General features: G+C 39.0%; 1 protein-coding gene across 1 annotated transcript; it reads left to right on the top strand.

The window, feature by feature from the left end:
• Positions 1-1152: 1152 nt before the first annotated feature.
• On the top strand, positions 1153-47033 carry LOC6620348. The gene is made up of 8 exons (XM_002044520.2): positions 1153-1333; positions 8342-8433; positions 8516-8627; positions 16558-16685; positions 21876-22018; positions 39154-39373; positions 42187-42572; positions 46407-47033. The coding sequence occupies exons 1-8, from the start codon at positions 1282-1284 to the stop codon at positions 46732-46734; spliced, it is 1461 nt and encodes a 486-aa protein (XP_002044556.1). The 5' UTR covers positions 1153-1281; the 3' UTR covers positions 46735-47033.
• Positions 47034-72089: the final 25056 nt, after the last annotated feature.

A 72089-nucleotide genomic window follows, 5' to 3' on the forward strand; every position in this document is an offset into this window, starting at 1 on the left:
AAATGCGAACGCGATACTTCATCATTTTTCTGGGTATCAATCGATATTGGAGAATAAAATGAGAAAAATTTTAAAATTGTTCAAAAGTGGGGGCGTGACCGTTTTGTAGGTGAATGGAGGGACGTGGCCAAAGTGTTTTTGGTATACCGATAGAAATCGGCAAGACAAACAATAAAACGAAGAAAACTCAAAACATTTTTCAAAAGTGTGGCGTGGTAGTTTTGGGCGGTTTGTGGGCGTAAAAGTGGGCGTGGCAAAAAGCCATTGCAAAATTATAGAAATTTAAATGACAAATCAAAAAATCAAAAAATATCAAAACATATTTCAAAGTGTAGGCATGTCAGTTTTGGGCGGTTTGTGGGAAATAAACGTGTGTTGCATCTATGCCTCTGGAAGCTGCATGCTTAGTCTTAACATTATAGCTTTTATAGTTTCTGTACGGACTCACGGACTCTTTATGTATACTTTATTTGGTCGGAAACGGTTCTTTCTACCTGTTACATACTTTTCAAATAATCTAGTATACCCTTTTATTATACGAGTAACGAGTATAATAATCACAGAAATTATTATATGGGACCACACCGAATAAGCTGTTTTAGTATTAAGCACTTAATCTTTTTTGGCCATGTAACATAATTTTGATAGCCGTTGCAGGAAGGATAAAGCCTTTCTGACCCATTTGCTGACAATCCAAAATGTCGATGGCAGCTGTGGATGCGGAACGTTTTTTTTGATTTTCGATTTTAGCTTTGATAAATTATCAGTTCATGGGGAAAAATAATTATAATAAGGCCAAGTAGCGCGAAGATTAACCCCTCTAATTATTTGGTTTATTTTTACTTATATGTTGCCATGTGCTGAACAACGATGAAAATCTTCCTAGAAATCCAACGTGTACTCTGGCATTTACATATATTTTATTCTTTTCATGATTCCAAGCGCGGTCTTGGTAGGTCAGAGTACTATTTGGTATGGCCTGTCACTTCTCGAACCTTTTTCCTCTCACCCACTTTGAGCCAGTGAGTCGCTGAGCAGTCGCTGAGCTCGATCGAGTGGTTTTGGGCCGAAATTGTCCGAGGAGTTGGTGGAGAGTGGCGGCGCGTTGGCTTCTTGCAATTTCTCGACCAGGCGTCTCGATCAGTTGGCGGTTTGCATTTGCGCGTTGCGGACGTCTCGCTTTTACTCGCCCGCCCCGATCTTCCTCTCTCATACACTCTCCTTATATCTCGTTCCGGAATCGGTACTATACTTCGATCCGTACACGCAGCCGTGATCAAGATGTTGAGGCAGTGTCTAGTGACCGTGCTGCTAGTTATAGCTGGTGCTAATGGTAAGTTTGGGGCACGACGACGACCAATCCACCGGGATATGTATAGTTTCCGCATTCGCCATATATAAATACAAACATGTATATATGTTTCTGTATCTGTTTTTTTTTTTTTGCAAATTTTGTTACTGTGCTTCGTGCTGCGAGTGAAAGAAATCAGAGAGTCCGAGTTTAGTGCTTTAAATGAAAAACTGACTACTTCGATTGGGAGCTTCGCTTCCTGTACGATTTAGGTGGGTTTCCAACTGGTTTTCACCCCGTCGGCTCGCAAGGTCAGTTGTCCTGTCACGGGAAACTGGTTGGCTGGGCATCCAGCTTGGGGCGACTTCAGTCTTCCCAGTTGCGTAATAAAATGTCTGCCAACTGACAGACGACAACTGTCGAACTGACCTCCAACTTGATTAGCGGCAACTTTGCCACTCTCGCTTGGCTAGTCGCTCATGCTAATTAGCAATCCAGCAAGTAAGGCAGCCATCGGCAGACATTTACATACACAACAAAAAAACCGCTAGTGCCGCAGACTTATTCTAAAGATCTAAGGACAAACTTCAATAAATAAAGTAAGAACCTAACAAATCGCACTGTCATAAATCAAGATACTCTTGTTTCATTTTCAGAACCTGTACAGAAATCAAACATATAGACAAGTGCCAAGTCGAAATTGGCCATTTAAGCTTAGGATGCGTTTTCCGCAGTGTAGCTCGCATATCGAAAATATCTGCGAGATGAACTTCATGAATATGCAGATCCTGACGAGTCTTTTACGCATAGATTTCATGGTCAACTTTTGCTTTCATATCTAACCCGCACTCTTGAATTAATATATTCTCTAGAGACCAGTCCGTACATTTGGGCATTACAGCATCGCGATTACTGGTTAAGTTTCTTTTTTCGATTTCACTTTCTTCAATGCTCGACGGGCGGTGAAAAACGTGTTTCGAAAACAGTGTAAACGCCGATGTAAACTTTATGAAATAAGCCGTAAAAACAACGGGAATTGAAAATGCCAATCGATTTAATTTTGTCCACTTTTTGAAAGCTCCCGAGCAGATGCTGAGCTTTATTTACGCAACTTGATTGTGACATTGATTTTACTTTTTTTCTTTTTTTTTTTTTGTTGGCCGTTGCCAAGCGCGTTGCATAATTGCTTTTGGTGTGCGATGAAAAATCTGCCAACAAGCTTATCTAAAAAACAAAAAATACTTTTATTTTATTAGCACACTATTGCACAAGCGGCAAAAATATGTATATATTACTGGACTTTTGTGCTGAGTTTTACCTGGTATTGCGAAATCCTACACAAAGAAATGCTTACAACACAGTAAGAGTGTTTCAATATAGAAAGTGATTTTATTTATAATGTTTTCTATTTGTTAAATGGATGAAATATTGTTTTTCATTATTGGGGTTTGCTTCACAGTTCATCTCTTTTGAAGCCGAATAAGTTTAAAATTGCGATATGCTGTATTTGCACGCTCATTGCCAAACAATTTAAAGGGCTTAAAAACGCAGAAATTGAAAAGGACAAATTTCATTATCGAACAGGAAAAACCAATTGGGAGGGAAAGGAACTTATCACTCTGAAGTGAAACGCTCATTTTTCATCTAAGTTATTTTCCACTCTGCCAGGGAAAGTTTGTATTTACCACTCGAGCAAAATATTTATTATTTTGGGCGCTCACTCAATAATAGAATTTAAAATAATTTAAAAATACATTAAAACGAATTGGTGGACCTTGAAAATGCGGTTTAAGGTGGTAAAGGGGGAAGTCACATGAGCAAATTTGTTGACAAAGGCAAGTGGCTTTGGCCACTACACACTCGAAAAGTGAGCACCGAGATTTTTCACTTTTCGTCTCTTTCGCACGACGCTGTTGACGTCTCCTTCGCACTGAGCTAACCAAATCGGTATTATTTACAATTTAAGTGCTGTAAATTCAGGAAAGCAGCAACTGAAAGCAGCCCACAGCTCGAAAAAAATGGCAAATGTTGCAAAAGGAAGTGACAAAAACATTTAAGCTGCGTAACACACACACGCACAGAACGAACACAGGCACATGAACAGGCGTGAAAAATGAGGCGCAAAGCAGCCACAGAAATGCGTAAAAAATTACTTGAAAATACGAACGGATAAACAACACTAAATAACAATTGAAAGCGTTTCAGCAAATGAAAAATAAAACAGTTGCACAAGAAAGGGACAGCTGCTGGAACGGCGCGAAAGAGACGGTACGATACGGAATGTGAACTGTGTTAAGCGAATCTGTACATAAGCAACTGAATGGAACTGTGTCAGCAAAACGAAAAGTGGATTAAAGCTACACTTTCATGGGAGGAATAATTAACGCTGAAAAATAAATCCAAGCCCTTTTTTTAACCGATCACCTCCTATTAACGTTACTAGAAACATAAGGCTACGAGACCGAAATAAATTATATAAAGCCAATGAAAAATCTAAGTACTAATTATGTAAGTAAGCGGTGTCAAGTAGACACATTTCTTAAAAATCTAACAATTTCCCTAATGTCGCCTTGATATAAACAAAAGAGATGAAAACTAGTGAAAAGCGAACTACGACTGTCATTTATTTGTATTCGATGATTCAACATTTTGTCTACGCTATTTAAATCTTTTGTTCTTTTCAAAATCGTCAGCGATGAATTAAAAATTCCCTATAAAAGGACCTTTCAAATAGTAATTGCTTATAATTACATTAATGAAGAAGAACCATTACATTTTAAACTCAATTCCAAAAAGATCAAGAACACAGCTTCGATATATCATATTGACTATAAATTGTTTTATATTCAAATTGAATTTAATTTGCAAACTGTTTGATATATACCCTTCTCGCTTTAAGCCTTCGCCAAAATGATAAATAAATTATTGTCAGAGAAAAATAAAAATCGCAAAGCAACAACAATGCCAAGGAAAACATTGAACGCAAAATAAAACAAGAGATGATGCTATAAACGAGTTCCCCGACTATTAGATACCCGTTACTCAGCTAGTGTGAATTCGAACGCGAAATTTCATAATTTTTCTGGGATATCGATATATATTGGTGAATAAAATGAGGAAAAGTTTAAAAATTGTTCAAAAGTGTGGGCATGGCAAATTGCAAATCGGTAGAAGTTTACAAAACTAATACAAATATAAAAAAATTCAAAATATTTTGCACAAGTGTGGGCGTGGCAGATTTGGGCGGCTTGTGGGCGTGGCAACATAAGTCAACAAACTTGCGCTGCGTCTTTGTCTTTAGAATCTGTATGCTCAATCTTAAATCTGAATCTAGTATACCCTTTTACTCTACGAGTAACGGGTATAAAAATAATTGCACGAGATTTTTCCAGGTCTTCACCAGGTTTTTCCCGTTTTTTTACTTCAATTTTATTTATTTTCTCGGCCACATTTAATTTCTCCAAAGAGTGACCGAGCAAGGGTGACTGGAAAATGTATCCTTTTGAACGTTACGGTTCTCGGCTTACTTATAATTATTATTTTCCGCATTGGCAATTTCTTAATTAAGGCCAAAGAACAAAAAAACCTTTTTCATGTAATTGGCCTTATGACTTTTAAATAAACGTGCAATAAATTTATTATTATTAATTTCCCCTTTTTACTCTCACAATGGTTACAAAAGGTCGAATGGCACTCACTTTTTTGTCTGGAATGAGACATAAGAGGCGTGTTTATCATACATATACAATAGGTTGGCCTTATATAGTAAGTCATTTCAAAAAACACATTCTCTTAAGCATATTGTCTATTAATAACTAAGCACCAAGGAACTGTTTTTTATGGTTATATCCCTTTTTTGTGCAAAAATATTTCATTTTATTTTTTAAAGGGATTATGCCATCGCAGAGTAAGCTTCCCGATGTATTTGTATTCGTACGCTTCCCTCCCTTCCCTTGCCCCGCTTTCGGGGGCAATTGGCTGCAAGTAGTTTCGTACTGTTCAACTTTTAAGTAGCTCCCCCCACTGAGTTGAATTGTTCCATTCAAGAATTCAGGAGTTCAAGAATCCCCACTGTTTAACTATCAAAGGCTGGGCAAAATGGGGCGAAGAGAGGGGAATTAAGCCGCTTAGAAGAGGTCGCATCATTAGCCATGACTTCTGACCTAATGCCAGGGAATTGGCAAGGCTTATGGACAAGGATGTGAGCACGGACCGGTTAATAAATATTAATTAGCCATTATAATTATATGAAAATATTTCTGCCTGCACTTCTGCACTGCCGTATTATTTTTGCTAGTTTTTCAGCACAATATTTTAATTTGATTTAATTCTGGAATTTCTTTGTTATTGTTTATTTTACACATTCTATTTAAATTAACTGCCAATTTTGTTGCTTTTTACGCCGCATTGTGGCCGCTGCTGTTGTTGGATAAATATACACATAAATAACCATAAATTGACCAAACACCAACCCTCAAATATTTTAGCAAAATATTTTCATGTTTTTTATTGGAGCATAAAAGCAGCTTTTGTTTGTGTAAATTTAAGTGGCCCCTTTTAAAGTTACTCACTTATTGTTAATTGTTATCGAAAATCGCACAGAAATAAAAACTCGCGCAGGTCTGGAATAAAAACAATACATATGTATATGCCAAAAGCGAATACCGGACAAATTCAACTGCAACATTCAGACAAATTCAAAACGTTGCAAAGTAGGTGCGGTTTTTTAGGCCCAACCCAATGGTAAATATTTCCACAGAGTTTAGATGCTATGGGGCTCCGACTTCGAAGGCCTTTAATAAATCGGGGATGAAGCTGTGGAGCCTCCTATCTGCTGTGGCCTACTTTCAACTGCCCCAAGAATAAACGAATATACGAATATATGAATTATGAATTCAGAATATATGAATTATGTGTACACTATTTGCACTCGCTCACAGCAAAATTTGAGGCAACAACTGTATCGAACAAATCGTTCATCTGAAATCTGCATAGAAAAGGAAACCGAATTTACGCAAAATAAAAGCATATAAATTAAATTACTTACGCAAATTTGCTCAAGACTATTTCCCAAGCCAACTGTATCTTCGAGTTTCTATAGTCAAAGTTTCTTCCGGATGGCGTTTCATGAATTTTAATGAGCTGTGAAGCAGGAAAAAATGAATTCACTCGAATTTTTTTGTGCTTAAACATATGTATAGTCCTTGTTTAATACATAAATGCTGCTTTTGCAATTAGGCAAGGGAAATAACCTTTCACCTTTTTTTCACTAATTCAGTATGTTTCGTTTTATAACTGGCTAACATGAATGGGTGTAGATATGTATGTATTAAATCTTCTAGATAAATACTATCTATTGACGGTACAGATGCAAATAAGAAACGGTTAAAGGTATAGTATGGAAGGCAAGTTACATGCTTTTCGACGTTATTTGTCTACTCTTTGTTTATCCATTTGTAACACATTTTTATTTATTCCTGAAATTGGCGGAGTTTGTGTTCAGTTCATTAATTTTTCCATTCCAATATGATAAAGTCGTTTGTTTAAGCAGAAGTGCAGACGGATGGACAGATATGGGCGGTATGACTTGAATGCTGATAAATTAGATAACTCTATTTGAGCGAGAATTGAGTGATAATACTTCAATTCTTACTTCGTTTTTGGAATGAGATAAATATATACTTGTATTTCATTGACAATAATAACAAAAAGAACCGACACCTTCGCCGGCATCCAACCAATTTAATTTTGTTATTTTCGGTTTATTCGGCTAAGCTATCAATTAATTGCCATTTTCGGTATCGCAATAATGAAAAATCATATAACTGACAAATAATTATAATAATTATAGGAAATATACGCAGACACGCCGCGTACACGCACAGCAATTGTGTCCAATAATAGTTTTCATTTAATTAATATTTAGCCTCAAAATGGATATGTTTTATGAATAATTTAAGCAGCAGTCAACCGGGAAAGTGGGCGTCATTATAATCGTCGCTAGATCTCATCGATTTCCCCTCCACATAAAGCAAACATTTTGGTCAAAACACGGATTTAGGAAATGAGAACTGTGTTCAACTTCTGCTGTTTGTTGTTTTAGGCCTCTGTTAATCTAATGCTGTTGGTCAATTTGTTTTCATTATAGTTCAACTTGCCCCAGACCGCAACTATATGGGAGTTGGAATTAAAGATTCAAATTGAAAATATTTTTCATCATTTAGTGTTTCTCGCTTCTCTTTTTTGTGCATTCGCTTGTCACTTGATCAAAACGTAAATCGACATTTAATTATAACTTATATGTTATCCCACCCCATCTTGTGGTTTTTTTGTATAAGCCTGGCCGCCAAGGCTTCTAAGCTTAGATTTGACTCATTAAAAAAAAAAATATACATATATAGGTGGTTATATTTATGCTGTAAACTCATCATAAATATGCATTAAGCGATTATTATTTGTATTTATCCTGCCACACATATATATGTGATGAGTTGCATGAAAGCTACATACTACTTTATGTATTTTATGAAATTAATTGCCGGATATTACATTTCACGGACAAGTGTATAAAGAAATTTATTCTAGTGCTTACTGATTTGTCGGATTTTACAGAACAGTTTAATTTTCTGCGTGTAGCAAGCGTATAATTTTCGTTGTAATACAAAAAAGACAAAATAGGCTACTATTAATATTACTATTACTATTATTATTATTATTAATATTATTATTATTATTATTTTTATTTTTATTATTACTATTATTATTATTATTATTACAATTAGTATTATTATTATTAGTATTATTATTATTATTTTTATTATTATTAATTTTATTATTATTATTATTATTATTATTATTATTATTATTATTATTGTTATTATATTATTAACATTATTATTATTATTATTATATTATTATTATTGTTATTATTATTATTATTATTAAAAAACACGTCATTATATGTCAGCCACGCAAATTGAAAGTTTAAGCTTATTCAATATTTTGCTTATTGACTAAGTGAAACCATTTAATTTTTCCGTCTCCTTTCAGGCCAGGGAAAGGAGAAAGAGGAGTTTCAGTGCCCCTCACACATTGCCAATGGTAACTACGCTGATCCGGCGACCTGTCGTCGTTTTTACCAGGTAAGCAGCCTCTAGATCCTAGATTTTTGAAATTTATTTCATTTATTTAATGGCACCACACTCTTTTCACACCCCGTCCCAGTGCGTCGATGGATATCCGTATTTGAACCGCTGTCCATCCGGACTTTTCTTCGATGATTTGCAGAAGTTCTGCACTTTCAAGGATGAGGCCAAGTGCGGTCCTCTACCAACAAGTAAGTGATTAGAAAAGTCTGAAAATACCAGACAGAGCAGGAAAGAAAGTGCAACATAAATCAGGGCAAACACAGAAAATGGGGTAAAAACTGTAAGTGCACTCTAAGTGTGGCCACCATTCCTTTGGGCATGTTTTTCCCTCTATTTGTCTGTCTGGACTGCTAAACGTTTAGACGTTTTGAGAGGGATACAAAAAGTCCGGACCGAAAAATGCGTCTGGTAAAATAAAAGCGAACTTTGTGTCGAAACAGTCACCGGACTAAACTATTTGAAGAACCATTTCGGTTTCTATTAAAATAAACATGCAGAATCAATTTTCAGAATATCCATTCTTAACAAACCGTACATATTCATATGAAGAACTCTGTACAATTGTATTTGAATTTCGAATTATCCTTAACTGGATTAGGATTCAATACCCAATTTCTAAATTTATTTAAATATAACTATAATCGTTTGCGTGAGACTATGGGATAGGGTAAACGGTAATTGTTCAATTGTTCATGTAAAAAGATATTTTGCCAACCAGTCGGGCTGAGTTCAAAATTATGTCTGTTCATTATATTTACAGATGTCTATATTCTTGCTCAGTATTCAGGCAGGCAAAGACAAAAAGGATGACATTTTCAAGCCGGAAGTTGTGCATTAGGAAGCAATTTTTAGTAAATGTCGCATAATTCATTTATGGTTGCAAATTCGGATGTGTGCATGTATGTATATATGTATGTATGGATTGTGTGGCACATAACCAAACTGAAACGTAACCGAAATCCGAATCGAAATATACCCCATTACAAATCCAATGAGCAAATGGTGGCCACCACTCCGGGGACGCAATTCCAAACATTGTCCGCTCTATTGACTTGTCTAACGACGCTGCCCAAAGGACCACCTTGCCGCAGGAAAAGGGTGGTTGGAAAATGGGGCGGTAGTGGTAGTAAAGAGGCGTGGCAGAGGTTAAGCCATTGCCAAGATGAATGCCAAGTACTTTGGCACAGCACCCGACCACCCACAACATTGAGTGCACTTCAAATGGGGCACAAACGCGACCACTTAAGAATAACCAAGACTATCTTTCGTTGTCGTTTTATCCATACACCCGGGGTCAGTACAATGTCACATGTCAATTTGAAACTTAAATACTTAAAGGGAATTGTGCTATTATTTTAAAACACCTGCTTTTTTATAAGTCGTACTCAATGAAATTAAAAAAAAATGGTTTCTGTTTCAGTCCACCGTAGCACAAAATCCCAAAAGAAAAATACTTTAGCACTGCTTTAATTTATTGTGCGTACATACGCAATGGTCAATGGATTCACAGGAACTGCAATTGCTGATTAAGGTCTGTGACGACCACAGTCTTTCAAATTTACGTATTGCTGAAATTATCAACAAAAAGGTCACAATTGACCTTTTTTAATTTATTTTCAGTGAAAGCCATTCAAAGAGCTATAATCTTGGCCACATCTATAAATGTGTGTGTGGACCATTAAAGCTTACGTTTACGATTTAGTTTTCAGTTTTACGACAGCCTCATCTTCAGTCTCGGACTTTTGCATCGCCTCCGTTCACCTCCCCCACAGCTTGAAAACATTTTCCCCCTTTCTTTTTTATTTTTTTTTGTTGTTTTGGCCAAATGCAAAAGGTACTTTTCTTAATCCAGAGCCGCAACTTGGTAGTAGACTTCTCACATGAAGAGATGATCGATTAGCATCTTTGATTTTTGTAAATATTTATATGCATGCAAAGCGAAAATTAAAACATTATTGGTCTTCATAGAATTTTTAAATTTTCTGTAAGTGTAACCAACGTAGAGGACAAAAATTCAACAGAAACGAGCTCAGAATTTAATGCATTATGCAGCACAGTGTCGCGAGAAGATTTTTATACCCGAACTCGTAGAGCAAAAAGGTGTAAAGGGTTCTTATAAACTATGTAACACGTTGAAGAAAGCTATGCCGACGCGCTAAGGTATATTTGTATATATATCATTGATCATGATCCGGATCATGATCCGTCAGTGTGTCCGTATGAACATCGAGATTTTAGGAACTATTAAACTTAGATGGTAGCAAGCAGATTTAGAATGATGTGGTGAAATACCTTGGTTTGGGAACAAATATTTTTTTGGTCAATATCTAGCGAAACACTAATAGTTTTCGAAAACAAATAATTGCTCGAACTTCCTTTACCCATTTAACTAGGTAAATTATTCAAACATGGCTTTATATATTTATTAAAGCCAACAAATATTTACAATTTATTTAATTGTAGAATTAGGAAACCCTGGTCATGTCAGTTTTTACATCAATTTTATAGTAAGAATCCAAATAGAAAGTCGACAAGATTTTTTAGGACGTAGTATTGTTGTTAGTAATACTACAAAAGATATGGAGTTGTTTTTAAAAGTTTTCAACATTAAATGTCTCCTTGACTACTCCGGGAATCTGAACAAATTGAATAGTTGGTATTAAGTTGAGCTAACTAACTAATTTTTATAAAAAACTAACTAGGCCACAGTGCAAGGAAAAAAGTGGTGGCGAGGAGCTTAGAAGGTTAACAGTGTTTGGTAAGGGAGAAGGGAAGAAGGGGGTTGAATCACACACACACATAGCCATATGCAGAGTGACATATCGCTCACATGCAAACACGCACTTTTGCAGAAGTCGCCATTCCGGTTGCAACTGCGACTACGACGGCTTTTTTGGACACGGAAAAGGGGGGCATAATGGCCGGGGGCTTGGGGTCCACGGGTACGGAAGCTGATCCCGGTCCGTCTGTCCTTCGCTCGTTGGTCGGAAGGCAACCGCTTGGAAGAAAGCTGCGACAGCTAAAGCGTTTGGGGATTTGCGTAATACCGACTGGAATGTTGTCTCATATAAATAGCTCTGTGTGTGTCGTTTACGTTATTACTTTTCTTCGCACACACGCACACTCGCAGACGGAGCCGGAGACTTCGAGGCGAAATATTGCAGCAGAGATTAGGTCAAAGCTCTGTGCATAAAAATTTGTTCCCGCGTTTTTATTTTTGCGGAGACTATATATATACATGTATATATAAAGTCATGCAGTCCAAACCTAACAACTGTATATACGAATGTATTTATGTATTTTTTTCCGGGAATCCAATTCTACGCGACTTTTTTGTAACTCCCAAGAAGAGGCTAACTCAATATCCAAATTTCAACCCCTATCCAATATCGCTTTATGCAGGCGAAGGTATGGACAAGTACGTAATATAAATTTAATAAGGAAATAAAAGCAATATGGAAGGCTCCTCCCGGACACCCCCTACTCATTAGGCAACCATAAAACACAAGCTGATTTCCAGAAATGCTTAAACTAACTTCTTTAAATAGTCAATAATGATTGATTGATTGATTTTAAATAGAAGTTTAACCTTTGAAAGGCATATTACGGCGATACAGCAGTCCTTTAAAAATAAGCATTAATTGCTGCGCGCAACAAACTTTCCCTCGGAAGTACATATGGCCGTTGGTTTATAATTTAAAGCTCTTTCATCGAAATGAGTGGCGCAAACTAACAGATTGCCTATAATCTTCGTGCACTTTCATTTTGCAGCCATCTGCCAACTGCCTAAGCCATCCGAGGATTAAGAGCTCTGCCAGCCGAAAGACTTCCTCTCCGACATCCGTAGCTCCTCGGTCCAACGAGCAGTTGTCTGAAATCTTAACTGACGAATTGCGTATACGCAACGAGATTCAACTGAATTTAAAATTGTGACAGCCAGTTGTCCCCAAAATAAATAAGCAAAAAGCGACGGCATGTGTGCGCCCTGAAATATATGCAATACATTGTGCATATAAATGGGAATTCATTTCATTTCGATTTGATTTGGCCAAGGCGAAACACGAATTAATATATTTAAGCTACTTTTTAAAGGGAGATGTGTGTTTGCCAGGGTTAGTACGCTTGACAGGCAGCGTGTCCAAGGAAATGACAAGCTGATTTTCCACCCACATCCATACGCAGCTGAGCTGATAAAATGCAAAGAAAAATGTTTTGCACTGAATAGTTTTCAATTTCATAATTCAGTGAGCACGCTCAATGACAGAATTTCAATGTTGCTTACACAACAACAAGGGCAGTGGAACCCTCCAACAAGAAAAACAGAATAGGGCTGGGAAAAATAGTATCAAAAACTATTACGAATAAGTGCTTTATCGGGAAAACTGTTCCTACATCTTAATATATATTAAAACAGTTCCTCAATATTCACTTAAATAAATTAAAACGCACTGCAAATGATTAAATCAATTTTTTTTAAATAATAAGACTAGCACTTTGAAAATATTGCCTTTGCCCATATAAGTCCACCGTACCGCGTATTTACTGTATAACAAAAACCGAGGAGAACAGAAACAACTACATTTGCTAGATGGAGTAGCAGTAGCCGAATATTACGTATACGCATATTGTGCGAAGATGTGAATCGTTGTCCGTCCACTGACGACAAAATGCATAAGACAAAGTTACTAAAAGTGTTTATTACATTTTATTCAATAACTCAGCACAAGTTTGAAGCAGAACGGCACTAGTTGGTGTGACAGAGCCAGGCAGGGACAGAGACAGACAGACAGGCGAAGAGAGAGAACGGTAGTGCACAATCCTTAAAGTTTCATTTTGAAATAATACATTTTTATGCATTTACTCTTTGTTGATAAGGCAGGGCAGGATGGTTGGCAAAGAGTTTGGTTTCCAGCTCCAGAGAATTTATGTTGATTGCAGTCCGGTCCTCTGTGAGTCCTTTTAGTGAGTGTCTGTGCCTGCGTAGTATGTGTGTGCTGTGTCCTGGCCAATTAATTGCCAAGCATTTCATTTTCATTGCCGTTATTTATGATGTGACCACAAATATTTTTCAAAAGGCATTGATATGCCCCACAAGCATTTATTTTGTTTTCTTTCCTGGCTTACTTGTATTTATATGGCCAGTCGGCCAGCAAGCTGATCACGAATGTCATGCTAATATTTTAAAAATTTAAATGAAATCCTATTCATATATATTGTGTATTAGTTTTTTGTTAAGCTTTTTACACCCATCCAAGGAAACTGATTGAACTGTAGCCACAAAAACGGCAAGCACTTCAAAATATACATCAATGCCAGACTTTTCCACTATGTATATACATATCAAAAGCTTTTCTTCCTGGATTGTGCTATTCATTTGCATAACAGTGAAGCTGAATAATTAAATCACAGTTAAGCGTTATCGAAGGGCTTAATCGAATCAAAAACTTAAAGTTCCCTTCAAGTCAGCACAGCTTACTCTCCACTTTGCAAGAATAGCCTCTTGCCGAAATATAAATACTTCAAGGAAAAATTATAAGAGGATTATTTTGATTAATGATATGGAGCTGGGAGTTTTATTCGGAAAACGAAGTTAGCTTATTTGGGAATATCTAAGGACTCTATTTAATTGATTGATTTACTAACTATTGGTAATGGGTTTAGAGAGAAAGCGAGAAGGAATGCTGTAATCGGGTGCCTGGACTATGAAATACCTGCTACTTAGTCAATCAATTTCATTAAAAACATGCCTTTTGACTTAAGTAGCTGATGAAATTATGAATGAATACGAAATTTTCTTGACATTGCTTTCATCCTAATAATCTCAACTTTCACGTAATCTAATATTTCGCCCGGAACACATTTTACGGAGAATAATGAACAGGGGGCTCTAATATACCCACGGTAAGGGACTCACATTTGTGACCTCCACGGCACTCCACATCATGGGAGGTCCCTTGACCCCCGCACGTCATGCTCTGAGTCAAGCTCGAAAATCAAATCAAATCAACGCCTCCGGTACGAGTTTCGATGGCGCATCTATGGCGAGTGCTAATTCGGTTAGTGCAATTGCCGGATGCCCCGGATATGCATTTAATATTTGCCAAGGAGCCGGGTGCCCGTCTTGGCCTCTCCTTTTGTTTGGCGAACTTTAAGCGAATTTGTTTACTCGATCGCAAAAGCAAAACAAAACAAAAACCAAGCAAATCAAGTTCCAACAACTGATTGCCACTGGAGATGAGGACGAAGCTCTGTGAAGAAAAAAAGCAATTGAATTCGATTGAGTTTCGGCTCGACTCGCAATCACATACAGATGCCACGCCCGGCTCCAGCTTCAGGGCCGCCCACATATGCAAATAGCTTTCCAAAGAGGAGCGAACCCGGGATTTGGCTTAAGGTTATTTGACATTGACCCCAGGCCCTCTCGACAGCCCTTTGTTAACTTTCTTCTAACTTGATTCCTGCACACACTGGGACTGGGACTGGGACTGGGACTGGGACTGGGACTGGGACTGGGACTGGGACTGGGACTGGGACTGGGACTGGGGGGGACTGGGACTGGGGGGGGGGGGACTGGGGGGACTGGGGGGACTGGGACTGGGACTGGGGGGACTGGGGGGACTGGGGGGGACTGGGAGGGGGACTGGGACTGGGACTGGGACTGGGACTGGGACTGGGACTGGGACTGGGACTGGGACTGGGACTGGGACTGGGGACTGGGACTGGGACTGGGACTGGGACTGGGGACTGGGACTGGGACTGGGGGACTGGGACTGGGGGACTGGGGGACTGGGGACTGGGGGACTGGGACTGGGACTGGGGGGGGGGGGGGGACTGGGGGACTGGGACTGGGACTGGGACTGGGACTGGGACTGGGACTGGGACTGGGACTGGGACTGGGGGACTGGGACTGGGACTGGGACTGGGACTGGGACTGGGACTGGGACTGGGACTGGGACTGGGACTGGGACTGGGACTGGGACTGGGACTGGGACTGGGACTGGGACTGGGACTGGGGGGGGGGGGGCTGGGGGGGGACTGGGGGACTGGGACTGGGACTGGGACTGGGACTGGGACTGGGACTGGGACTGGGACTGGGACTGGGACTGGGACTGGGACTGGGACTGGACTGGGACTGGGACTGGGACTGGGACTGGGACTGGGACTGGGACTGGGACTGGACTGGGACTGGGACTGGGACTGGGACTGGGACTGGGACTGGGGGACTGGGACTGGGACTGGGACTGGGACTGGGACTGGGACTGGGACTGGGACTGGGACTGGGACTGGGACTGGGACTGGGACTGGGGACTGGGACTGGGACTGGGACTGGGACTGGGACTGGGACTGGGACTGGGACTGGGACTGGGGACTGGGACTGGGACTGGGACTGGGACTGGGACTGGGGACTGGGACTGGGACTGGGACTGGGACTGGGACTGGGACTGGGACTGGGACTGGGACTGGGACTGGGACTGGGACTGGGACTGGGACTGGGACTGGGACTGGGACTGGGACTGGGACTGGGACTGGGACTGGGACTGGGACTGGGACTGGGGACTGGGACTGGGACTGGGACTGGGACTGGGACTGGGGACTGGGACTGGGACTGGGACTGGGACTGGACTGGGACTGGGACTGGGACTGGGACTGGGACTGGGACTGGGACTGGGACTGGGACTGGGACTGGACTGGGACTGGGACTGGGACTGGGACTGGGACTGGGACTGGGACTGGGGACTGGGGGGATGGGGGGACTGGGACTGGGACTGGGACTGGGACTGGGACTGGGACTGGGACTGGGACTGGGACTGGGACTGGACTGGGACTGGGACTGGGGACTGGGGACTGGGACTGGGGACTGGGACTGGGACTGGGACTGGGACTGGGACTGGGACTGGGGACTGGGACTGGGACTGGGACTGGGACTGGGACTGGGACTGGGACTGGGACTGGGACTGGGACTGGGACTGGGACTGGGACTGGGACTGGGACTGGGACTGGGACTGGGACTGGGACTGGGACTGGGACTGGGACTGGGACTGGGACTGGGACTGGGACTGGGACTGGGTCCGCATAACGAAATGGAAATAATTTCCAACTGATTTGTACTCTTTTCAGCGCCCGCCCCTGCCACGGAGGCCCCGGCAGACACCGCACAGCGGTGCAACACGGAGAACTGCGCCCTGCCCTATTGCTTCTGCTCCAAGGACGGCACCCAGATTCCCGGCGACCTGGAACCCGAAAAGGTAAGTAAGACTGTGACGTGCACAGGGTATTAGGCTGGGTTCTTCAGTTCATGGAGCTCAAGATGCAGTCATACAGAAGTATAAACGGACCCAAATAAGTATTAATTGATAAGAGTATGAAAGTCTAGAGGTTCGTTTGCTAATTAATAATGCGAAGACTACGACTATGCAATGATTGCATATCGGAGTCCAAGTATACTATTCAAAAACCTAGAAATTATGCTTTTAGAGAATTGGCATCTTGTGAACATATTACGTCAAATGTGTATTAATATTGGATCATTCCAAAATTGTATAAATTAAGGATTGGTACTCTGAAATCTGTAATCTGTTAAGCTGGCCGAGAAGAGGACATCGTTTAGTCGAATTTCGCAGGATCAAAGTCGGCTACTTGTTGGAATTCCATTTTTCCATTTTGCATTTAAGTGTTAATTTGCAGGGCGATAAATTCCGAGTGCATTGACAGCTTTTATTTTTACGACACAGAACTGGGGCTATGGCAGCTGTGGATCGCACCGCTTCGGATGGGATATATGTAGGATTCAGGTTTCAGAACTCCAGCTCGTCCTCTGGATTCCAGTGCTCCGTGTCCTGTGACTATAAATCTATGTATTTGCATTCGGTTTGCTTTTATCGTCGCTTTGCATAAGGAAATTGTGCTCTTGTACTTTTTGCCATCTGTTGTTTTTGCTGTTGTGCCTTCCTTATTGTTGTCTGATATTCTTTTTGTTGCTTTTGCTGCTGTTGTTCCTGTTGATTCGAATATCCTGTTTAATAACTACGTTTTGTTTATTTGGCCAAGAGTTATGCGCTCATAGCAATGCGAACGAAGAAAGCCTCATATTATTTCCTCACAAAATCTATACTTTTTATATGTTACCTTCATCTGCAGTTCTTTTATAAACAGGTCTTGTTTTACATGAACTCTTTTCAATAAAGTTGCTTTAAGTCCGCTGAATGCACTGCTGCTCATAAGCTTAATTTATTTTTTAAACATTTTCTCTGCCGTGTTTTTCCATTTGTTTTAAAAGTAAAATTCTGTTAATGCATATATGACCCCCTTTCGCCCTTTGGCTTGTGGCCTATCTGCCGGCAAATTTACTGTCAGTGTGATGTGCACATTAGTTGTGGTTCCTATTGCGTAATCATAAAAAGATGTTCAGCAAGTTGTTTTTTACCATCGAAATGATAAAGTCCGAATGCTCTATAAAGAATCAGATATATTTAATCCCACGAACTCCATACTGAGCAATAAAAATGTAAGTAATGGATGATGATTCAAATATATGAGTCTAAATATTCATCTATATCAATATAACAAATGCTATTCTTTAACAGAAACTTTTACGTTGCTCATAGTTAACAATGGTCTTTAGATTGTTATGAAAATGTTAGTATATATGTTTATTATATTATATGAATATCCTTTATATAAAGAGTATCAGTTGTCAAGAAAAAGGAAATACGAATATGCATGAGTTGAAAGCAAAGCGGATGTTTATGTGGCGGGGCACACATACTAACGAATTCGCAAATCGCAGGCAAACAAACAAATCCGCACACACACTCAATCTCGCTGATGCACCACACGCATACAGACAGACAAATACACGCATTCAAATACATACAAGACAAGTGAGCCACTTAATTTCGAAATTGAAATGTATGTTTGTCCTTGCCATCCGTTTTGTCCTGTTTGTGAGTGTATGGTTGTCAGTGTGTTTGTGTGTGTGGCGGTCGCCTGCTAGTGTGTGAGTGTGTGCTTGTGTGCGTGTGTTTGTCGGTGCCTATTTAAGTGTTATTAGCGCTTACATGTGTTCGCAGTACACAGCCCCAAAATAATTCCATTTGCTAACTGAATCTTTATCAATGTGTGCCTGTGTGTGCGAGTCGTTTGTGAGTGCGCGGGCATAATTATAATTAATATAATCTCAATTAACCGCAAACAAGCGGTTAATTTGTGCATGCCAAAAAGTTCCTTTGATTTGGGTTCGCACATCACGCATACGCCGTTTTGGCCATGGCGTCGACTATGGCTTCTCGTATCCAACGGTGGAGCCTCTTTATTGTCGTTCTCCCTATTTCCCAAATCACTTACTTCACCCTTTCGGGTCTTTTCCTTGCTTATAAAAGTCGTAGCGCTTCATTAACCGCGCAACGGACTACGAGATTCGGAAAACTGGTCGAAAAAATTAAGAACACAAATTCCAAATACCCATGACTTCTGTTCAATATATTATACCTACACAAGAAACTATTCATTATAAATTGTCGCTAACAAAATATATTATTTAGCCTTTCATTTACATTTCTTCTATAATTAAAATAAGGAGTGGAGATTTATAGGGGTCAAATCCATTACACTCTGCCATAAATCAAGGTAACTCGCTTAGAATGGGACTAAGGCATCGCGTTAAGTAAACCGCTCTTGCTCAATTTGAATGCGGATCGAATTTGATTTGGGAAAATTAAATGAAAAGATGGCACAGTCAGTGTCAACAAAAAGTTTGTGGTGGATTCCCCGATGGCTGGATAAGTGGTGATTAGTGAGTGTATAATGGCGAAAGGCGAATGGCGAATGGATGGTGCAATCACTGAGCCGCACACTTGTCGCTGCGATTGAGCAACTGAGCTATGCAAATTTGCCAGGTCCCCCGATCTCCACCAAGCACTTGGCAATCCTCGACGACTGAGGAAGTTGCTGGCCCGCTTTGTCCGCCCCCTCCCCGCTAATATCCTTGCGTTTTCACAACCTCCGGGTAGGTTATCCCACCCTCTTGCCCTGCTCCGCCATCCAGCTGCCATATTTGCTGAAAGACTAAAGTGCAAACTTGAGTCGCATTAGGCAAAAATTATCAACGCACACAGAAGAGCAAAGGAAAAAATTCCAGATCTTTCGCCTTCTATTTGTCCAGGCCACATAGCTCCACTATTCCGAGCTTTAAGAATCATATTCCAAAAATACAGCACTAGTCATTTCAGTGACTGGGGAATATAATAGATACTTTTTTTTCTAAATTTAAATTACAGTTACAGAAAAGGACTTAAGACACTTTACCTACCTTCACAGTTCCTGAATACTCGGCAGCATTCCTTCTGCCAAAAGTCACGCCAATTTCTCGGCCACAAATTCGACGGTATGAAATGCAATTGGGACTAAGACGCCAGGTAATCGGCGATTCAGCAATATGGCAATCGCATAAAGTTCAATCTGCCCACAATGGACCGCTTACTTTCCCTCACCTTGCCGACGAAAACTTGGTCCGAGGCTGAAATTTATGATTTTCTAAAGCTCCTTCCTCGCTCTCCATCCGCGCCTCACATTCATTATATTTGCAATAATATTTTTACTTCATAATTCAGCGAGAAGGGGAAAAGTTTTGCAGTTGATTTGCACTCATTTTGCGGAAACGCGCCTTTGAAATATGCCTTTCAATAAGCCAGCGACCAAGCGAACGGCAATAAGACGACTTCGAAGGATAATGGAAAAGTGCGGAGGGGCTGATGGAGGAATTTTAAGAGCTGTCAAATCGAAGCGCGAATTTCAATTTCAATTCAATGCCGACTTCTCATCTGAGCCCCACTTTAACTGACCACCGAGTGTTTTACGACCCTGCATAATTTAGCCGGCTCAGATCGGTTAGGTGTTAGGAGTATCATCATCGCCATCATGGCTATCATGGCGCAGTCATACTCATAGTCATCTTCTCCATCGACCGCATTAATATTGAATTTGTACAATAATCCTCTTTATGTGTCCTACAATGAGCGCTAAGTGCGTTCGAGCTGCCGTGCCAACCGCCTTTATGGCCAGATCTCGTACCAAATACGAAATGCATTTTCGATTTTGCTGCAGAAACCATTTTATTCCCCTTTCCATGCTCCCCAAACGATGCCGAAGATTCCTTGGGAGTAAATTGCTCACACCGCAGACTTTAAATTTTTGTTTGGAACCTACTTAAATTCACGGTGAATAAAAACGAATTTGGTAGTATATTTTTTACACTGTCGGACTTGATTTAACATTTACAAAAGTTTTATAACAGAAAAAACTCATGGTGTTCCATCTCAAGTGTTCAAAATGAAGTTCCCTGCTGTTCCCTGTTTTTGTGGGGCGTCACCTTTTTAGCACTATTATTACTTCCTCGAGAGGAAAATTCCCTCACTCATTCTTTTCGGCCTGCACTCGCCGGTCTTTGATTATTGAATTGCACTCAAAGTGTTGCAAGTGCAACAAGAACACCGAAATCTACTATTGCAGGGTTTTCGTTCGGGCTTGGTTTTGGTTTTGGCTTTGGTTGATTCCGATTTCGGTGGCCAAATTTTTGGGTGGCAATTTTGTAATGGAATTTGCTGTGTGGATGTTGCGTCTGGGTGTTATTGATAGTCGAGCATTATTTGAAATTAATTTGGATTCGTGAATTGGTTGCCAGTTGCCGGTTGCAAGTGGCAAGTTGCTAGTTTCAAGTTGCTAGTTGCCCTCTCTCCGCCGGTTGCCCACATGCCCACTAATTATGTTTAATGCTCAAGCTCCAAGTTGTGCCAAAGCCGAAAGTGGGACATAGTGGGGAGATTGGGTGGCTGGGTTTGCAGGATGGTTCGGGGTGTTTGGGAAGTTGGGTGCCGGTTGGGTGGGGTGGGGTGTGGTGTGTGCATTGGGTTGAATTTGGCTTGGATTGCGCAACCGGGCGCAACGCAGACAGGAAAAACAAACGCAAAATGCAAAACCTTCAATTAGAGCTGCTGCTGCGGCTTCCAATGTCATCGTATGCCCGGCTGATTTTGAGGTCGACAATCCTCCTCACAATCGCCCACCCACTCATACAAGTTTTTGCCTCATCACCCGCCCCTGTGGCTGCAAGTGCTTATATTTATTTTGAGACAAAGGTAGAGTCAAATCGCATAATTAAGGGGTTTACCTTCGGGTCGAAGATTCAGTCCCGTACCTGGTCCGAAAGGCATGGAATTGGTAGTATTAGCCGTATTCTTCTCGCAGAACAGAATCGATAAAAGGTTTCAGCTAATATCAGTTGTCCATTTGAAAAGCCCGGTTGCCAGTATACTTAAAATCTAGATTCCCGCGAGTGTGGCACTTCTATACTTATTGCTCATATTTCATAAAAATAAACTTCATAAATGAAGAAACTTGATAAAATGAACTTCAACTGAAACGACTATTTTTATTCGCAGATCCCCCAAATTATTATGCTAACCTTCGATGGCGCTGTGAATTTGAACAACTACCAACACTACCAGAAGATATTCGACGGCAAGCGCAAGAATCCCAACGGCTGTCTGATTCGGGGCACCTTCTTCATGTCACACGAGTACAGGTAAGTTGTGAGCTCAGATGGCAAATTGTAGTTTAATAAGCCAGCTGGCTGAGCTGACACTTGACAATTGATGCTTTTGCTTTTCTGTTGCCGTTGCCGTTGTTTTTGCTGTTCTCGTTCTCATTCTCGTTTCACTGGGGTGACAGCAATTTTCCAAATGCACATTATTTTGGCATTACAATATTACGCATACGCCGGCTATGCAGGAAGCAGCCGAATGCGTCTTCTCGAGCTGTTTTCAAAGTTCTAGGGGCCAGAAAGTCAAGTGAGTCGAGCGAGAGGCTCTGTTTTGCAGACAAAGTTTTTGTTCAAAATACTTGTCACATACTTGCCATGCCCACCTATCCCCAACCCGCCCGTCAACCACCCAACCACCCAACCTTGTGCCCGGTACAACCACACACATATGGCACACACCCACACACACTTGTCAGTCAAGTCAGTGGGGTCCGCTCTGCTCTACTAATTGTTGTTGATAAATTGGGGCTGACAAAGTTATGTCAACTGCAAAATGAATTTTCGCCAAAATATATGAACTACATTTTGACAGACTTATAAAAACGGCAGTACACACATACACAAACACACACACACACACACACGCTCGCACAATCACACAGGCAACAAAGTAAAAGCCCAACAACAAAATTAAGTGACAGAAAATGATGGAGGAAAGGCAGCAGTTACGCAAGTACGAGTGTACAGCATGGGCCAAGGGTTTAGCAGCGAAAAGAGACATAAAAACATGTGTACTAATAATTTCGAAAAATCGAAACGGAAGTGTACATTTTTTTGGGCTATCTTATACTAAATAAAAGTTGCTCGGTTAGTAAAACTATTATTGTGCTACCAAGCACACACACATACATATATATTAGGTGGCTGTCGTAGATAAATCCAGCAGCAGGAGCTGCAGGATATATGCAAGTATTCTAGAAGAACCAGCAGCAAAGGCAGTCAGCATGCTTGCCCAAAAATTATGAGAATGTTGAACGGTGGAGGAAATCAATGGAAAAGTGCAGCACAAATTCTCTAGATAATTTTTTTTTAACGAAATAAAGACATTACGTGCTCCATTTTTATTGAAAATAAAATAATTGCCTCCAGAAGGCAAGAATTCTACACAATGTTGCATACTGAAATTATACAACATTATTATTATATTATTATAAGATTCTGTTACTTAAAATTCACCCAACTGAAATGGGATCAACTATTTTTGGACTAAAGTCAGCAAATTGGTTCAAAATCTGGACACTTAGAACACAGCATTTTGATTATCTTAAAAGCAGAAATCGCATTCTCGTTGCCATAGTGCCGAATTTTGGTGATTGGTGGAAAAAGGGAAAACTAAGTGAATAGCGACAGTCAAAAAATTTGCGAGCCGAGCGTGAACAGCAAAAATCTTGAGTCAAGTTTAAAAGCTTTTTTCTACTTTGCCACAACACAGTTTGGTGTGGGGGAGGGGGAGGTTCCCGGGGGAAGGCCGCCGGGGAAGGCAGTTTTGGAGTTGAATTGAAATGCGCTGAATGGCAGTAATTGCCTGAATATGTTACACATGCACGCACACATGCACACAGTGCGCTAATCGGACGAGTGAGTTTGTGTGTGGGAGTACATATCCGTATAGTATATAATCAGGATACTTCTCTTTTTTCGGCGAAACATTTTTCTGCCAGCGAGGGAAATGGAAAACGGAGACACACTTTTCATCTTTTTCCCCAGCTCCAAACCATAAATACTGGTAAACTGCAACTGCCTGCAACTTGCGACTTTCCACACAAGAACAAGCCAAAAGAATCTGCCTGCTCGGCAGTGCGGAAATGATTTAATGCGCTCGGCAACTCTTCAGCTTTTAGCTTATTTTGTTAAGATTTTTATTTTCAATTCGCATCGCTGCCTGCCGCAAAGTATGCAGTGAATATTCCTTTTTTGTTTACGGCCGCCGAGACAATTAGTTTTGTCAGTTCTCCCAGGAATCGAGTTTTTCGGCAGGGAGAAAAATGCATATTCTCTGTCATCGGGCTGTGCGGTTCCTTTGCCTTTTTCCTCTCTCCTCATTCATTTTTTTCCTTTCGCCTATCGCCAGACTCACACATGAATCATATTTTCCGCAGTTTTTTTGCGTGCGGTTTTGCGGTCAGCAATTGATTTAATTCCGCCGAGAGTGCAGCGGCGGAGAAGTGACACTCGAATGTCGAATCTTATGTCTGCAAATTAAAGAGCAAAGTGCGAATTTTCATTTCTTTAAATGCAACCTTTAAATAAAGTTTATAATAATTGTACAAATTATTGTAAATGTGTACTATCATCACCGGTATTATGAATATTATTAATATTATATTATTAATATTATTTGGCGAGTGAAAGCGCTTTTAGAGAATTCTAATTATAATTATTTTCCAGCGAAGGAACATTAGTATACAAATATTAATTATAAACAACTTAGCAGAAAATAATATATTTGATAAATATTCATAGAATGTGTTTATTATGTGTCTTAATAAATAATAATAATAATAATAATAATAATAATAATAATAATAATAATAATAATAATAATAATAATAATAATAATAATAATAATAATAATAATAATAATAATAATAATAATAATAATAATAATAATAATAATAATAATAATAATAATAATAATAATAATAATAATAATAATAATAATAATAATAATAATAATAATAATAATAATAATAATAATAATAATAATAATAATAATAATAATAATAATAATAATAATAATAATAATAATAATAATAATAATAATAATAATAATAATAACAATAATAGTAATAATAATAATTATATTAATAATAATAATAATAAGAATAATAATAGTGTGAATGCCAACTACAAATTTCATAATTTGTCTGGGATATCGATATATATTGGGGAATATTGGGTGTGGCAAAAATTATTTTATTTTCCAAATCGATAGAAATTTACAAGACTAATAAAATGTAAAAAAAAAGTTCAATGCATTTCTCAAAAGTGTGGGAGTGGCAAACATTGTTTTTTGCAAATCGATAGAAATTTGCAGGAAAAATGTCAACTCATTTATGAAAGTGACAGTTTTGGCAGTTTTGTGTTGTTTGTGGGCGTTAGAGTGGTCGTGGTCAACAAACTTACGTTGCGTCTATGTCTCTAGAATCTGTATGCTTAATCCTAACCGTCTAGCTTGTATAGTTCCTGAGATCTCGCCGTTCATACGGACAGACGGACATGGCCAGATCTCGGCTTTTGATCGGCTATGGATCCTGATCAAGAATATATATGAACTTTATATGGTCGGAAACGCTTCCTTCTGCCTGTTATGAATATACAAATTCTGCAAATACCCTATTCAGCACTATTAACCTGATTTTTCTAAAAATTTCTTTGTTACATTTTTGTATCACTCGCTAAAATCGGACAGCCCCAGCAGCAGTAGTAAGAGTAGTAGTAATAGTGGGCAGTCCCCTTCGCACACTGTTCTGGTGCTCCTCCTCAATACGCGGGCTGTCGTAGACAGTGATACGCAAGCTAAAGAATTTAAATAGCAGTGGAGGTGAGCCCAACGACAAACCCGGTCGAAATGTACAATATTTATTGCCAGAGGCAATCCCAATATTCTGTTTGCATTCTTTCTATTTACTTAAATTGCCTTTTGCAGCACTATAAGTATTTACTCCTTGGGCACTGTGACTCACTCCTAATTTCTCGACATCACACAGAGAAACCGGACGCACTGTTCAGGACTCCAGATTCGGTTCTTGGGTCTGGGCTTGTGGCTGCTTAGAATATCCATTTCAATTGACATTGCCAGCACGTTCGCCACGGCAACTGGGAACTGTTAACTGCTAACTGGTAACTAGAAATGCAGAGCAAGAAAAGTAACAAGATTAAGTATACGTATTTAATTATGTGCAAGTAACACGAATTACTTATATTGGTACCGCATAAAAATATTAAGTTTTTCAAACCCACACAGAACAACGAGGGAAGGCGCACCGTTTCTCTCAGTGCAGCCAGTGCTAACTGGAAACGGCTAGCGGCCTGGTTATCGTTTTGCAGGGGAGTTTCGATAGTTTTTGGAGGTACTCACTGCTCAGTGTTTGCTATTTATACGCCAAAATGTCACTGATAAAGAACTTTCTTGCCATCGAATGCTGCTCCTTCTGCTGCGGCTAAGAAAACAATCAGACAATTGCCACAGGACTTTGCACACTTTTCCGACTGCAGGCTAACGCAGACGCACACACACATGGGGGCTGAGACAATAGTTGTTCGTTCATTTGTATTTGGCTTTAGAAAACTGCAAAAACCAAAAAAAAAAAAATTAAGAACAATGTTGAAGGAAACTTTTTGCGCAGCATTTTAATTGCACGCAAAAACTTTTAACTAACTAACAAGCCGAAAACTAGTCAACACCTCACTGAACACACTCACACTAACACACACACACACACTCGCATTGAAATCACAAAGAAAACGGTGAAAGTTGGGTGAGAAGAAAAAGAAGAAGGAGGAGGAGAAAGTGAAGGTGGTGAGGAATGGGGAAAAAACGGATGGGGTGGGTCAAAGGCCAGACTAAGGCCAACTAAACAAAAGCGACTTGATCCAAAATCTAATTTTCAAACATTTACGTATTAATTTAACTTGTTAACACTACACTAGCATTCCAAATCTGCAGCATATATACCACCTGCAATATTAGAAATTAGTTCAGCAAAATGCCAATCCTAATTAAAGCACACTGAGTGTATAATAGCTTATAATAGGAAATCACAGATTTTTATATAAAATTTTTTTTTTAATATTACATTCATATTAATATATAAGTTATGCTTTATACAGGACTGGCTGTAATTATACCCGTTACTTGTAGAGAACAAAGCTAGATTCATTAATAGTATGTAACAGGCAAAAGGAAGCGTTTCCGACTATATAAAGTATATATATTCTTGATCAGGATCAATAGCCAAGTCCAGCTGACCCTGTCCGTCTGTCCGTATGAACGTCGAGACCTCAGGAACTATAAAAGCTAGAAGGATTCAGCATACCAGAGAACTGCAAGGGTGGCATTTTTTGCCACTCGACTCACACCCTACAATTTTGTGTGCGGGTGCTACCCGCCACGCACATCGCGGGTACTTACAAACACACAGTATAAATCTGAACATGCAGACAAGACACCCCGTTGTACGCGCACCCGAATCAATACGGTGCTCTGCGTCGCGGGTGCCGATCACACTCGGTCACAATACCGTTAAACACATGGGTGTTTCCAAAAATACTCGGGTGTTTCCAAAAATACTCGGGTGGTCTCGTAGATAGTCGAGTCAAAGACAAGATGCGTAACTCCATACACTTCATACGTTTACACACTATTCTTTCGGCGTGGCTCTAGACTTTGTCAAATACGTTGTATAATATGCCCTTCATCTTATTATTATATATTATTATAATTATATATATTATATTATATATTATTAATATATATATATATATAATTTAATTATTAATAATAAATAATAAAATTAATTAATTAATAATAATAATAATAAATATTATTATTAATAATTTAAATATAGATTATAATACAAATAATAGTAATAGTAATAATGCTAATAGCCGAATCTATGTACATAATGTCACAAAATTCATTTCAAAAATGACTTTATGTAAGAATATTTTTCATTAGAGTATTCTGCTAGCGACGTGTGAAAAATTACAAGGCAATAATTCAAAACGGGTGGCACACATTGAGTCCATCAAAGAGCAAAGACATGAGCACGAAAATTTTCTTGGGTATTCCCTTTTACCCTTCATTTCTTATACCCGTCACGCTTCCACCCATACAAATTTTAGGCGTACAAAAAATGACCAGAGAACTGCAGCCCGCGTACAACAAATGACGTGCGGCCGATCGTTGACTGTGTGTCCACTCACCCAAACGGTTATTGCGCAGCAGGCCTCGGGTGGTTTTTTTACTCGTAACAATAACACCACGTTGGTAAAACACTCGAGTATTTTGTGTTGCCGTAAGTAGGGTGTCAAAAAATACAGGGGTGCCTAGAGTACCGAGTGTTTATCGGGTGGACGTAGAGTGCCAGTGCACACTGGTTTTTTATGTGTTTTTTTTGGCAGAAAGTCAAAAAATTTTTTTAACGGAATAAAAAAATTTATAGTTTCTTTATATTTAGGATAGTCTAATTAGATAAAAAAAAATCGATGGCTTATTGTCCACCTCTCAAAGACAGGTGATTGTCGATAGCATACGTAAGACAGAATTGGCGGCAAATCACTTTGCAACATTTGTGGTTAATATTTCCTCAGAGAATTAAAAAGTTTAAGGTGGTGTCATGGAAAACAGTAGGCCAGGTATGTAGATTTGTAGTTCAGTAAAATTTTTGTGTATGTTATATGTTTTTGTGTAGTTGTATCGTGTTTTGTTTATGTACCTTTTTTACAGTCAACTTAACAAATGTAGCTGTGTTTCGTGGAATATAACTTTTGTATGGCAAACCACTTCAAAAGAATTTTAACGGCAAGTTATTAACTAACATGTGTATAATATTATACAACTAGTTTCATATGCACCTTTTTGTTCCTTTTTGAAAAAATTACGTTTTTGTAGATGAATACTTGTTTGGGTATGCAGAGCTGCTAGACATTTGGAGCAACAATAGTCGCTCTGAGGATGCAGTTAGACAGCATATATTTAAAAAAAATTGGTCAGAATAATTTAAATGAATGTTGTATTTCATTGATAAATAAAAAAGTTAAGTCCTTTGATTACATGAGGAAATATTTGCCAGGTTGCAATAGATCGTTGGAGGTTGAAGAAAAAACACTTCAAATGGCTGGCATCTAGTATTAGTATAATCGCTGATTGGAAAACTGCAAGCAAAGTTGGTCGTCCAAAACTAGTTTATGAAAAGGCTAGTGCCATTAAAATAAGTAGACAATGAAAAAAAAATAATTTGGATCAACAGATCGCCACAATCTATACGGTTTTGTCGTCCTTTAAAAATTGAATTTATTAAGGAAACTCGAGAGCTTATATTAGCAGAAAAAGAAAACTTGGATACCCAGATTCGTAATCTGCACATATATTTGCATAAAATAAACAACATTAAAATATTTGTAAAATATGTCGGTCAAATGACACTAATAGATGGTAAAGTCTTAAACATATTAACAGGATGTAACTCTTGCCAATGTTGCCCGATTTTCGGAGCAAAGTCAACGCATTTAATGAATGTGAATGATTTTAATTCAGATATTTTTGATGCTAAATATGATGCTAATATAATATAATTAAATATAGATACAAAATTTTTTTTTTTTTGTAAGCTAAATATTTTTATGGCATATCGGCCAGATCGTTTATATGGCAGATATATGAAAGCTGACCAAATCACTTGAAACTTTGTGAATCATCTTGGGGGAAGAAAAGAGTAACACAAACCAAATTTGGTGAAGATAGGTCATCATTTCGAATTTCTGCCAAAAAAAACGCATAAAAAACCAAAGTGCAGTGGCGGGCTGCAGTTCTCTGCAGCATACAGATTTTAGATATAAAGACGCAGCGCAAGTTTGTTGACCCTTCTTGCCACTTTTTAAAAAATTTTTGAAATTTTTTCATAATTTTATTAGTTTTTTTATTTCTATCGATTTGCCAAAAATCTTTTTGCTACTCCTACTCGAATGCCCTAAAACCATCCAAAACTGCAACGCCCCTATTTTTTAACCATTTCTCGATATTTTTTTATAATTTTATTAGTCTTGTAAATTTTTATCGATTTGCTAGAAAACATTTTGCCACGCCCACTCCTACGCCCTAAAGCCGCCGAACCGGTTACAACCACGCTTTGGGACAATTTTAAAATTTTTTTCATTTCATTTCCCAATATACATATATCGATATCGCAGAAAAATGATGAAATTTTGCGTTCGCATTCACACTAGCTGAGTAACGGGTATCCGATAGTCGAGGAACTCGACTATAGCATTCTCTCTTGTTTTTTTTTTGGGTTGAAAGAACGGCGGGGTGCTTGAAAACCCCACTGAATAAACATGAGCAAGGCTCTCCCCGCAGAAACCAGAAGATTGAAATCGAGTCCGCGTTATGTTCAGTCCTAGCTGAGGGATAAACTTTTATTGCCGGCAAAGTGGGCGTGGCCACCTGGCAGCCGCCCAGCCAACTTGCAGCAGCAGCTGGTTTAACTATGTAATTATTTATTTTAAATCGTTTTCCCTCTCATCTTACCACATCAACCGAACGAAGACTTGCAAGAGAAAACTGACAGCGAAGCGCGAGAAAAGCAGTCAAGTGTTGGCACACGAAGGGCGTGGCTATTAGATGGAGTTAAAACGCTACTCAGCGTTCCAGAAGGACACTAGAAGAAGGGATTGGCACATTGAATTGCCTTGCGTCATCGTTCAGCTCTCCAGAACACAAAGATACTAAACAAATTAAATCATAAAAATTTAATCATTTGGTTTTGGTAACACTGAAATTCGTCTCGGATGGAAAAAGTTTTTTATGCTCCACACATTTTTTTAATGAAGTGAGAAAAACGAAGGCTAATTGTAATCCAATTAATAGGCCAAGTAAAATTTGCCAAGCCATAAGCGGTTTTATTCATTTATTTGTTGTTTTATGTTTAAAACTAGTGTTTGCGTATTGGACTGAACATTCCATTAACTATTGGACTCATTGGCATCGAAATGAAATCCATTAACGGCTATGTGGATGGCACTCAATCAAACTCGTTTCCTTGCTGCATATTTAATGCTGTCATGTGCCTAATCCCGATTGCCTGCTGCCACATATCGATTAAGTGGCATTTATAATGGAATCAATAAAACACAAGTTTCAGCCGCAAGCCCGACTCGGCCAAGATATTGTGCCAGATTCAAGTTACCCATTCGCACACTCGCATCTCCGGAATGCACTGTGAGAAAAACATAGCGGTTGCAAATAATAGGGGTGCTTGCTGTAGTAGACACACTAGAAATGAATGAATCAGCAAAGTGTAGCATACATCAAAAATGCTGTTTAAGATATTACATTCTTGCCTAAGCCATTTAAGACATAATCTTTTGCTGATTTGTGGTATTCATGTCCTATGAAAGTTCCAGCACAATCGACGACTTTCGAATGATCGAAAAATGTTACAGTGCAAGGACACATTTGCACAATGGCAAATAATTGCCTTTGCTACCGAGTCGATGTTGTGCTCTTTGATATTGCATTTCATCAATTGTTTGCCATCGTTTGACCTCACCAACCACACACACGCACATGCTGCTGAGAGCCGTTGGCAATTACGAAAGGTGAACTTTGACACGCGTAATCAACACCTTGGCCATTCGTTGTAGAATCGACCCGAAAGCAAGCTGGCCCCTTTGTGATGGCTAGGCAACTTTGATGTCCTGGCCTACCATACGCATACTTGCGGCATAAGTTCGCTCTCATTTTCATTCCGTTCCCGTTTCAGCAACTTAATGTTAATAACATCGAGCGGCTGCGTTCATCCAACGGCTAACCGTGCTGCCACGCCTACTTTGAGCCCCGCCCTCAACAGTGACCATATTGTGGCTGGGAGCGCTGATAAGGCAAAGTGGGACACTAATATTAAATGCAATTTACCTTATTGTCGTTATTATTCAAATCTATGTTTTTGTGGTTTTGAAAGAAAAATATGTATCACTTTCATTAAGTTTAAAACGTATTGCTGGCTACGCCTATTGCTATTGTCTCTTCTTAATAATGTGGGCTAATTTACATTCATTACTAGTATTTAAATAAGATGTTTATGAACTTCCCGTTTTCGGAGCTCACATTGTCTAAGAACACTGCTCCGAGCTATAAGCCATTGTAATTCAGCCCACTGTGCCAAACTATGGGCTCTTTAAGCTCACCAACTTGTACCTCGACTTCGTCCAGCTGCTTGGGAAATTTCATATGCCTACCGGCGGGCGCAAAGTCGCGGTTATGTCTCATGTTGATGCTAATGTTGACGTGGCCCTGCCCTTGATGCCACAACAACAAGAGCAACAAAAACATAAGCGGAATTACTGTGAGCCGACAACAACACGGGAAACGACAGCGAGCCAACATCCTTAGCTTTAAACTTTCTAAATGACCTGAACAACTTTTGAGCAGCTGTCTGGCGAGGTTTGCAAGTTTTAAGTTTCCATCAAAAAGGCAGCGCAGAACGGAACCCAGGGGAAGTTTGATGGGGGCGGTGGGTGAGTAAATAAAGTAAATAATAAATGCAAATTTCACTTAAACTTGCTTCAACTGTTCGCGACACCGTTTAGTCCTCTGGCCTAGTTAATGCTTTCTTGCAATTGCTGAAAGGGTTAAGTCGGTGCCTCCCAATTGGCACTGGGTCATTGAAGAGCATCAGTAAATGCAACTTGACTGACAGAGAGAAAGTTTCAAGAACGGAATATGTAGATTTCCATATTTTATCGAAAACAGAGTGTTGCATTTGGCATTTTGATAACTACTTAGGATGCCAACTAATCATATTTGCCTCACACCAAGCATATCAATACCCTGCCGCTCGAAATCGATGCGTTTCGGGGATTTCCGGCAAGTTCAGTGAAGTGGGCATCCAAGCTCCCATCCTTCCTTCCTTCCTTTTTCCCATCCCCCGCTCTCTTTAGACCCCGGTTCTTTGGTCCTGGCAATTGGTTTAGATCACTGAGCTGTGCAACGAATGTTCGCTCTCCGTGTTTGCAATTTGGTAGGGAAATATCCGTAACGTTAATATGTAGATGCTGTTCGCTGGCTAATGGTTTCGGAACATGTGTGTATGAGTTTGCCTCTGCGTCTGTGTGTGACATGTGCATGTGTGCGTCTGTGTCTGTGTGGGGGTGTGGTCGCTTTTCCTGTTTTTCTTACTGCAAATTGTTGATGAAGGCCCTGCCGTTGTTGTTCTTGTTATTGCCGGCATTGTTGTTTGTTGCCAGCTTTGCTGTTGTCGACAATGATGATGAGACTTAAACCAACTCCGGGAACGGCTACGGGAAAGGAAATGAATACTGAAAGGGTCCCGGTTCGCAGACTCTGCTCTCGGACTCAGGGATGTCCAGTTTATGTTACAAAATTTGGGCGCAGGCCCTACAAATGAGGCCATGATCACAAAGTGTATTCGCTATTCCAAATGGATGTTATTTATTTTTGCTCATTACGTTTTCATATCCCCATTTTTTTAAACTTCTCTCAGGGTCGAGTCAATCTGGCCCTGTCCGTATGAACGTCGAGATCTCAGGAACTATAAAAGCTAGAAGGTTGAGATTATGCATACAGATTCTAGAGACAATGACTCATGTTGCCACACCAACTCTAACGCCCACAAACCACCCAAAACTGCCACGCCCACACTTTTGAAAAATGTTTTGATTTTTCTTCGTTTTATTGTATGTCTTGCCAATTTCTAAATTTCGCTTTCGCATTTCCACTAGCTGAGTAACGGGTATCTCATAGAAGGCGAAGTCCATTATAGCATTCTCTCTAGTTTTGAATAGATACATGAAATAAAACAGCCTTCCCCTTTTTGGTACATAGGCACAACGACTTTTTTAATTTATTTTTTATCCTTTAAAAAGGATATAAACTTATTTCCAAAAGGGCCAAAAAATTAAGATATGGCCAGAAACCAGCCAGATGGGCAAATCCTCTCGGACTCTGGCAAAGACTGCATCCGAAGAGATTCCAATGAACGGCAATGATGATGATGATGACTATGTCGTTGATGTGAAATAAAGATAACGACAACGTTGACAATGACTATGACAACAACCCAATGACACTTTAACAGCTCTTACAGGTGCCTAGCCGTGTGAGCATGTTTGTTTTGGTTCAGCTGTACATCCGCACACATGTGCACGTGTGTGCGTCTGGCCGTATCCTTTGCAAACTCCAAATCTGTTGGGGTACATTAACTCTCGGGCCAGATCTTGGGCGGAAAGCTAGATGACATTAAGACTGGAGTGTTAGGAATTCAATAAAAATTATCGTGTAGTTGAACCCTTAGCTCAAGAAGAAACAAATGAATTGGTTGTAAACATCTTTTTACAAGCCATATTGTTTCTTTAATGACTTGAACAATGTTATGATTTTAAGTCGCTTAAATAAAAGCTTTGTAAGCCTAAGCCCAAATATAAATCTTGACTATGTGCGGCTTACCTATTTTATCGGTTAATTCTCTTTTTCCGTGTCATAGTCTCTGTTGATGATGAACATGTGTGTGGAAAATGTGCACTAGACCCTGCTCCAGTCTGCTGATTTTTCGTTTTTTGCCGCCATCGTACAGTAGTACTTCGTTAGATTCTCTACCAACATTTGTATACTATGGACAAATTACATTTTTTCAAATTAATTTAGTCCAATTTTTTTTACGTAATAGGCCTATTTTGGATATTAATCAAAGTTAATTCCCTCTAAAGCGTTGTACATACTTAAATTTATTCAAATATGCATAGCTATGGTTAGATTTGAAAGGTTCGCTTGAGTCATTTTGTTTTATAGAAATTTTTGGATTGATTAATATTCAAAGATATGTCCCTATATTATTCCTTTCCACAAATTTCTTATATGTTTATACGCCGGAGTGTTTTTCTGCATTTGCCCTCTGTATTTGGCTGTCTGTTTTTATTAGTTCGCTCTTGTAATCACTAAAGCCACCCACTATCCGTACCCATTTCCGGGGAATGCACCCTAGTTCTCCAACTTTTATTGCTAAACTGGTGTTGATAATAACGATGATCACGGAAAAGCAAAAGACACAAGAGATAGGGAATTCAGCAAGGCAGCCATAATTTTTCCATGTGAACAAAGTCGCTCCTATTTTCCCTTTCTGCATTTTGCATTCTGCTTTCTATTTCTTAGTTTTTCTCTTTAGCTCTTGTCTGTTTTTGCTTTCTCTTTTTTTTTTGGCAATTTTCTTTATGAGTGTGTAGAACGCTGTCGAAGAGCTTTATTGAAATAATGGCGGAAGGGGAGGGGGATCTTATTGTTCTTATGCCTTTACCAAAGTCAGGCAAGCTCGTTAGCCATGGAAGTGTCACACACACAGGCACCACACACTTATTGCACACACACAGATACTCCCCCACACATGCACAATATGTTCGCCATGCAAATGAAGTTAGTTTTTGGTGCTGGGGGTAGGAAAAACAACAGAATTCTCATTGCTTTGAAAAAATGGCTCTAGACAAAAAAGCCATGGCCAAGAGAACTTGTAGATTTGGCTTTTAAAAGCACATTAAAAGAAATTGCTCGACTTTGAGACGAGCCCAAATTGAAGAAAAATACGTGTGCGTGTGTACCGGATTCAGAACCGAGGATGGGTTAAATAGTATTGGGAATAAGTTTCATACCTTTCAGATATAAGAGGAAAATAAAAATATAAATTATAAAAGATACCTTATTTACTTCTGAGTTAAAAATTTGTACAGTTTTTTCTTAACCTTGCAATAGCTTTTGCTCCTTCCTCATTACATTGCTTCATTTATTACAAAGCAATAAATCCACAAAAGTCCTCCCTCCTTTACATTATTTATTTTAATTCTAATCGATCTGTCAAATCCCTCAATTTAATTTTAAAAAACGCGTTTATCTTTTCCTATATTTGGTTTTACCTAAGACATTATTGCCGCCCTTCCACACAAGTGTGTCTACGTGTAATCTTACAATTTCTAATAGTTCAAATTACATGTGTTTCTGCCTTTTTAAATGCAAATTGAACTTGTTAGCAAACACAAATTCAAGCACAGAGATGGGGGCTCGGGAAAATTCAGTTTGTGGTAGCTGGAAAATTTAAAAGGCGTTGGGATTTTATAAACGGGCTTGGGTAAAAACCGTTTGTGGAAGCTGGGTGTGGGTTTTAGGGTGATTCTCGAGGATCTTTCCGCGTGGGTGGATGGCATACACAATGGCTGCACTTCGTCTTCGCCCACTAGCGACAAGGCCAAAAGAAAATTCATCAAATGAGTGTGACGCACTTCCACCACAGACTTGGTCCACTTTAAAGGACCACCCAGAGTCCAGCCCAGCCACTCAGCCTTGTTTGTCAGTTTTTCTTTGTGGAGTCATTTGACTATTTTTGCTCTGCTTCGGTGGCTCTGTTAATTGCTGCTGACATTTGTCACCTCCACCTCCTCATGGCCTTCGGCTCCCTAGTTGTAACCACGTCTCATATGTCGTCCTGTGAAGCAATTGGTGGCAGTTTCAAGAAGGGCTGAAGGGTAATTTTGGAAATGAAAAGGTTACCAAGCGATGCCAACAACCAGGTTTTTAGTCAGTTGACTATCACAACAAATAAATCTATCGGGTTAATTTAACACACTTTTTTTTAAGCTGTCAAGTGTTTTATACGGCGCGCAGTGACGATTTGGACACACTTGAAAACATTAAGCAACCTATATGCGTGGGCTTGGTGGTATTCTTCTTTTTTTTGTTTTATTGTTTTTTGTCTAATTATACCATGGAGCTGAAAAATAATTAATAGGAGGCTTTGATCCAAAACTGACAAAACATCCCCGCTGAACCAATATTTTGAGCAGTGGCTGTCAAACCAACCCTGTTTGTGTCGCATTCTTGGCAACACTGTTTGTTTAAATTGTTGGCCTTCTTCAGGTTTCGTTTTCTTCTCTGAGCTCGGCTTTTCACATATTTTTTCAGTTTTTCTCATTTGGCCTTGGCTTCAAGTGTTGCCACCCCTCCGCATGGTTCTAGTTCTTCGTCCAGCTGTTTGTCTAACAATTGAAATGTCATGCAATAAATGTACCCACACATACGCACCATAGGATGCAGAAACGCACACATATATACTCACACACTTATACATCCCGTGGCCCAGGCTTTTCAACAACTTTTCACATTTTTGCATGAACTTTTTGACGATGTCAGATAGTTTTGTGCCCGTGCGCTATTGTAAGGATGGCAAAGGCGGTAGGTGGGTGAAATAATGGAGGTGTAGATGCAGGTCGCCCATTGCAATGGGGGTGGCTGCAACGCCTACGGTGCATCAAGTGCGTCAGCAGTACATGGGGCAAAATATGCTGACTGAACAAGGGAAAAATGTTAAAAATGGTTAAAAAATGCATTAGAACAATAAATTTGCGCTATTTTTATTTAATACCATTTTGATTACAACAATAATTGAGGAATCTATTACAATTGAGATGGAAATAGGAGCATCAACTATTTAACCGCAATGGTTATTTATATTTCATACCACTTAATATACATTTAATATTATAAAATTGTATAGTCCATACAATTAAGTTTTGCATTTTCTCTTAGTGTGCAAGCAACAACAAAAATACTTCGCATTCATTATGATTTTTATACCCGTTACTCGTAGAGTAAAATGGTATACCAAATTCGTTGAAAAGTATATAACAGGCTGAAGGAAGCGTTTCCGACCAATAAAGTATATATATTCTTGATCAGGATCAATAGCCGAGTCGATCTGGACATGTCCGTCTGCCTGTCTGTTCGTCTGTCTTTTATTAGTCTTGTACATTTCTATCGATATGAAAAAAAAAGTTTCCACGCCCACTTTAAGGCCCTAAAGCCGCCAAACCGGTCACGATCACACTTTTGAACAATTTAAATTTTTTTTCTCATTTTATTTCCCAATATCTATCGATATCCCAGAAAATTGATGAAACTTCGCTTTCGCATTCACACTAGCTGAGTAGCTGAGGGTATCTGATAGTCGGGGAACTCGACTATAGCATTTTCTCTTGTTACTTCTGGTTTTCGCCTCTCAATGGGCAGAAGGGGTTTGTCCGAGCTGTTTGGGCCAAAAGTTTGACTTTAGGGCATAATTTCATTGCAAAATATTTGCAGACACACATGCATGGCGAGAAGAGGCACTGCAAGTGAAATGTTTAATAAATATATACGTACATTCATGCAAAATTCTTGCTTATTGTTGCAGTTGCTGCATGAAACGAGTTAACAGATGCAAAAAGTAGAGCTCACAGAAATAAAAAACAATGAAAAAACAGTTGCATTCATAATTTTATTTCCATTTTGTTTATTTTATTTTTTTGGCCATCGCTTTCTGCTGCTCGTAACTATTTGTGCTTTGCAAGCACCACCGACAACTATGTATTATTTGTTGGCTGCATCCTCAAGCTTTGCTTCGCCAATCCCCCTTTTGGAACCCATGTTTGGCACCCTTTGGAGAAATAAATTCTAGTCATATATTTTAGTAAGTTCGCAATGGGTGCTACATACCTTTGGGACTAAACATTTTCCGTGTGGTTTGCAAGCCTTTTTTAAACAAATAAATTAAGAATATCCCCTGCACCGACCACCTATTTGGTGGTTTTGGATTTGTAATCTCAGCTTACATTGAAGTGGTAATAAATCAAATGCTAATTTTCTTCTCTGTACACATACACATGTTTTGTTAGGGCATTTTCGATTCGAAGGCTGTTTTCCGACACCTCCTGAGTTCTATTTATTTTTTAAACATCCTCCCACTCCACAAAAATGCTCTTTACTTTCCCATTGCATTTTAGTTTTGCCGTTGGGAAATTCTTCTAATTGGCAAAAACCAGGAGTTTGACAGATTCAGTGTTCATGTTCGTCAGTTAGTTTCGAATTTTCACTTTTCCTGATATGTGTTAGGGTGCTGTTATTTGTGTTTAACCATCGAGTGTGAAAATGATTTACTAGTAGTGGAATAAAAGAACCACTCGAACTGGTTATTCCTGAGTTAAGAACGTAAAAAATTAAATGAAAATTTTTCTATCTTGTAGAGTTATTAGCAGCTTGTTATTGTTTTATTTAAGAGAAAATCGCGATTTAATAAAAAGTGCAATATATTTTAAATCAGTCTTTGTCCATGTTGGCATTATAGCACTCGCTTCGATGGTCAAGAGTCGAAGAACCCGACTAAAGCGTTCCCTCTTGCCTTCTTTCATAAATTTATTCATCTTATTTCTTTTACAAATTTCAGGATATTTACCATGCATTATTGTTTATAAACAAAGAATTGCTCACAGAAAACACAGCAAAAGTTTCTGTTCTCTGATTACAGCCCAATATTATGGCCAATTAATTTTCCTTACTGACTGCCGATTTCCCCCAATTTCAGCAACTACCAGCAAATCCAGCACCTGGGATACTATGGACACGAAATCGGAACGGAGAGCATCTCGCAGCAGCAAGGACTGCAGGACAAGGGCTACGAGGAGTGGGTGGGCGAGATGATTGGCATGCGTGAAATCCTGCGACACTTCGCCAATGTGTCCGTCAACGATGTGGTCGGCATGCGAGCTCCGTTCCTCAAGCCTGGCCGCAACACCCAATACAAGGTGAGTTGCAGTTGTTATTGCAAGGAGTGGCAGGTGGGTGTAGCGCCCTGCACAACAGAAATGCAAACAATAGGGACATCAATTGACATGCAATTGTCGAGTACGATTTCTTGAAATCACAACCAGAGGGTATGGGACCGGGGTGGAGCTGCAGAGATCCCAAACGGAATCGAAAATCGAAAAGTGATCCATTTAAGACTGCAATTTCTGTTAACGCCGCGAAACGGAGTGGAAAAACGTACCCAATTCGTTCGGAAGCAAACGGAAAGCAATCTGAATTTAAACTTAGATTTGTACTTTATAAAAGTGTGAAGACAATAATTTAGATTTTACGCAGTCCTATATTTACCAAAATATGGTAAGTAATTATGGTAACTTACTTAAGTACTAACAGAACATGGCCGTAATTGTTGGAACTGCTTGTAAAAATTTGTATACCCGTCTATCGAAGAGTAAACACAGCTACGTGACTTTTGCTCGTTAAAGGTAGAAGTACGCGTTTCCTACCCCAGTCAAGTGTCTACCTAGTGGATCAGGATTACCAGACGAATAGTCAATTAATGTTTTGGAACAATATGACAGTTATATGATATAGTCGTCCGGTTGCGAAAGATTTTGAAATTTATTATTTGGAATATTTATCCATCATATGATCCCACATGGGTTCTTTACTTTACTACGGACAGGCAGACGGAAGTGTGTAGAATAAGACTCACATGATCCTGCTTAAGAAAATATACACTTTATTGGGTCGCTTCCTTTACCTGTTACAGTAAATGTATTTCAACAAATTTGGTATAATATATAACTTTACTAGTATATTAGATTATATTGGGCTTACTATATTTATTAGGTTATGCATTCTTTTTATTGTACAACAGCCCATTATGTGATAGCTCTTTCATTTAAATTGACGTGGTATTGGCTTTAAATTGAAATTGAGTTTGGTGAAACCCAATAAGGCAATGACAACCTAACCGTAACCTCAACCCAACGAACACACACACGTTGACTCCGACGAAAATTTCTGGTTGACATGACATGACATCAATGTCACAATACATGAACGTACACATCGGTTCAAGTGCTCCATTATACGACATCCATCCATTCAAGCTCCCCTCCCACCTCCCAAATCTCGATCAGAGTCGTTGGCACATTCACGCATTTAAAATCATATCCATGGCAAATCTCTTTATGCAGATAATGGGCCCATATGAAAGAGTGTGAGCGCAATGAACGCCCATCGATGCTGTATTGTATCGCACCCATGGATTTTGTCTGTGCGATGGGACAACGCTGATATGTTCGTCATCAGTTGCTTGGGTAATTCATTAATTCTTGTACGGACAAACAGGATTATTTATTTTTTAAAATAACTCCTATAAACTTTAATTTACTTTTCCGTAGGCAAAAAACATATTTTATTACAATTAATCAATTTAAGAACAATCTTTTCTGTGACATACACTTTTTTCAAAAGTCGACCCGTGGGACCCGTGGGACCCGTGCGACAAAACAAACACAAAAAAAAAAAAAACAGCATAATAGAAAGTTATGTCCCAATTTAATGAAACAGACTGACGAACTTGCAATACCGTAAAGTTGGAAATCTATGATTTTTTAAAACGTTTTAGCTTCGGAGGAAGAAAGTAAACGCGAACATTCAAAAAATTGAAGCTGTTGGGCTGGTCACACAAAATACCCATCATGTCTAGATGAGATAAGAAAATGAATAGATTACAAAGCACATTGCTAGTCTGTTATCTGAAAAATCCATTTTTTTGACAAAAATACATTTTTAAATGAATTGGGTTTTATTATATGTGAGATATACATGGTTGTGGTCCCTGCAAGGACATATATTATTTTGTGATACATACTTGCTGATATGCGGCAGAAGTTCTATATCTCGGAATCCATGCTCCTCCGAATTTGTTGTGTAATTTTTCCCAGATTGTATTCAATTTGGATTACTAATAATATATCATGTAAGAGCGGCTTCTGGTCATTATATTGTACAACTTATTTTGCTAAACTTTTAAAATTAAAACAGGAGAGGTTGACAGAGGATGGTGAGGTTGAAATTGGCAAAACGAACAATAAAACGAAGAAAAATCAAAAATTTTCAACGAAATTTTATTGTTTTTTTTTTTAATATAATAAATGTGGGGATGTTAAACAAGACAAAAACAGGACGACTACACTTATATTAACTACATACGTTAAAAACAACATACCATGGCTTTTATTTTTTATATTTTTTTTTATGCAAAAGTAAGCAAATAATTTGGAGGGAATTGCCTTCTCTCAATCAGCTGTTTAACACTGCACCTCTAATAGCCCATAAAAAGCTTTAGTGACGCTTTCGGTCAATTTTGTTTGTTTTTTATTTATATGATCAATGATTTTCTTTTAGAAAATGATTGCTAAAGGACGATATATTGACATAGAAATTTAGACTTTATGCCCAAAAAAAAAAAACGATTTCTGGGGTACAGTGCATTGTGGTGAGATAAAAGTGACGATAGCACCATTAACTTCAAAAAATTACCAACGTTACAAATTTCTTCGTACGAAAGGTTTGGGGTCTTGTTCTCATTGAAAGTCAGATTCCGTTCAAATAAAAAGTGTTTTTCAATTTGACAGCGGTGTCACACTTCTTGAACGTTTAAGAAAAATAGGTGCAGATGGAGGAGATTCTGACAAATACATATTGGGGCTGTCGTTTTCATTCTTCTATAATAACATATTTTACCTCTTTAAACCAAAGTGTTTTATAAATGGCCAAATTGTCTACTTTTCACTACCAGGTGCTGGAGGACTTTGGGTACATCTACGACAGCTCGATCACCGTTCCACCGGTACCCGTGCCAGTGTGGCCGTACACCCTCGATTACAAGATCTCACACGAGTGCAAGAGCGGCACTTGTCCGTCGCGCACTTTCCCCGGCGTTTGGGAGGTTCCCCTGAACACACACTACGTGGAGGGATTTGAGGGCGGTCACTGCCCCTATCTCGACCAGTGCGTCTTGCACAACCTAGACGAGGAGGAGGTCTTTCAGTGGCTGCAGGAGGACTTTTCGCGCTACTACGAGCAAAACAAGGCTCCATACATGATGCCCTTCCACACTAACTGGTTCCAGACCAAACCGCTGGAGAACGGCCTCCACAAGTTCCTTGACTGGGCCCTCGAACTGTGAGTGTGACACTTTATATCTAGGGATATTAGAAAGAACATACAAAAAAACCCTATGATTTCGGATAATATGGATAATGTTTTAATCGCTATAAGCATACTACACCAAAATCAATACCATTAAAATGACTACCTAGATCTATGTCTGCAAACATCCCTATGAACTCAGAGCATTTGGCAACGATCAAGGCATGTTTTTCCACCACCCTTGAAAATGAACCATACACATACTTTATTATACATTTAATCGGTCATATAGCTTTTAATTAGTTAAAATGTAAGGCAACTCCGCCTTTTTTGGATTTCAAAACTCTATATATATGATTTTGTATATCTTTTCAGAGATATTCTTTCTAGATTTGTTTTTTTCTGTGTTTTTTACCTCGTTAGGGGTTTCTGTGTCTGTTATATGCGCACACTGCGTTCATTTTTTCATAAATATATTTTTTCAGTTTATTCCGTTTTTGGCCTTATACATAGTATATTTTTGTTGTTGGTGTTTTCATAATTGAAAGCCAACTTTGTAACAGGCTCCGTCCCTCATAGCATCTACTTCTATTTTCACACTCGCACAGACAAACACACATGGGCAGCTGGCGTTTCCTGCCGATTGCCGCTGGAAAGTTTTATATTCAATTAAAAAAAACCAAGAGAGATGAGCGAGATGAGAGCCGGAAGACGGAATAAAGAGAAGCGGGAGAAAGCAGGGAGAAAGTGGGCCGCAAAAGGCAGAGGCAGAAAGCAGTAGCAGTAGCAAAATTGGCAATTGCTATAGAAATTGCTTGTAGAAGCGTCGACACATGTTGCCTGTCCGTCGACAGGTTGAGCAGGGCCTCACGAGCCCCCACTAGTCCTTTACAAACAACACTCCTGTGCGGAGAGTGCACTGAAGAAAAAGGGGTAATACTTCTGACTATTTAATATACAATTACATTACTACAATATATTTATAATGAAATAGACATTACTCGTAATCTCTGATTTAATGGTAATTTTCGGTAAGAATAAGTATCCGACTTTTCAATAAAAAAAAAACGACTTGGCATACATTGCTGCATACTTTCAGGCGCTTTGGTAGGTAATAAGTGTTGTGCTTGAGAATTTTCCCCTGTGCATATCGCCAATCCTGCTGGCAGTCACTCAACCATATGCACAACTCTCAACGGAATCTCCGACCCAGCGTTCTCCCACTTTCTCCCATTCCGTCGTTCTTTTGGCCAACCCACAATGCCGACGCGCTGTGTTCAGCGTTTAAAAAAATCATCAGCAGAACACGAGCAGTAGCTTGGATAAGGATAAGAAGGGAAAAAATCGCACGTTTTAATGAGAAAAGTTTAATTTTGTTAAAGTTTCATTTCAAAAATATCAGTGCAGGCGCAGGCCAATGAAAAGGGATACATGAAGAGAAAGGAGAACGTGGACGACGGGCAAGAACACAAAAGGCCAAAACAGGAACGCGGTATTAAGGGTCGTGGCTTACTAAAAACAATGTTAAAACGAGCAAAAACAACACTGGTGAGCCCAAGGAGGCAAAGACGGCTTGCCGTCAATAGAGAGAGACGGTTAGTCCCGCCGTTCGAGCAGAAAGAGACGGTAACCTTGTTTAATGAAGGTATGCTGATAGAATCGCACTTCGTCATCGACATCAGTCGTGAGCTTGTGTGTATCTTGCTCGCTAGTGCTTGTGTGTGTTAGCCATGTTATCAGTCGTCTTTGTTTTCGTGGAGAAGGGACATGATGGCTATCTTTAAATAAACGGTTTTTTTTCCAAACAAGCCCTTGTGTTTTTCCGTCTTAAAAGATTTGATTAGCTTTGCCAATGGCTTCACACATTTCCTGCAAGGGAATAACAATTTGGTTTTCTTTAACTGCCAAGCAAGCTTAAGGCATAAATTAAATGCCTAATAGTAGGCAATGTTTCTATGAAAATCAACCAAATGATGGCGGTATAATTACATACTCGTAGAGTAAAAGGGTATACTAGATTCGTTGAAAAGTATGTAAAAGGCAGAAGGAAGAGTTTGTGAATATATAAACTATATATATTCTTGATCAATATCAATAGCCGAGCCGATCTGGCCATGTCCGTCTGTCCGTCCGCATGAACGGCAAAATAGGAACAATGGAAGCTAGAGAGTTAAGATTTGGCATATAGTTTCCAGAGACATAGACGCAGCTCAAGTTTGTTTGTTTCTGGTGCCACACCCACTCTATCGCCCACAAGCTGCCTAAATCTCTCACGCCCATACTTTTGAAAAATGTTGTGATATTTTTTCATGATTTGATCAGTCTTGTAAAATTTTATCAATTATCTAAATAATTTTTTTATAAATGTATTTTAAATGTTAATCCGGACTAACATTATCCAAGTGTACGTCAATTTTAGCCTACCAGAACGTTTTGAGAACTTTTTAAAGTCGGTTCGCTAACCTTTTATATATTGAGTTGACAGGCGCATCACCAATTCTAGCGTATTCCCTTCTTACTCTTCTTTTGAGGGACAAAAGTGCAGCAGCATTTGGAGGCAATTGCCCTCTTTGATGTTGACTAGATTGGTGGGAGATCTTTGGGCTAGCGTAAGCTGCAGCTATTCTTACTTTGCTCATGAATATTGAGATTGCTCCCTCAATATCTTCAGCAGTAAAAATCTCAACTGAGGAACCAAGTGGAATTAAATGTTGTCTACGTGTTTGAGTTGAGGCGAATGATACGGGACAGCACTGACGAGCATATGATCCGAGAACAGATCGTAGCACGACATCATATGTACATCATACATCATACGTCATACATCATCATATATCATATAAATCCACATTTTTTGGTTATAAAAATAGCATTACGAGCACGCACTAATTAAAAACTAGTATGCTCTATTGAAGCTTGCAAGCGTGTACCAAATTAGAAAGATTTTTTATCGCCAGAGAAAGTTCAGTTCGAGTGCAAGCATTTTAATGGAAACCATCGTCAAGAGAATTTCAGGGCGGTAACCGAGCTAAAACTTTTTAGTCTTGCCGTTTTCAAACCTAAAGAAATTTCAACTTTATTTTCGCCAAAACGGCGGCACATGGGTCGGTCCATCCGTCCACCATTTCCTTTCACCTATTTCACACCTCATGCATTAGTTTACGGCAAACTGAGAGAGAGAGAAGTTAGAATTATAAAGATCTGACCGGGCGATGGGTGAAGAGGAAACGGTGAAACTGAAAGAGGAGCAGCTGCTGCGAAACTATTTCTCGCACAATTGTACGAAGTTTTTAATTAGTGTGAATGACTTTCAACATTGCGTTGCCGTCCGGACCTGGATCAAACTGAACCTGAAGCTGGATCTGGATCTGGAGCTGAAGCTTAGGCTTCACGGGAAATGGAAAACTGGGCAAGTGAAAAGGAGGGAAAGTGGGAAACAGGAAACGGGAAATGGATAATGGCGAAATGTTGAACCGAGAACGGGGGGCGGAACGTACTGTTTGCATGAGATGCCTGAAAATGCGTACCCCACTGTCGAGCAGCGCAAAAGAATTCCATAAAGTTTCCTTTTGCGTCAACTTGCTTAGGTCCTCAGCACCGCCCCTTTTGCCACGCCCAATGCGGCCCATCATTACTGTCGTAGCAAAAACATGTGTGAAAAGCGTTTCTTGTTTCATTCGAATATTTTTCATTAATACTACATCTATAAATAAACAAATATTTTTAAGGTAATTTTTTACTGATAAGTAAAAGGAAACCTTTTAAACAGAAAGCTCAACATTATTTAGTAGTTAATTTTCACAGTCCTTAAATTGAAATGACCAACTTGACCCTCTTATAACCACCGTTTATGTTCTGAATTCTCAGACCTGACGTCTACATCCTGACCGTTACCCAGATGCTCCAGTACGTGACCGACCCCAAGGAGCTGCGCGACGTCAGCCAAATAGAGTCGTGGAAGTGCGACAAGAGCGTGTCTGTGGCCCCCAAGCCCTGCAATATCTGGCAGACGTGTGCGCTGCCCTTCAAGATTCCCGAACAGAATCTGACGGATACGCGCTATATGGAGACCTGTCGGGAATGCCCTAATGTGTATCCCTGGCTGGGCGATGCTGGCGGTACGGGAATCGCGGGTCGCGATAACTATATCTTTGCCGGTGGCGAAAATCCCGAGGAAGAAGACTCTGCGAAGTAGAAGATGCAACTCCCTTTCACTCTATCCATCCCATAAATTTCCCACCCTCGTTTTTTTTTATGTTGTACCTTGACTCCTATTTTTGTTTAATTTTTCCTGTAGTATACTCTCAGTAATTTCCACCCACACATGTGCCAGTCATCGTGATGCAATAATGAACTGCTGCCTTCTCTTTTTATAAATATTTCTTTGTTCATTCTTCTATTTTTCTCTTAGCTATAGTTCTTAAGCGAAATTGTCCTTAGTTTTTTGAGAGAACTTAGTTTTTTTCACCAATAAATTGACCACTTTTCTAAAAACTGCGTTCTTTTAATATTTTTGTAACGCACATATGTATTCATATTCTCAAAAAGGAATGTATCTCACCAATATCAGAAATCTATTTGTTACCGCATTTAGCGTGTTTTTCATCAAGTGTCACACACTTAGCTTTTAAGAAGCCAATTTTTACATATGTATTACTAATTTCTAAAATACCACTTGACAATCAAAAGTGTCTCGCAACCTCTAGATGAAATCTATGTTCTATTCATTTTCGCAGCGCTTCAATTAAAATATTTGTCCACCACTCGAAACTCGAAAACTTTTTCTCTGGGCGAAATTATGGTTCGCCCAAAGTTTGCAGTTGGCCGGGAGGATGCCCAAAGCTCCGACTCCGGCAATCCCCCAAAGAGCCGTTCAGGTGGCTCATAAATGCTAACTGACAATCGATAACTGCCTGGCATAAATCACGACGGAATCGACGGTCCCGCTGGCGCCATCTGGTAGTCGCGTTCGTCTCCCAAAAGTGTGACCGAGTCCAATGAAAACAGAGCGACCACACACAATTCAACTTGCAAATTGCATTTATGCATTATTCAGCGGAACTGCAAGCAGTAGCCAAAAGCGCAATTTACAACTTTTGCCAGCAATATCAACTATGTATTTAAAACAGAAATTAGACACGACACCGGCAATAACAAAAACGGCGAACTTCACACGTCGAGGACACGACACCATCAACGGCAGCGTTACGCACTCGAAAAAATTTCGGAAGTCCTCTTATTATTTGGAAGTGAAATTACCTACACACGGCTCTAAAGTTACTGAGTTCCGAGCCCAAAGTTATTCCAAATTCCTCAAGATAAATTACAAGTGTAAATCTTTCCAAAAGATGGTTTTGAATATGCTTTTAAGTGTAGAAGGCCATGTAGGCAACGCTGACAATGCGCGCCCAAAAGGCGCTGAAAATATCACAAAACTTTTACAATTTCAACGGGTAGAAAACTGGCATAGCGTCAAAGGGAACACACGCGACGTATGTATGTTTATATGTAAATACATGTGTCTTTCTGTGGGGTGCGGAGGAGTAGGCAATTGCAAAGTGAATGGAGTACTTAAAGTACTTAAAAACATGGCTCATGGAACTTGGGTGCCATATAATTGTTGGCGTAAAGTCATAAGATTGATGAAAGGATATCGAAACATAGTAATATAAATATTTAAAAATATAATATGAATACATTTGCAATATTAAACTACAGAAATACAAAGTATAAATACGGTTTTTGTAATTGAAGAAATTAAATAACTTTGACGGTTGCCAACACAGTTTTTAAAAGCAGCTCAACAAAGCTGGACCTGCAGAGTAAATAGAATTGAGAAGGAGTGCCAGAAAGGATAGATAGTGAAAAGAAAGAAAGAAGGAGCAGAAAGAGTAAGATCTATATAGGTAGTTACATATGAGTGTTTGTTTTCTGTCCGCTGTATGTTCTTTTCCTGCTCGTTTTGCAAAAGTTTTGTTTTTCCGAACAAAACTACAAACACAAGCAAACCTGCGCTTCCCCACACTATCGCACACACACCCACAAACAAAGAAACAGGACATAAAAGCGCATTTATTGCTGCTGTTTGCCCGCAGCTTGTGCGATTGTGTGTGTGGGCGAATCTGTGTGCTTGTGCGCTTGCAGCAACTTCTACCCCAAAATGAATGAATAAAGTTAGTCAGACAAATTGCATTTCCCGAAAATATTATCCCAAACAAGTAATTGAAAATTTGTTGGTTGTATTTATGCGCCCGTTCTCCACAAAAATGAATGTGTGTCTAAGGATCGCTGGATTTGTATAGACAACAATTGGTAAATTGATCTAAGGTAAAGGAAGACATATTTATTGGCTTTATAGTTTTAAAAATGGCAAATTAAAAGCAAACGAAACAGGTCCCAACTGCTCAAAATATGAAACTTTTACCATTGTTAACGGTAAGTCAATTCAGCGCTTACATTTATAACTTATTTTCTGGAAAATTATTTATTATTTCTGCTCCATAATAAATTTAAACATTTAGATGTGTTCTTCCACAGAGGTTATAACTTAGCGATTCATATTAAACCCGTTCCTCGTAGAGTTATTGAAAAATTTGTAACTGGTATAAGAAAGTGGTTTCGACCTTAAAAAGTACACATATACATACATACATATATTCTTGATTAGCCATGTCCGTCTTTAAAAGCTAGAATGTTTAAATTAGGCACGCAGATGGAGATCCCTGATTTTTTTTATTTTATTTGCATTTTTAGAAGCGGAGGCGACAGATAGATGAGTATAACCAGATCAAGTGTGCTATTAATCGTGATTCGGAATAAATATACCTTATTTATTTCTGTTCGTAAATATAGCTTTTGAGCCTGAATTTCTACTAATAATATAAAAATACGCTTATAGTACTACATTTTTAACAAGTTTGATTTGGCGAAAAGATCTTCACATTTAATGCATACTTTACAACACTTACATTCTGGTGACTGCAGCTGTAAAAGCAATGTTTAAAATTATTCATCCTGATGTGGCCTCATTTCCACGACTCTCCCTAAGAGGGTTCCTACAACTTTTCCGATCATATGTTTCGCCAAGTGTTTGATTTAAAGGGAAGTGCAACTTTGGCAGGGCCACTGTGGGTGAGCGGAAGTGTTGCCTTCCACACGTACGTACATTTCGCAAACTGTACTAAATTAAGGTAACTTCACGCAGTTCTTCTGCCCCCCCCCCTCCCCTACCCCCCCCCCCCCCCCCCCCCCCCCCCCCCCCACCACACACACACACACACACACACTCACACACACACACTTTAAGCCCTCTTTCCTTCGTTGACTCTCTCTCTTTGAGGCCCGACTAAGCCAAAAAAAACTAACTTACACCTAACTAAATGACAAAGCTTGGCCAGTACACCACCAAAAAACACACATATGGAATTCGGCAAAGGGGTGTAAAACGGGTAACACGGCTAAAACGGAGGTAAAAAGGCGGTTAGGAAAGCGGGGCGAAAAGGCCAAAGAGTTGGTTAGACTGCGGAGCGGTAATATAAGATAAACATTTCTTGCTATGCATATGCGAGCAGCTTGAACAAGTGCCTCTGTGTGAGTGGAGTGTGCTACCATCACACGGACGGCAAAAGGCACGCGCTTTCCTCACTTACCCACAATGGCATGCATGCAGCACTAGCGAAAATACTACGTAGAGAGTAAATTCGAGTGTTATAGAAGCGATTTAGCTCTTAATACGTATACAAAAGAACATAATCAAAAAAATAAACACAAAGTAATAACCAAATCGTTACTACCCAAACTGATATACGATCCACGTTCGTCTGGCTAGCTAAACTCAATAATATTTATATGTATGTATTTTTCATTTACAATAACCATTATGGAGTTAGTGATTATTAAATATGACTTATCATTGGATAATACTCGTTGTAGTCTACACTAGGTTCACATGTTGCCAATTATTATTGCTGTATTTTTTCTGTTAGTTTATTAGTGATAATATTTAAAACTATAAATAGTTCCCTGAGTCGCATTTTATGCTTTTGGTGTACTTTAAAGCACAAAAGTGCTGTGCTGGTGAACCCTCGGAGTTTCCAGAAAAAGTGTACCCACCCAAATTGCACCTCCAAATAGTTTCAGCGTACTGCTTGTTGAGGTGCTGAATGTTGGAATTCTCCTCCGTTTTTTCTGGTGGCTTCAACTTCTGCCACTACCATAACCGCATAAACGAATACTAAAACCGGTGCACCGCGATATAGGCTGAATGGTACTTTTTTGTGGTCAAAAGTCCGTAATACTAAGTTTTGATTACATCATTATGTTAGTATAAGATAAGACTTTAGTGTTGCATAACAGATATTTTAAAAAAGCCCCGTACCAAAGACATTAGAATCGGCTAGACTAGAATAAAAAGGTACCATTCAGTCTATAGTGCACCGCGGTGGTGCAGGTGTGTGAGTGTGTTGTATCTGTGTTAGTGAAGGGGCGTGGCTTGCCGCCCACGGACGTGGAAGTTACCGTCACCATTACCATTGCCACTGTTACTGTTGCTGTTTCTGCTGCTTGCTTGGTGTCAGCTAACCGGATGGCCATGTTTTGGTTTTTTGTTATTTGCGCGACACACATACACACGAACCCCAACGATGCACATACCCACATACCCACGTGTCTGAGTTGTAACAGGCATTTTTACACATTTACAAGTTGCCACTTTATATTGCATAATATTACCAAGTCCCTTCATGGGCCACCTGACTTTTTGCCGAACACCCTCCCCCACCACCCCCCGCCATATCATTCCAGTGTGTGTGTATGTGAAGTAATTCTATAATTACGCTCTTGACATCATATTCGTGTGGCATTTTCCGGCTGTGTGTCTGCGTGCGTGCGAGGCTTGGAAGTTGTGGCTGGAAAAGTCACACGCCGCTTAACAATTAACCCTCCGCCTTTTTGTTACGCCCACTTTACAAATACACACCCAGCACACAGGCACGTGACTTTGTGGTTGGACTAGAAAAAAGGTGAGAGTAAGCAAAAGGAGAGTGGGGGGAAAGTGCGGCAACTTATATTTGCAACATCGCAGCAGCTGCGCAATTTACGTAGCAATTAAATTCGGTCTTCAACTTAAGCGTTGTTAAGGGAAAACGCACTGGCTGACAATTGGATATAAAATTAGCATAATTATAAATAAATACCATTGAATTCACACGGATTCGAATATTCCAAGAACTCTCGAAATCAAACTTCCTCCGTTATTAGTTAATAAATAAAAGATGCCCAAAAGAACCTCCCGAAACGGATGTGTAAATATTAAATAGATTAAATACTTTGCGATAACTTCATGCGCACATTATATTTTTATGGCATTACGATTAATTAATTAAAACCACATTTATTTATCTTAGTAAATGTAAACGCCAGGAGCACAAAACTGCAGTGTATGAAAAAAACAAGGCCATATATTTTTAATTCCTTCAATAAAGTCGAGGAAATCAGCAATGCTGACTCAGCATTCCATAGGAAACACAGCAGCATTGCCAACCTAACCTTAAATGCCTTTAACCACCCGAAGCTTCTTTATCCTTGCGGTATTCATACATATGTCAAAAAACTGGGTTGCTCCAAAAATGTATATACTTATGTATGTATCTATATACATACATACATATGTGCCTTATTTGGTTGCAAAGTTATCCCTTACTGAATTGCTAGACAGTCTTGCAGTTATGTCTATCTCTTCTCCCATAAATATAAGAATTCCATCTTCGTGTTCTGTCAGTAGAAGGTATAATTAAGCAAATTTAATTCTGGTTCTAATTTGAAGTACTATTTATAGAAGCAATTTCGAAATAGTGTTTGTGATGCACATAAGAGTTACCAAATTCAAAGAACGAAACGAACGGCAATTAAAAGGATTGGAATTGACCGTGTTCTTCCATCATTCCATCAATTCCGAAAGCTTTATACTCGTCCTGTATGCACCAGATTTATATAAGTCCTTCATGACAAAAATCATAGATGTCTACAAATATTTTAGAACTACGAATAAATGCATTTAATAACTTGTGCGATAACAATCTTAATTTCAGTTCTGACGAGTCATTAATTTAGTTCCAAATAAGTCATAATTAGACTTAAGAATAAGAATAAGAATAAGACTTTTGTTAGTCTGAGATTATATACCAAGCAGACGTAGAAACACAAGAAAGAAAGCTAGATTTGCCATGCCGAGGTTGAGTTGTTATATTTTTTAAGATTAGGAAAAGACTCAAAGAGAGCAGTCAAATCAGCTTAGGTCAAGCTATATGATTTGTTTACGAGAACGGCTAAGTTCCGCTGCGAAAGAATTCTGGGATAGATTATGGTATAGTTCTTTGAAATAATTGAAGTGGCCGGTTTGGACCACCCAAATACGTCACTATCCTCCCCTCAAAGAGAAGACTATACTTGGGCTGGGATTGATGGATATTGTGTGGGAAAGGGAGTTTCTTCTATTTCTATTTGTTGTGGTGTGTTTTGATTTTGATTTTTTCTTGTTTTATGTTTTGCATACAGCATCACAAATGGCTTAAATGATACATATCTTAAAAAATTGGAGCAGGTGTCTGTCCAGTAGTGTCATGTTTAATTTTATAGCTGTATGTGTAAAGGACTGTTTCTATCTTGCTTAATTTTACTTCTTCTTCATCAGATGAATTAATTATACGACTTTTTTCATTTATTGTTTTGTGTATTGAGCTGTAATTCGATTTCCTCTTCTTCAAGCCATCGCTTTAAAGCTAAACTGGAGAAAGCTCCGTCTCTGTCTGCCTTTAGTAATTTTGGGTTTACCTAGTTGATTAAAAATGCGCATTAATGCGTTTCTGCATTCTATACAATTCTTAGTTTCAATTTTTTCAAGTGTAGAGAATTTAGAATAAATATCAATGCAACTGATGTAATGTTTTCCCTCAGATGAATAATTATCTACCACAAACTTTTCTCGGCAATGTTCCGGTTTAAGTGTTTAGATTAGGCATTTTGGTGTTTCTATGTTCTGTTTTAGCCAAATTGCATATGTTGCATTCGTTTATTATATTCTGAATTAGTTGTTGGCTATTTGGAAAGAAGTGATTTTCTTTAAATACAATTTTAATTGGTATTCGCTTAATCTAACTTAGCATTCGGTTCCTTTAAGTTATGAAGCCATCTAAGAGGTTGATGGTCACTAGCAATGAAAAATTGTCGCCCTAGTTTAGCCGCCGTTTACAGAAGTTAACTATTTCAATTGTCTCTTTTATTTCGATCTGCACTCTAGCTTGGTTCAACAGCGACTGACTGCCGCGCTCTCTGCAGAGTGGCGAGTCGATCAGTCGATAAGTTTCTCGATAATAATCTTTGTATATATGTATATAGTAAGGATGGGTGTATGAATGTATAAGCTTATGACTAGATTGGCTATGTATAATTAGGTATGTATGACTAGGAATGTATGACTAAGAGTAAAGGAAGAGGGTAGAAGGAGCAGCCTACTACAACTCGGCCGTCCTGACAACTAGATCTCCCGATCGTAGGATTTTATAACAATTAACGTTTCTTAAAGCTAAGGGTCCTGTTTCTCATTTTATTCTTCTTAGTAGAGATACTTTTAAACGGTCTTAGACATTTTTTAGGTTTTCTTTTCTTCTCGTTTGTTTTCTTTGTTTTACAATTGCTTCTTAAATTATACTTTCTATTTCGTACATAGTTTCTTAAATTATACTTTCTATTTAGTACAGAGTTTCTTAAATTATACTTTCTATTTTGTAGACTCTTAATTTTTCTTTGCCAGTGTTTTATATTCTGTATGCTCCATACACCCCGGTAAGGATTGCGAGAAATTTGAAATCCATCAACATCTTCCAGAAGGAAGCGATCATTTTTCAGAACTTTGCTTATGACATAGGGTCCTTTATGCTTTGGAACTAACTTCTTAGCTATGCCTGTTGTTGAGTCAAAATTCTTAACCATGACGTAGTCGCCTTTTGTGAACACTCCTGATCGTTTTCGTTTTTTGTCAACATATTCTTTATTGTATGCTTGTGCTCTTTTCTGACTTGCCTCGCCTTTATTTCTAATACTTTCTAAATCTCTTTCTTCAATCGTTTCTCCAATTTCCTCAATTTTTTCTTTTAACTCATCCATAATTTGTCCTTTTTGTTGTAAACCAAATAACATTATGCTAGGATACTGTTTAATGCTGCGGTGTTGTGTATTGTTCAGGGTATATTCGACCTTTTCTAAGACTAAGTCCCAGTGTAGACCTTGATCAGGTTCAATTAACTTGCTAATCATTGGACCAAGACTTCGGTTTATACGTTCAACTTGACCGTTGGCTTGTGGCGATCCTGTTGCAATTTTTATGTGTTTAACATTGCATTCTTTCAAAAATGAGTCAAAATCGCCAGACGTGAAACATGCTCCTCTATCTGATATGATACACTTAGGCCTACTGTATGCTCTGAAGTAGTCGTTTAACGATTGTATGACTTCTTTTGTGTTCGTAGTTTTTGTTGCGTATAGTCTGACAAACTTTGTGAATGCATCTACTATCACTAGAATATGTTTCTTCGGTCTACCCAAGTCTACTGGACCATAATGGTCAATATGGATGATTTCAAAAGGTTTGTTTCCCTTAGGTATGTTGTGTAGAAATCCTTCTGTTTTTCCTGTTTTGGGACTGAATGAAATACATTTTAAACAGTTGCTGATATGTGTGCTACACTTCTGTTTTAAATTTGGAAACCAATAGTTTTTCATTATAGCTTCTATCATTTTGTCTCTTCCTACGTGTCCAAGTTCGTTGTGATACTTGTATAACACTTGTTCTTCCATTTCTATCGGAACGTAAAACAGCAATCTATTTTCATTTGTCTTTTTGTAAACTATACCATTTCTCATATCATACAATTTATTTTCTGTGTTTTCTAACAATTGCCTGATTTCTTTTAATTTTGTATCTTTCCCTTGACATATAACTAGATTATCTTCGAAACTGTTTGTTTGTATTACCATAATATTTGTACACCTACTCAGTGCGTCAACATGTTGCATGCGGCTACTTGCCCTATGCACAATTTCAAAATCATAACCTTGGAATTCTAAAGCCCACCTGGCTATCCTAGGGTTTAGCTCTTTTTTGCTTAGGGTCAAAATTAATGAGTTGCAGTCGGTGACTATTTTAAATGTCCTCCAATGAAGATAAACTCTAAATCTACGTAACGAATAAACGATGGCTAAAGTTTCTAACTCGAAACTGTGGTATTTTGATGCAATATCTGTTGTCCGTTTTGAAAAGAATGAAACTGGGTGCCATTTCTGGTCCTCCTTCTTTTGCATAAGTACAGCACCGAATCCAGAAGAACTTGCATCACAATGCAATTCTGTTTCGTGCTTATGGTTGTATATAGCTAAGACCGGTGACTGTATTAATTTATCTTTTAACATATTAAAACAAATCATTTCTTCACTACCAAATTTGAACGGTTTATCTTTTTTAAGAATGTCGTGCAGTGGTTTAGCTAGTCTAGAAAAATCTTTTATGAACCGTCGAAAATATGAGCATAATCCCAAAAAAATTTTGTACTGTATGAACATTGTTAGGTATTGGGAAATTTTTTATTGCCTCGATTCCTTTGTCATTGGGCATTATGCCGTCTTTATTTATTATGAACCCAAGATATTTTATACTCGATTGCATAAACTCACATTTGTCTATTCTTAATTCAAGTTTATTTTCAACTAATCTTTTAAAAATTTCTTTCAAAATTTTGTTAACAAATCTTTGGAACACAGACGGGGCGTTTTTGAGGCCAAATGGCATTCGCAGCCACTCGTATTGGCCTAATGGTGTAACGAAAGAGGTGTATGATATTTTATTGAGTCTTTTTTAACATGCACGTGGAAAAAACCGTTTTTAAGATCGAGTTTGGTGAAAACAGTTTTCTCATTCATTCTATCTAACAAGTCATCTATAAGAGGTAGAGGATAGTTGTCTTTCATTGTCATTTTATTAAGTTTTCTAAAGTCGACGCACATACGTAAGTCTCCAGTTTTCTTTTTCACTAAAACAATGGGCGATGCATATTCCGAGTCGCTTGGTCGTATAAATCCGTTTTCCAAATATTCGTCTAATAGTTTTTGTAACCTGTCTTTTTCTGTGTATGAAAGCCTCCTAGGAGAACAGCTAAACGGTTTCGGGTTTTTCAAACACAATTGTATTTCACTTCTAACTGTCGGTTCATTTGGCCTTTTTGCATTTATATAAAAATTTCTAAACAACCTATCGAATTCTAGTTGTAAACTATTGCTAACATTTTCTCCTATTTTGTATTCTAACTCACTTTCAGTTACGTGACATAGTCTTAGTACTTCATTATCAAAGTTGTCATTTAATTGTTCGTAAACGTTTTTATCTTTTGGCAATTTAAAACTAACGATTTCTTTTGAAGTGTTAACAATTTCATCTTCTGATAATTTTGATTTACTGATATTCTTTTGTTGACTAACTATTTCATCTCTTAACGATATTGGACCAGTTTCTTTATGCTGTTGATTAACGATTTTATTTTCTAACGATTTCGGACTAACAATTTCATTTTCTAACGATTGTGAACTAACAATTTCATTTTCGAACGATTTTGAACTAACAATTGCATTTTCTAACGATTTTGAACTAACAATTTCATTTTCTAACGATTGTGAACTAACAATTTCATTTTCTAACGATTGTGAACTAACGATTTCATTTTCTAACGATTTTGGACTAACAATTGCATTTTCTAACGATTTTAAACTAACAATTTCATTTTCTAAAGATTGTGAACTAACAATTTCATTTTCTAACGATTTCTCAGGACTATCATTTTCAGTATACATTGATCTTTTGTTTATTTCCATGGGTTTTCTCAACGCAATCATTTCCAAGGTGTACGGGTCTAAATTTAAATTGCATGCAGTTAAAAAATCTCTGCCGAGAATAACATTATACCTCATAGACTGGTCGCAAACAATGATTAAACGAAAATATATATTTATTGATCCTTTCAATACATAACATGTGGTTTGTCCATATGTTTTGAGAATACAGTTGTTTAAACCAAAATAGCAAGTATTAACTTGGGCTAACTTCATTGTCTCGTTAATAAGTGACTTTTTAATGATAGATATAGGACTGCCAGAGTCTATGAGGCATTCTGAAATTATAGGCTTATAAGCATTTTCAAAAAAATTAATTTTAAACCATCTTACATAATTATTAGTTGAAACGCTCTTCCTTGTGGGACATTGTGCCACCAGGTGTCCAAGTTGTCCACAGGCGTAGCACGAACCTGGTTCACGTTTGGGCTTCTTGCAGATGTCAGCTTTGTGTCCTCTTGAATTACAGTTTGCGCATCGTATGACATCTTTCTAGTCGGTTGGCTGTACAGGTGGCTCCCTCCGAGCTGGCAAACGGATGTTCAAAAATGCGCGTAGCATCTCCGATGGAGTAGAGAAGCATTGGATCCGTGCTTGGGTACGGAAATTTTGCAGCGGTATGCCCTCTATCACCTGGTCCAGTAGCTCGTCGTCGTCGATGTTTATCCCGTTTGAGAGAGCCATCTTCTCATCGTAATAACTGCAGAAACTCTCCTCGGTTTTCCACTTGCGACTCTCGAATTTTCGCCGGATCTCAGCCTTGGATGATTGCTCGCCAAAAGTCAATGACAATTGATCAAGCAAATTGTCAATTGGTTCGATCAATCAAGCAGGGTGCGCATGTAACCAGACTTGCGCGTTTCCTTTAAGTTTAGTGATGAGTAAGATGCGTAAATATTTGTCATCGATGTTGAAAGTGCGTGCGATATTTTTGACCACTGTTATCCAGGCACGCGCGCAAGTTTTCCCATCGTAATCGGTTATCGTCTCTTTGGCGAGAGTGAGAACATCAACTGGAAAACACTGGCTCTCCGCTCTCTCCTTGGATCGCTGCGGCGAGTGAAATGTTGTGTTCTCTTTTGTGGCGCCAGCCTGCGTAAACTGCGCCGTCTGGATAACGGAACTAACTGTAGCCCTGCTTTGCTCTGGTTGTTGTTGTTCTTGGAACTGCAGGCTCGATCGTGTTCCGTTAAGCATTGCCCTCGCTTCTGCTAGCTCTGCGCGTAGTTGCTGTAGCTCGAACATGTTTGTCTCCCTCTCACTGCCAGTTTCGGTTGATTCTTTTCTGTTCATCGCATTCACACTTCGTGATCGGTGTTAATTTCACAATTCTGGAAATCCAGTGAAGAAAAAATGTCGTTTCTTGGTGGAGCGTTTTTCTGGGGGTGCTCAGGTGGACAATCGCCCCGAACTGCCGTTGGGATGTCTTGCAGCCTCGCGATTAATTCGGCTTTTGTGCCCTCCGTATTTTGGCCCAGAATACGTAGCCAATCTATTAGAGTTGTCAGCGAAAAGTCGTTCAGGATGATTTTATCGTCCATTTTGGATTATTAATCCCACTTCTGAGATTTTAGCCGCCGTTTACAGAAGTTAACTATTTCAATTGTCTCTTTTATTTCGATCTGCACTCTAGCTTGGTTCAACAGCGACTGACTGCCGCGCTCTCTGCAGAGTGGCGAGTCGATCAGTCGATAAGTTTCTCGATAATAATCTTTGTATATATGTATATAGTAAGGATGGGTGTATGAATGTATAAGCTTATGACTAGATTGGCTAAGTATAATTAGGTATGTATGACTAGGAATGTATGACTAAGAGTAAAGGAAGAGGGTAGAAGGAGCAGCCTACTACACTAGTAAATAATGTCGAAACGTTTTAGTGGCCCAAACTATGGCGAGTAATTCTTTTTCGATAGCACTGTAATTCGTGTTCGTTAAGTTTTCTACTAATAAAAGATATAGGATGACAGTTTTGAGAAAGGACAGCCCCGAGGGCCAAGTTACTTGCGTCTGTGGTTAAAACAAATTTCTTTTCAAAATCATGTAATTGTTAAATTGGGTCTCGAATTATAAAAGCCTTATGTTTTTCGAATGCCTTTATGTACTCAAGTTTTTGCGCATCTATCTTTGCTCCTTTTTTTAAGCAGCTGGTCATGGGTTTTGCCAAAGACACTAGAATAACAAGATGCGTAACGGTCATACATTCGTTTGGCACTATGCAGCCACTTTTTTGGTGAAGGCCAAATTTGATCTCTTTCCGCTTGCTGACGCTGAGAGCGTAAGAAATCTAAAAATAGAATTTGCCTGCTTGTGTGAGTAAAAAGAAGAGACGAGAACGCGTATATGTGTGCGTGTTGTGCTAGAAGACAACAATACATTTTTTTATACACATTTCTTTTTTATTATTTTTAAAAATAGTTTCGAAAACTTTAATGTGTATTTTTCAAATATTAAAAAATCATGCATTGAGATCCTGACTCTCCTAGTCGTGGTTACGGCAAACTGGCTTCAAGAGATACTTATTTATCCGACCTCCAATGCAAGATTACCTGGGCTCTTTATGTTGGCCCCCCGGTTATTCTATGGACAAATGTAAAAATAAATACTTTCGCGTGAAACTAAACTTTCGAACTTACCGTTTATTAATTTCACACACATATTTATAATTTTAAGTTTACTTGGCTGCAACTCGAGGGCTCGTCGGTATAGCTGCGATTGAGCTAAGATTTGCATTTAATCATGGTCCCCGCCATATTCCTAATCCTCTCCCGACTTGGTCATTGGACATATTCTAAGCAATTTAAGAGTTTGTAGATTACTAATGTATACTAGATTCGTCTGTCTGTCCGCATAAACGTCGCGATCTCGGAAACTTTAAAAGCTGAAAGGGTATGATTCGGAATGAAAATTTTAAAGATGTGGAGGATTTTCACTTCTATACAAATTGTTGGATGTTTGTTCATTATATTATTTGTCCTTCCAATTTTATCAATATGTCAACAATATGTTGAGCATTTCCCTAGCACTGTACTAGCTGAAAAACGAGCATTTGAATTCTAGGAATTCGACTATTACATTCTCTCTTGTTATAGTTGAAGTCCGGATACATTCATATCCAGGAACAGAAAAAACCAAGTTTTTGGAGAACACCAACGATTAGTGATTGCCCTTCAAGTATTTCGCCGTGACTTCCTTCCTACCACGCCCCAAAAGCGGGCGTTAAGCGAGGTAGGCGTCACCTGAAACACTTGGGAGCGTCCTGCCTATTTCAACTTTTCCAAGGGAGGCCGCGAAAACTTGGCGTTGGGTCGGATAATTTGTGGTGGGTGGTAGAGGGAGACTGGCCTGAGGGTAATGAAAAGGCACGTGTTGAGCAACAGAATATCGATTAACATGGCTTTAATGGCATCGTCCCTTGCTGCCATCAGTGCTGCCAATTTTAATATATATGTATATTTTGGTATTTTGTAACACACAAAAAACTCTTTGAATAAAACTTGAAAACTAGCTTCTTAAATTTTAAGTAAACAAAAGCAGGAAAATATATTAATTTTTTATATTAATGTATTTACATTGACGACCCCATTATAAAAACAGCTTATTCAATCCGGGCTAAGCTGAAGCGCCAAACTTTTTCACATTTTCGAGATAAGTCCGCACCCGTCGTGGCTCCTGCACTTCGGTGTAAATATGCCAACATCTGGGCCCAGACTTCGTAGGCCTCTTAAATCGTATATCGTGGGCGCCTTTGGCGGCATTAATTGTGACAGATTGGCGTCATCATCCCCCATTCGCAGTCACTTTAAACCTTAAAGTCTGAAATGAGATATTAATGCATTTAGGTTTGGTGCCTTGGGGGGAATGTAATTGAGTTGGAATTGCCGGCATCTGCAACGTACCGATATTTGCCGGTTAAGCGGTTTTTAATTGAGTTGAACTTTGCCAAGCCCAAAAATGTGTAGTAAGCCTGCCAATTTAGTCATTTATATAATTAAAATAAATTGCCCAATTACATTGCAGTATTTGATCTTTTGCCTAAAAAATCTGAAAAAATACTACGACCGAGTTCTTAACCCAAATATTTTTAACGCCAGAATTTAATTAAAGTTTAGTTTTAAGCTTATTTTATTTTTAAGTCTGTAGCTTTAAAGTTCCCAAGCCAATCATACGAACAGATGGCATGTGGACATGGACTAAGCGACTTTGCTGTCGATCCTGATCGAGTTAAATATACGTTTAAATATTTTGAAGGAATCTACTTTACTTCAAGTCTTTTTGAATTTTTATCTTGGGGGGAAATAGGGAAAATATTTCGAGAATAGTACGATTGATCGATATAATTTCCAGCCTAAAACAAAAATATTATTTATAAATCAAATTTCCGACCTCTTCAAACGCATGCCACCGCAAACTTACATATATATTTATGTACTCTCCCAGGCCTAATTGAAAATGCAAAATACAATCGAACATGAACTAAAAATTATAATTAAAGAAAATACCCAAATGAAAGTGGCAAGGGAAAACAAACTATCGGCTGATGAATCACAAACCTGGTAATGCTTTTAAAAACGATTTTCCACACAGAACGGCGCAAGAAATTATGGCGTCACAAATCTAAAGCAGACAAAAATATGTATGTAAAATATTCGTTTTGCATACAAATTAAAATTGTTACTGTTTAATTAAGGAAGACATAACAAGGACAAAGAAAATGCTGCTGAGATTGGAATTTTAATTTTGTTTATCAACAGCGGTAGAGTGTTATATTTACGGGTTGGATAACTGACATATGTACGTATATTTATACAAAAGTTGTCACACCAAATATATTTCAAATTCTTCCATTTGAAAATAACCAAAAGGCGATCAAACGAATTCCTGTCATAATAAAATTGTTGAAAATAAGAAATCTGCACGCATGCATTTTTTTCTGTCCTGCGTTTCCGCCAATCAATAAAAAATAGCCCAAAGTTAAAAAATCCAAATCTTATTGAGGCTATCGATTACTGCGGTCAAAGATCAAAACAATTTCTGTGCGTTAACTCATTCGTCTACATATTTACAAACACACACATGTACTTCTAACTCGGCATTTGGTTCAATTTGAGTTTTGCTTTTTGACAAATCGTTTTGTATTTCTGGCTGGGGGAGGGGCAGTTCTATTATTTATTACCAATGTGAAACCATGGTAAAGCGCACACTCAACATTTAACTTGATTTTGAAGGTGGAAAAATGTTTTCATACATACACAATTGCAATACATATGTCGCAGCGTTGGCATTTATTTGGGCCTGATCTTCCATATTGGCAAATAAACCTTTCGAGTGAAGCGAATTCCAACCGGCGTGCGCGATCGTTTGTATGCAACTGATCGTATTTTCTACGCATCGATCTATCCTTTACACACCCTAGCTGGACTACACATGGCGACAGCGCGACAACGCCGTCGCCTCACTCGTAACGGTACTTTGGCGCCAGTCATATTCTACGTTTTTGGTAAAATTTTAAGAATGTCCTCACGCTATACCAAACTCATTGCGCAGCTGCGTCTTGCAAGCACAGTGGTCAAACCATGCTAATAATATGACAGACACGTACAGTGGTCAAAATACATTCGTAATGCGACACGGCCTTCCTGACATAATACACGTCCTCGTGTGTTGTCTTAAATCTACCACATAAGTGATAACACTTCAGGATTCAAAAGACTCTATGGATATTTCAAAGAATTATTTCCATTCAATCCATTTCTGATTCAAATTAGTTTCAACTTTAGTCTTATCATAACATGACTAAATTACTTAAATTTTCGTAACACAACTTGTCAAGAGGAAGAGCAGGAGAGAGAGGGAGTTGCTTGCGAGATGCCAGGGAGTGCGGACGTGTGATCGCTGCGTGAACGATGAAGACTGATGTATACAGAAGACATAACTATTGTAACACATTAATAAAAGAAAGAATAAACATGAAGTTCAACCTGACAATTCAGAAGTGGGATACAAATTCATTTCTAAGTGGAAAATGTGAATTAAAGTAAACAAGTTAAATAGTAAACGATTGGATTAGAGACGTACAACAAAACGGCACGTAATAGCAAAACGGTTGTACAAGAGCAAAGAGAGATTCGGAAAAACGGCACGATATAGCAAACGTCGAATAAGAAAAAAAAAGCACAAGAGAAACCAAGGAAGATCGACAAACGGCGAGGAATAGCAAAAGGCAAAGAATCGCAAACGGTTGATCGAAAGGAAAAAGCAAGAAACAACGAGAACGGTTCAAAAAAAAAAATGGTATACATACGAAGCCACAAAGGGTACAGTTATAAAAGGAAAATAGAGAGAGCAACGTAGACGGACTGAGCGACAAACTTGGCGGGAGAGCGAATCAGAACGGCAACGAGTGCAGACGTGCAGAAGTAAAGGCTCTCGAAAATGCGTGTAAAGTTAAGGGATTTAAAGATTGGGGATTTGGACGTGATCTTGAGGGCTCATGATCTCCAAGTCAAAGGAAACAAAACGGCAAAGATCAATGAGTTGATGACGAAACTGGAAAGTGATGAAATTGAGACAGACGACTACGATATAATGGAACAAAACGCAAGTACAAGTATGCAAGCCCAAATCAACGAACTTAAGGAGATGGTGGCAAACTTGGCAACGATGGTCCAAACGGCATGCTTGCAGCAACAAAGTCAAGCACAAGGGACTGTGGAACAAGAAACGACACGCTTACGTCAGACGCTGGATGGATCGAGACACACACATGCGCCAAACGGGATGCAAACCAGAGAACTGCAAGGGTGGCACTTTTTTACCACTCGACTCACACCCTACAATTTTGTGTGCGGGTGCTACCCGCCACGCACATCGCGGGTACTTACAAACACACAGTATAAATCTGAATAGGCAGACAAGGCACCCCGTTGTGCGCGCACCCGAATCAATACGGTGCTCTGCGTCGCGGGTGCCGATCACACACTGCCTAAAAAGGGATGAGTGACAAAAACACTTATGGGTTTACCGTTAAACACATGGGTGTTTCCAAAAATACTCGGGTGTTTCCAAAAATACTCGAGTGGTCTCGTAGGTAGTCGAGTCAAAGACAAGATGCGTAACTCCATACGTTTTACACTTCATACGTTTACACACTATTCTTTCGGCGTGGCTCTAGACTTTGTCAAATACGTTGTATAATATGCCCTTCATCTTATTTTTATATATTATTTTAATTATATATATTATATTATATATTATTATATTATATATTATTAATATATATATATATATATATATATATATATATATATATATATATATATATATATTTAATTATTAATAATAAATAATAAAATTAATTAATTCATAATAATAATAATAAATATTATTATTAATAATTTAAATATAGATTATAGTAAAAATAATAGTTATAGTAATAATGCTAATAGACGAATCTATGTACATAATGTCACAAAATTCATTTCAAAAATGACTTTATGTAAGAATATTTTTCATTAGAGTATTCAGCTAGCGACGTGTGAAAATTACAAGGCAATAATAACGGGTGGCACACATTGAGTCCATCAAAGAGCAAAGACATGAGCACGAAAATTTTCTTGGGTATTCCCTTTTACCCTTCATTTCTTATACCCGTCACGCTTCCACCCATACAAATTTTAGGCGTCCAAAAAATGACCAGAGAACTGCAGCCCGCATACAAAAAATGACGTGCGGCCGATCGTTGACTGTGCGTCCACTCACCCAAACGGTTATTGCGCAGCAGGCCTCGGGTGGTTTTTTTATTCGTAACAATAACACCACGTTGGTAAAACACTCGAGTATTTTGTGTTGCCGCAAGTAGGGTGTCAAAAAACACGGGGTGCCTAGAGTACCGAGTGTTTATCGGGTGGACGTAGAGTGCCAGTGGCGGGCTGCAGTTCTCTGATGCAAACGGAAAATGTGCTCCGTTTCAAGGTTTTACAAGCATCAAAGAAATGATAGGAATTCTGCCGGATTTTGATCCAATCAAGGGATCTATCACATCGGAGCAATTCATCGCAAAGGTAGAGCAACTACAAAGCGTATACATGTGGACAAGTGACGCTGTGCTGTTTGCAGTGCAGCATAAGATGCGTGGAGTTGCAAAAACATGGATGGATGCACAGCAGGTATATCGATCATGGGATCAATTCAAATCGGCATTCGCTCTTGATTTTCCATGTTTAGGGAGTACGGCTGATGTGCACAGAGAATTGATGCGTCGCAAGCGACGCAATAGCGAGTCATTAATTGAATACTTTTATGCGATGGTAGCTATTGGACGGCGTGCGAGTGTCGATGAACCATCAATAAATTCGTATATCATCAACGGGCTTAATTCAAAAGAACTCACGAAATCATTATTAGCGATGAACATACGCACTTGTTTAGAGCTGCTAAAGTCGTTGGAAAATTTGAGATTTTCACAAGAGATGCATCAACAACAATACAACGCGTCAACGATCAATGAAAAGCAATACAACGATGCTGATGGCAAGATGAAAGCAGTTAAGTGTTATAATTGCAATAATTTCGGGCACTTTGCAGCAAAATGCACAGAGCCACAGCGAAAGGAAAGATGTTCCAAATGCTCTAAGATTGGGCATAATGAAAAGGATTGCAAGGTGAAAACATCGTCAACGGTGGCTCAAGTGAATGAGTCGCATCGCAAGGAGTATCCGCCAATAATGAAAACAGTTCTCATTGGAGGCCAACAGTTTGAAGCATTCATCGACACGGGCAGTGATAACACCCTAATGAAAGAAGCAGCAGTGCCAGATGGAGCAATACGGCAGCCGAGAGTCAAACGGCTGCAAGGCTTTGGAGGATCTGTGGTCGAATCGAAGGAGTGCATTCTTTCAGAGTTTGCATATGGCAAACTGAGACTCTTCACGAAAATTCAGGTGGTACCAAACGAAGTCCTACCATATGATGTCTTCGTGGGCAGAGATATCATATGCCACGATCAGGAAATGCTGGTTGCCGAAGATTCAGGATCAACGTTGACAGCAGCGGAGCAGGTCGGGTTTAATGTTAACACGGACATTGACCCCGACCACCAGGAACAGGTGAGCGATCTATTAAAGAGCTATAAAGAGTGTTTTGCCGAAGATTTGTCAAATATTGGCAGGTGCAAAACGACGAAGATGGATATAGAGGTATCCACTACGAAAGCCATCTTGGGGCGGCGATATCAAGTGCCGTTTGCCCAAAGGGAGATGATGACTACGATAATAGGTGACTTACTGAAGTACGGGATAATTGAAAGGAGCAAGTCAACGCATGCAGCATCAGCAATATTGGTGCCAAAGGCAACTGGAGAACGGAGGCTATGCGTGGACTATCGGGCTCTAAACGCAGTCACTATAAAGAAGCGATATCCGATGCCGATTGTAGAGGAGCAATTGGCAAAGCTATCCGGAAATGTATACTTCACGACGCTGGATATTACATCCGGTTATTACCAGGTTCCGATGGACGAGAAAAGCAAAAATTTGACGGCATTTATGGCACCAGATGGACTGTACGAATTTAATGTCATGCCCTTTGGTCTGGTGAACGCACCGATGGTCTTCCAAGAAGTCATTACTGAGATCATACGAGAGCTGAAACACCAACGGAACTCATTATATTAAAGGAATTCCTGGATGCTGTTAAGTTGGCGGGCTTAACGCTGCGCCCACTAAAATGCGCTTTTATGAAAACGAAGGTGACCTTTTTGGGTCATGTGATCACGGGCAACGGGATTCAGCCAGGCAATGAGAAGACTGACTGCATCAATGAATATCAAAGGCCATGTAACGAAACAGAAGTACGCAGATTCCTGGGAGTTACAGGATTCTTCAGAAAATTTGTCAAGGATTACAGTATGATTGCGTATCCATTGAGCAAATTATTGAAAAAGGACGTGGACTTTATATGGGGAGAAGATCAGGAACAGGCATTTCAACGACTAAAGGATGCTTTAACATCGAAGCCGGTGTTGACTTTATACGACCCCACAAAATATCATGAAATACACACTGATGCGAGTAAGCTGGGAATAGCAGGAATTATGTTTCAAAGAGAAGAAGACGGAACGAAGCCTGTATTTTATTACAGCCGGCTATGCAGCGACGCAGAAAGCAGATACTCAAGCTATGCTCTAGAAATATTGGCAATTACGGAGACACTGGTTAGATTCCGCATATATTTACTAGGATCTCCATTTCTGGTGGTGACAGATTGCAACGCGGTGGCGAAGCTGAAAGAATGAATAAAACTTTATTAAATGCTCTAAAGACCAGCACAGAAAAGACTAAAGAATGGGACCAGCAGTTATTCAAGATACAGTGGGGCATTAATTCACACATAAATGCCACCACTAAATTTTCTCCAAACGATTTAGTCTTCAACTTTAACCCAAGAGACGTGACGAACAACCGTCTAATACAGGCACTATCAGACGATTCCATTTCAGAATCGGATATTGACATGAAAAGACAGCAAGCAGCAGCAAATATTACAAACGAGCAGAAGAAATGGAAAATTAGGTTCGACGCAAAACACGCACAACCAACAAAATACGAAGTTAACGATTTAGTCGTCATTACCTTCGTACCATCGGCTACAGGAGAGTCACATAAATTGGATGCTGCTTATAAAGGACCTTATATAGTAACAAAGGTCCTCAACAACGATCGGTATATGGTTGAAGATCTGCCAGACCACACTGTTACTCAGCGACGCTATTGTAACGTGATGTCAAGCGACCATATGAGGCCAATGTGTGCCTTAATTCCAAACCTGGATATAGATGAGCCGATATATGAATATAACGACGACGCAGGAATGTCAGGAGAGGCCGGATGTCAAGAGGAAAAGCAGGAGAGAGAGGGAGTTGCTTGCGAGATGCCAGGGAGTGCGGACGTGTGATCGCTGCGTGAACGATGAAGACTGATGTATACAGAAGACATAACTATTGTAACACATTAATAAAAGAAAGAATAAACATGAAGTTCAACCTGACAAACTCAAATTTAACAAATCATACCACTCGTGTAATTCCTTTAACACATTTTTCTCTTAATCTTTCAAATCAAATAAATTTTGTAGTTCCTTTTACAAATAATTAACTTATCTTTTGTGTAGTTCCTTTTACACATAATAAACTTATCTTTAGTGTAGTTCCTTTTACACATAATTAACTTATATTTGTGTAGTTCCTTTTACACATACTGAACTTATATTTTGTGTAGTTCCTTTTACACAAACTGAACTTATATTTTGTGTAGTTCCTTTTACACAAACGACCCCAGCCATAACAAGTCTCTTCTGCTATGGTGCGGTCTTCAGTTTCTCTATTGGGCAACAGACACAACTCCTATCGTGCTGCCCCTGTCTTTACATAACTCATCTTTATCGTATTCTGCTTTAGCTTTCATGTTCTTTTAGCCTCCTTTCTCAAATTTTCTTTGTCTACCTCATCATCGTTATTTTCGTTTAGCGGCAACAAGCCAAAAGGTCGAGCTTCTTAACCAATCAATAATTAATCGTGCCATTCATTGCTAGCTGCACTTCAGCCAACGCATCCTGCCATGATCTGACTAGACTCGGCTTCTATTTTAGGAATAGGATGCAGCTCAGTCTGCACTTTTCCCGCTAGTGGCTTAGAAACTTTACATTTAATCAAATCTTCTACGAATCCACGCACACATTTAGACATATTTTCGAACCGATAATAACAATAGACTTTGACCAGCGTCTTTTCCCATCCAAGATGCATAATAACGTAACTCATTATTCTTTAACTTTACAATTATATCTTGTATCTCTGTATCTCGCTGTTGTTCTGAAACCAACCAGTTATCAGATACCGCGGTCAAATTGATTCGTAACTCTGAAATCTTATTCAATACCTTTCTGTTGTTCAAGCACTAGATTTCGAGAGAGAAAATCCACATGCGCCATTCGCTCGCCTTTTCTATACTCTATTTCAAAATCAAATGCCTGTAAAAACGCCCACCATCTATGCACCCTCGGTGTTAAACCTAGTTTTGTGCGGCTGGCCTTTAAATAATTACAGTCAGTATATACTACAAATTTACGTCCTGTAATACTCCACAACATGAGGTTTATTGTCAATTTTATGTAACAGGATTGCTCCATATTGATTAGCACAGCAAGTCTCCTGCGTGTTGTCCCTTCGATCCCTTCGACCAGACTAATTCACGTCGCCCTCTCGTTGCTTTCCTTATATTTCTCAACTTCACTTCATTATTTCAATCTTTAACTCAACGTAATATTTCATCAATATCCGAAACATTTTTATCAAATAACATATCGGCATCCCTTGCCTTGCTCAAACTTTTCTTTGAAATTTACATTTTATGACTTCATTTCTTTTGATCAAACAGTAATCGTATCTCTTGCCACACTTCTTTCTTTTTTTCATTCTTTACCTTACCATTCTCTCTGTTTTGTCTCTAATTTGTCACACTGTCAGGCTCTTGCTGCACTCCTTGCAACGATCTCACGCATCCTCATGCGTCATGGTCCCTCCGGACCCTCATAGCTGTAGCCTTGTGAATAATTAACTCAGAGTCTATGGTCTCTACGAGTGCCTCAGTCGGCGATCTCTCGCATTGGTCTGCGTCTACCTACTATACGTTCTCTTGCTTGTCAAAGATCTCAACACATATCGGTCACCATCAAGCTTTTCTGCCATTACATATGGCCCCCAAACCTTGGGTTTAGCTTTGTTTGATGCCGCTCTTCACTCTTGAGCAAGACATGGTCGCCTACATTGAATCTTATTTCTTATATTGAATCTTTTTTTTTTATTTATAAAATTAAAATTACAAATCTTTACGTAGCTAGAATTTGCCACTCATAAGCACAGCACCACTAATTCATCCTTCCATGAACAGATCCGCTAATCCCTCTTTCAATATGGAATCAAAAAAAGTATGGAACGGACTCACCGGTTGAACTTCTTACTATTCCTGATGGTGGAGCTACAGTACAGATGTCAACACGTTTCTCGGTTACTTGGTCGCTTCCTCGTGATCGTCCTTTTGGACAGGCGGATGCGAAGTGCCCAAGCTCGTCGCATTTGAAACATTTGACTGTTAATCGGTCTTTTGATCCTTGCGTTGAACTTCCGTTGTGACTTCTTCCTTGATTTTGTGACCTCTGCCGAGCACGACATTCAGCATATTTATGTCCAGTCTTTCCACAATAATTGCATTCCACTTAAGAGAGATACTTAGACTTTTTACGCTCCGGGTCTGTTGTAGATGCGTCGTCATCAAGGTTCTGTTTTTTAAAAGTGTGCGCTTGTAGTTGTTGTTGCATGTCATTTCGAGTTTTAATATTGTTTGTAAAAACCCAGCGCGACAATTTCTCATCAATTTGTGCCATGTGAGCCAGAGTAAGTGAAACCGCAATTTCCTCCAGATCAATAGATTTAAATTTGGACATAAGTAAGGTGTCGATTCGGCTTCCATATTCGGTGTAACTTTCTCCAGACTTTGGTCGCCCGTTCAAAATTTTCATCAGTGTGGCTGCAGACGTTTCGATGCCAACAAAGCGTTGAACGAAGAGTTCTTTAAATTGTGGCCATGTGATGCCAGCAAAGCATATTTGGGACAGCCATTGTGATGCACTTCCCTCTAGCGCCTTACTTAAAGTTATCATCAGGCTGCTACCTTCGAGCATTTTATCAGCAAAAATGAGATCCACTGTTGTACACCAAGATGAGGCATCTGCACCAGCTCCCTCAAGATGAAACTTTGGGAGAGTTATATGTTTTCCCTTTTCATCAGTTGCCGATGCCTTTGGTGTCTGCATATTTCTGATGATCTTTATTAGGTTGTTGTTTTGCACTTGTAAAGCTGCCAGGTATGCATCGGTGATATTTGTAGGCAAAGCAGATCCCACTTCTGATGTCGCAGCGTTGGCATTTATTTGGGCCTGATCTTCCATATTGGCAAATAAACCTTTCGAGTGAAGCGAATTCCAACCGGCGTGCGCGATCGTCTGTATGCAACTGATCGTATTTTCTACGCATCGATCTATCCTTTACACACCCTAGCTGGACTACACATGGCGACAGCGCGACAACGCCGTCGCCTCACTCGTAACGGTACTTTGGCGCCAGTCATATTCTACGTTGTAGTCAAATTCTAAGAATGTCCTCACGATATACCAAACTCATTGCGCAGCTGCGTCTTGCAAGCACAGTGGTCAAACCATGCTAATAATATGACAGACACGTACAGTGGTCAAAATACATTCGTAATGCGACACATACAATTCCAGCGCAGTTAATCTAAAATATTCAAAGACCAGGTACTTGATGGAAAAAATTAAAGTAAAGTAACTGGTATATTTGGTTTTAAATAACAAAGAATTCAGGGAGTATAGAAATTTTAAATCTATTTTTTAATAGTGTTCATTGTAGATATGTGATCTTGCGGATGTACTGATTATCAAATGAGCAACACTCAATAAAAATTAAAATTTAATTTAATATATTTAATATTAATATTAATATTATACATTAATAAAACAATTTACGATTAGTAAGGAAGGTATT

Source organism: Drosophila sechellia, chromosome X (assembly GCF_004382195.2).
Source record: "Drosophila sechellia strain sech25 chromosome X, ASM438219v1, whole genome shotgun sequence".
In the NCBI taxonomy this organism is placed as follows: domain Eukaryota; kingdom Metazoa; phylum Arthropoda; class Insecta; order Diptera; family Drosophilidae; genus Drosophila; species Drosophila sechellia.

Excerpts from the sequence above, each read along its gene's own strand:
- LOC6620348 (XM_002044520.2), top strand. The coding sequence starts at position 1,282 with ATGTTGAGGCAGTGTCTAGTGACCGTGCTGCTAGTTATAGCTGGTGCT. Across the intron at positions 39,374-42,186 it reads GCCGCAACACCCAATACAAG|GTGCTGGAGGACTTTGGGTA; the intron begins GTGAGTTGCAGT and ends TTTCACTACCAG. Across the intron at positions 42,573-46,406 it reads CTTGACTGGGCCCTCGAACT|ACCTGACGTCTACATCCTGA; the intron begins GTGAGTGTGACA and ends CTGAATTCTCAG.